General features: G+C 44.4%; 1 protein-coding gene and 1 long non-coding RNA gene across 2 annotated transcripts; both read right to left on the bottom strand.

Annotated features, from left to right (window-relative positions):
* Positions 1–24,081: 24,081 nt before the first annotated feature.
* On the bottom strand, positions 24,082–55,566 carry LOC121232965 (alpha/beta hydrolase domain-containing protein 17B-like). Its single transcript, XM_041121538.1, has 3 exons — positions 55,530–55,566; positions 25,276–25,455; positions 24,082–24,366 (listed from the first exon to the last, which is right to left on the bottom strand). Exons 1-3 carry the CDS (start codon positions 55,535–55,537, stop codon positions 24,147–24,149), a joined length of 408 nt encoding a protein of 135 aa, XP_040977472.1. The 5' UTR covers positions 55,538–55,566; the 3' UTR covers positions 24,082–24,146.
* LOC121232987 lies at positions 29,711–43,536 on the bottom strand. The gene is made up of 3 exons (XR_005931793.1): positions 43,526–43,536; positions 39,689–39,694; positions 29,711–30,037 (listed from the first exon to the last, which is right to left on the bottom strand). It is a non-coding gene; the product is annotated as an uncharacterized LOC121232987 (long non-coding RNA).
* Positions 55,567–72,089: the final 16,523 nt, after the last annotated feature.

The raw sequence follows: 72,089 nt of genomic DNA, 5'->3' as shown, positions 1-72,089 counted from the left end.
GTATTTAAGCATATTTAAACAACCACAAAAAGTACCTGCATAGAATGAGCTACAGGAAGTATTTGTTCAGGGAAAAAATGGGACCAGTGAAGGATGGGCTGAAGACACAGGTTATAAAAATGCCCTCCAATAACTTGGTTTAATCCATGTTTCAACTATAATAGCTATGTGCCTGTTAGAAAATTAAAAACTAAGAAAACAGGAATATAAGACCATTCCTAAACATGAGAGTATTAGTGAAGTGGGTTAGAACAGAAACATATGCCTGGAAGAAAAGCAAAGGGAACAGAGCTGGACAGCTGCTGCACCTGTCAGCATCTGTAAATGATTCTAGTTCATCTAAATCAAATCAGGCCACTGTGGCCAGAGCCATATCAACTGTCAGTCCAGGTAACTGAGCAGTACACACCAGTTCAACAGGATGGAATAAGAACATAGCTTACCTATTGAATAGCACATTTTATTAATTATTTAAAATCACTCATTTCAAGACAATCCCATAGATTTTTTAGTGAGTAATATGAAGTGAGAGGCCCCCAAGGAAGTCCTAGTTTCCAGTGTTCATCTAGATCCATCAGTTTAAAAGCACAGATGCCACTATTAAAATTGCATCAAAGGATGAGAACTTTATAGTTCTGTCATGGTTTAACCCCAGCCAGCAACTAAGCACCATGCAGCCACTCACTCACTCCCCCCCACCCAGTGGGATGGGGGAGAGAATCAGAAAAAAAAAGTAGGTTGAGATAAGAACTGTTTAATAGAACAGAAAAGAAGAAACTAATAATGATAATAATAACACTAATAAAATTACAACAGCAATAATAAAAGGATTGGAATATATACAAGTGATGCACAATGCAATTGCTCACCACCCGCTGACCGACGCCCAGTTAGTCACCAAGCGGTGATTCCCCCCAGCCCCGCTCCCCCCAGTTTATATACTAGACGTGACGTCACATGGTATGGAATACCCCGCTGGCCACTTTGGGTCAGCTGCCCTGGCTGTGTCCCCTCCCAACTTCCTGTGCCCCTCCAGCCTTCTTGCTGGCTGGGCATGAGAAGCTGAAAAATCCTTGACTTAGTCTAAACATTACTTAGCAAAAATTGAAAACATCAGTGTGTTATCAACATTCTTATACCTAGCTCAAAAACATAGCACTATACCAGCTACTAGGAAGACAATTAACTCTATCCCAGCCAAAACCAGGACATTGATATCGAGAGATACCCAATGAGAAAGTTCCTAACTGGCAAGCTCTTAAACTTCTCTGTTTGGTATTGTATAAAAATCTAAAGACCAAAATTTCTAAAAGCACTATTTACTTAGTATACTTCTATTTTATTATTGTGAATTACTGTGAATTATTCTCAGCAATCTCCCTTTCTAGTTCTTTTAACACAGGCTTCTCACTTTGTGTTATTTAATCAACCAATAGTAACAGATAATTGCACCTTAGGGCATTGCCTCTTGCACTGCAGGCACAGCTGAGAACTTGGAACAAATACAACCTGAGACACTAGAAGGTGTCATGGGGGGAATTTAAAAATGAGAGAGAGGGGTTTGGATCACTTAAAGAATCACCTCCAATTGTATTAGCAATAGAAAAATGATTTAATAGAAATTTGTATAAAAGTGCAACTTCACAGAATTTGATGGCAAGGTTCACTCTATTACTTAGTACATGGATGAAATGCACACAGGAAAATTAAATCAGAATCAAACTAAACTTATGTATATAGGGACCGAAAACGTAATAGGGTAAAAGGGAATGTGGGAAAGGATAAGGGAGACCCTCCCGTTGAGTCACGAGGTCCAGAGAAGACCCCCTTGCTTTCTAAACTCCTGTCGGAGTCTAGGTGTGGCTGGATCGACTTCTAGTCCCAGACTTGGTCAACGGTTTATACCTAAAGGGATTATGAGTATAATAGCAGCCTAAAATTCATTCACAGTTGAATAAAAATCATGACAGTAATTGTAGTATAAATTTGAAAGTATTAACTTATATCTTATAATACACTTGCTATAACTTAATAACTTATAATGTACTTGCTATAACTTACTTAATATCTTGTAATATACTTGCTATAACTTACTATAGACTATTCAGGTTAGTACATGCATGTGCATAAAGACACTAAGAGAAATACATAAAAGAGAGTAAAAGAGAGAGAAAAGAGGTATACCTGTTTGTCACGACCACGACTGGACAGACCAGGGAGTCGTGTTTAATTCGAAATTCCCTCAGGCTGAATTAAGGTGAAATGACACCAAACGATCAGTTAAAGATTTTATTCATGACAGAAGTAAACTGAACTGGGGAGGCGTGGTAGTAGGTGGCTGGGTTTCTCACAACGGGAATTGGCATAAGACTACTTCTGTAAAACGTGTAACCCAGGGTAACCATATACATCAATTCAGGAATAAGGAGATCCCTCCCGTCGAGTCATGAGGTTCAGAGCAGACCCCCTTGCCTTCTAGACTCCTCCTCAGAGAAGGGCCCAGGGGCAGCTGGATCCACTCTTAGTCCCAGGCTTGGTCAATGGTTTATATCTTGAAACTGATGAGGTGTAGGGATTGTGGAAAAGGAAAAGGAAAGAGAAAAGAAGACAGAGAGAGAAAAAGGAAGAGAGAAAGATTTCACCAGTCCTGGGTCCAGCGTTGGTTCAGTCAGCCGAGGGGTCCAGTTCCGGTGGGCTTGCGCAGCTGGGGCTTCAGTTTGTGTCCTTTTATCATCCTTGCCCCTCCTTTGGGAGGGCACCTAAACTTGTCAGGTTAATGAGCAGTTTGTGAGCCTTTGGGCTTAGGGGTCGTTTGTGGAGTAACTTCTACTTCCCTGCAGACATGGCCACTGTTTGACCTTTGTATCAGAGCAGCTTATCAGAACAGGGAGCTGCGCACCCTCCAGCACACCCTCCCCCTGTGGAGGACCTCGGCTGGACCGAGGGGCCTGGGGAGGATATTGACCTTGACAAGATTACAGTGTTCCCATGAGAGAACAAGAAAGGATGAGAAGCATGCCTGAGAAACTAAGTTTAAGGAATGTGTTGACCGTTTGCAGTTGTGATAAGGAACCTGAAAAAGTCACCCAATGAGGGGTGAGAAAAACAACTTCTGACAACTTTTTGACTAATAAGGGACAGACATATGTACAAGGTAACAAGTATAATGGGTATAAATTTGCTGGCTTGTAGTAATAAAGAAACCTTCTTTGCTTGTACTATAAGAATGCGTACTTGTTGTTTGTCCGTCTCGACCACGACATCCCCCTCCTGTTGCTGATGTCTGAGCTGATGGGGTTTTCACCTTGGTTCCTTGCTGTGCAGGGTTTGTCTTTAAGCAGAACTTACCCCACCACAATGTTTGAGACATTAACTCTTTCAGTCTCTCACATGTGTCCATCAATTTTATTTAGTCCATGACTTTGGGGCTCCATCTGTTGTAACAGGATGAGGAATGAGGAAATGAGGAAAGGCTGAGAGCTAGGACTGTTTAGCCTAGAGAAGAGAAGGCTCAGCGGGGAGCTCATTAATGTATATAAATACCTGAAGGGAGGGTGCAAAGAAGACAGAGCCAGGCTCTTTTCAGTGGTGCACAGTGACAGGACAAGAGACAATGGGCACAAACTGAAACACAGGAGGTTCTGCCTGAACATCAGGAAACCCTGTTTTACTGTGAGGGTGACCGAGCACTGGAAGAGGTTGCCCAGAGAGCTTGTGGAGTCTCCCTCCTTGGAGATATTCAAAAGCCATCTGGACATGGTCCTGGGCAACTGGCTCTAGGTGGCTGTGCTTGAGCAAGGGATTTGGACCAGATGACCTCCAGAGATCCCTTCCAACGCACATCAATCTGTGATTCTGTGAAGTCCCTCATGACGACCAGGGCTTGCAAAGTTGAGGCTTCTTCCAGTTGTCTGAACGAGGCCTCATCTACTTTCTGATCAGACAGTCTGTAGCAGACACCTGCGGAGGCACAGGACAACACACACAGACCAATGTGATCAGGTGAAGCCCACTTTACTAGAGCATCAGACATCATTTTATACATTGGTTACATCTGTACATGCGTTTAGCTATTTTACTATTGGTTACACACATTATTCATGCACTGTCCACGCGCCCAGTTACACTTAATGATTGGTTATATCAACACTGTACACGCGCATAAACATAAAACATAATTGGTTATACTGACTAAAACATGCGAGACTTGTCTCAGTCTAATTGGTCAAGATAAACTGCCGAAGTGAGGCTGTTTGTGCCAAGTTCCCTTTATCGTGGAATGCGCACCTGTGTTTTTCTAATTGGTATCTTTCTTATTTTTGTCTTCTTGTTTATTCTGTTCAAGGCCTTCTAAAGGCGTCTGGAATGCTCTTGTGACCGTTAGCTAAATATGTTCCCACAACAGACACCCACCAGAAAGTTGACTGCATCGGTCTGCTCTCTAATCCTCATCCATCAGCTCTCAGCTGGCTCATCATCTGTCCCCAGGCAGAGCTCCATGCTTCAGTCAATAGAAGAAATCTATTCCTATTTATGAAGGCTGATCTCGGCTGACTGTTTTAATGGGGAGGAGCTTAGTCTTTCCATGCCTTCAGAGTTTTGATGGGTTGACCTTGGCTGGCTGGCAGACCTTCACCCAGCTGCTCTCTCAGTCCCCCTACTGAACAGGACAGGGGGAGAAAATAAAATGGAAATGTCATGGGTCGAGGTAAGGACAGGGAGATCACTTACCAGTTGCTATGATGGGCAAAACGTACTTGACTTGGGGAACATTAATTTAATTTTTTGCCAATTAAAATAGATTTGGATGGTGAGAAACAAAGACAAAAACTAAAACAGCTTCCCCCTCCTGCCTTCTTCCCAGGCTCAACTTCACTCCTTCATTCCCCAACTCTTCTACCTCCTCCCACTGCCGAGCAGCACAGGGCGATGGGAAGTGTGGGGGGGGTGCAGTCAGTTCATAACAGCTCTTCACTACTGCTCCTTCCTCCTCACACTTTTCCTCTGCTCCAGCATGGCTCCTTCCCATGGACTGCAGTCCTTCAGGAAAAGACCGCTCCAGCGTGGGTTGCCCAGAGGATGCAGTTCCTGCCAAGAGGCTGTCTGGTGTGGGCTCTCCAAAGGCTGCACCTTCCTTCAGGGCCTATCCACCTGCTCCAGCGTGGGGTCCTCCATGGGCTGCAGTGGGGAGATCAGCTTTGGCGTGGTCCATAACATGGGCTGCAGAGGAATCTCTGCTCTGCACACTTTCTTCATTGACCTTGATGTCTGCAGGATTGCTTCTCTAATTTTTTTCACACTCCTCTCTCTCACACTGCTGTGCAGTGTTTTTGCCAGCCCCTGACCTCTTTTCACAGAGGCCGCTCCTGCAGCCCCCTGCTACCAAAAGCTAAACACAATACAAGAGTCTATGGATGAATATTCAGAGTGAGTCAAGCAAACAGTCCATTGGCCCACGACAGTGATATCCAAGTCCCCAAGTATTTTCCCTCTTACCATTGCAAGACCATTGTCATGGTTTAACCCTAGCCGACAACTAAGCACCACACAGCCACTTGCTCGCTCCCCCCACAATGGGATAGGGGAAAGAATCAGAAGAGTAAAAGTGAGAAAACTCGTGGGCTGAGATAAAGACAGTTTGATAGGTTGTCCTGGTTTCAGCTGGGATAGAGTTAACTGTCTTCCTAGTAGCTGGTACAGTGCTATGTTTTGAGTTCAGTATGCGAAGAATGTTGATAACACACTGATGTTTTCAGTTGTTGCTAAGTAGTGTTCAGACTAAGTCAAGGATTTTTCAGCTTCTCATGCCCAGCCAGCAAGAAGGCTGGAGGGGCACAGGAAGTTGGGAGGGGACACAGCCAGGGCAGCTGACCCAAACTGGCCAACGGGGTATTCCATACCATGTAACGTCATGCCCAGTATATAAACTGGGGGGAGTTGGCCTGGGGGGGGGATCGCTGCTTGGGAACTAACTGGGCATCGGTTGGCGAGTGGTGAGCAATTGCATTGTGCATCACTTGTTGTGTATATTCCAATCCTTTTATTATTGTTATTATTATTGTTGTTGTTGTCATTTTATTATTGTTATTATTATAATTATTAGTTTCTTCCTTTCTGTTCTATTAAACTGTTCTTAACCCACGAGTTTTACCTTTTTCCTTCCGATTCTCTTCCCCCATCCCACTGGGTGGGGGGGGAAGTGAGTGAGCGGCTGTGTGGTGCTTAGTTGCTGGCTGGGGTTAAACCATGACATAGGTAAAGCAAAAGCCATGCACACAAGCAAAGCAAAATAAGGCATTCATTCACTACTTCCCATCAGCAGGCATGTGTTCAGCCATTTCCAGGAAAGCAGGGCTCCATCACGTGTAACGGTTACTTGGGAAGACAAATGCCATAACTCCAAGCATGCTTCCTTCCTCCCTCCTTCTTTTCCCTGGCATTTATTGCTGAGCATGACATCACATGGTCTGGAATACCCCTTTGGTCAGTTGGGGTCAGCTGTCCCAGCTGCGTCTCCTCCCAACTTTTTGTGCACCCCCAGCCTACTCTCTGGCCGGGTAGTGTGAGAAGCAGAAAAGGCCTTGACTCTGTGTAAGCACTGCTCAGCAGTAACTAAAACATCTCATCCCTGTATTATCAACACTGTTTTGGTCACAAATCCAAAACATAGCCCCATACTAGCTACTATGAAGAAAATTAACTCTATCCCAGCCAAAACCAGCACAACCATGAAGTTCTAAGACAAGATATTATCAGGTATGTTCAAACCAGCAAAGCCCTGGCTGTTCCTATTTTACATTTCAACTGGTGGCAACATAATGGACTCATGATGTGTTTCACATCAGAACTTTTTTGTTTGTTTTAGAGCAGCTTTAGATATTTAAACAGTCTCTTCAGTAAAACAAGAATGTGTTGGGGAATTTTTATGGTACCCCTTGAGGCGAATTAAACACATGTTTGTGTTTAAATAGAAAAGAAATATTTAATGAACACTGCATTGGGCAGAGTCCTACCACCATAAGCAGTTCTAAATGGAGTCTGCAAAGATGCCTCACGAGCAGATTCTTTATATACACTTGCACCAGCGCTAATCCTGTAAGCAGTTGCATGGGTCACCTCAGCCCGGCAGTGGGTCCATCCCTGCCCAAAGATGGCCCCATAGCACTTGCATTTCAGGATGGCTGCAAGACAATGCTGAGCCTGTTTCTTATCTCATCACCCAGCTTCACTCCCTTGCAAGGAGTCATTCTGTCTGGCATTCCTGCTTCCAGACAGTTTAACACCTTCTTGTAGTTGGGCCTTCTTGCCCTCCATGCCAGATCATTCCTTGGTCACAAATTACCACTGCTGAGCAGTTAAAATTAGGATTTCTCCTTCAAATGGTAGAATTTTTAATCGACAGTGACATGTTATTGACCACAAAGTTTGGTTGATACAGTGTTTTTCATCCTGAAAGATTCCAAAATTTATCAATTTCAAATTGAAAAATAAAACTCCATTTAATCATCTCACATCCCCCTTCAGTGATATGCAGACATGTCTAAAAGATATGAACTACCAGTTAGCTTTGCACAACCACTGTACGCATAGATTAGGAAAGGATATGAATCTTGTAAATAAATAATTTTCCATAATGCATTGGGGGTGGGGATGGGGGAATGTGAACAGCATACAAATACTTATGTGTGGTGGGTTAGCCTTGGCTAACAGCCAAACTCCCACCCAGCCACTCACTCACTCTACCCCCCCCCCCAACTCAGTGAGATGGGGGGAACAAAATAGGAAGAGGAACAAGAAAGCTCATGGGTCAAGATACAGACAGGGAGATTGCTTACCAATTACCATTGTGGGCAAAACAGACTTGACTTGTGGAAAATTAATTTACTGTCAATTAAAATTAAAATGTAATTACTAGTTTGTGTAGTGAGAAACAAAAAGACAAATATTAAACCAACACCTTTCCTCCCCCCTTTTCCCATGCTCAGCTTCACTCCTTCACTCCAGACTCCCCTACCCCCTGTGAGCAGCACAGGGAGGTGGGGGAGGGGAGGGGCAGGGTGGTGTTACAGTTAGTACATACCGGTTTCTCTATGCCACTCCTTCCTTCCCACACTTTTCCTCTGCTCTGGTGTGGGTTCTTCCTGGGCTGCAGGGAATATCTTCTTCACCATGGAGCATCTGCTCCTCCTCCTCCTTCTCTGATCTTGGTGTACCCTCTGTTGTTTCTCATTCTTTTTGTTCTCTCCTCTCTTTCTGTGGTCTTTTCTGCCCTTTCTTAAATATGTTTTCACAGATGCGCCACAAACTTTGTTAATTGCCTCGGCTTTGGCCTGTAGTGTATTCACTGACAAGCCAGCTGGCACAGGGCATCCCCTTACTTCTTCCCACAGAGGCCACCTCTGCAGCCCACACCCCTGATACCAAAACCTTGCCACACTGTGGTGGGTTGACCCTGGCTGGACGCCAGGTGCCCACCAAAGCTATTCTATCACTCCCCCTCCTCAGCTGGACAGGGGAGAGAAAATATAACAAAGGGCTTGTGGGTCAAGATAAGGACAGGAGAGATCACTCACCAATTACCATCACGGGCAAAACAGACTCAGCTTGGGGAAAATTAACTCACTTCATTACAAATCAACCAGAGTAGGGTAATGAGAAAGAAAACCAAATCTCAGAACACCTTCCCTCCACCCCTCCCTTCTTCCCGGGCACAACTTCACTCCCGGATTTTCTCTACCTCCTCCCCCAGCGGCACAGGGGGACGGGGAATGGGGGTTACGGTCAGTTCATCACACGTTGTCTCTGCTGCTTCATCCTCCTCAGGGGGAGGACTCATCACACTCTTCCCCTGCTCCAGCGTGGGGTCCCTCCCATGGGAGACAGTCCTCCACGAACTTCTCCAACGTGGGCCCTTCCCACGGGCTGCAGTTCTTCACAAACTGCTCCAGCATGGGTCCTTTCCACGGCGTGCAGTCCTTCAGGAGCACACTGCTCCAGCGTGGGTCCCCCACGGGGTCACAAGTCCTGCCAGAAAACCTGCTCCGTGGGCTCCTCTCTCCACAGATCTGCAGGTCCTGCCAGGAGCCTGCTCCAGCGCGAGGTTCCCACGGGGTCACAGCCTCCTTCGGGAACCCACCTGCTCCGGCGTGGGGTCCTCCACGGGCTGCAGGTGGATATCTGCTCCACCGTGGACCTCCATGGACTGCAGGGGGACAGCCTGCCTCACCATGGTCTTCACCATGGGCTGCAGGGGAATCTCTGCTCTGGCGCCTGGAGCACCTCCTCCCCCTCCTTCACTGACCTTGGTGTCTATAGGGTTGTTTCTCTTACATGTTCTCACTCCTCTTTCCAGCTGCCATTTTCTGACTGTCCCAACTTTTTTTCCCTTCTTAAAAATGTTATTACCGAGGCGTTACCACTATCACTGATTGGCTCGGCCTTGGCCGGCGGCGGGTCCGTCTTAGAGCCGGCTGGTATTGGCTCTCTCGAACACAGGGGAAGCTTCCAGCAGCTTCTCACAGAAGCCACCCCTGTAACACCCCCCCGCTACCAAAACCTTGCCACACAAAGCCAGTACACACATATACCCAGTGTGTTATGCAAGACAAAAATGGTAGCCACACTCTTAAGTGACTGCTGTAAAATGTATAATCACACAGTAGAACTTCTGCTTATGCCTTACACGCCATCTCATAAACTGCTCTTCTGGCAGACCTGAATTGAAAAAGGATTAATGCAGCCTCACTAGGCTTTCAGAGGGTTCAATATCAGAGATTACTGTTGTTTATTAAAATGAAATCAGACAGTAAAGACCAGTAAGTGTAATATACACTTTGGGTTTTTTGAGGAAAGGAATTAAAATAAATAAGTCAAAGTGGGAGCCTGGACTTAAATTTACCATTACAGTTAAGTGCTCACTTATTAAAAAATTATATAGTGAAAAATGTTATTAATGATTTTATTTTCATGTCTGTGCCCTAATACTGATTATCATTGTAGAGCTTCTGTTTGCTATTCTCAAATAGGCACTGAGGGTTTTTTGTAAAGAAAAAAGTGGTGGTTTGCCTTAAAGGTGTTTTTTTATGTTTTCAAACAAGGAAAAGGCACAAAAATTGTCATCTCACTACTTAGGAAAACACTCATACTGAAATAGCTGCCTTAAGAACGAACTAGTATTGGAACAATTATCAAATATCTCCTCATTTGGCTCCACAACTCCTTGAGAGTTGTATACCTCTCTTATTACATGAGTTACACCTCATGTCAGCAAAACTCATTGCCATACACTATTCGCAAGCTGGGAATAATCTGCATTTGGCCATATTACAGGAGGGAAGCTATTGAGTTTTGTCAGTGACGCACAGGCATTTTTATTTTATCAACTCACATGATTAAAAAGAATCAGGAATGCAGCCTGCTTTCTTATTTATAATGAAAACCAAGAAATAATTTAAAGGCCTCTCATTCTACTGCCTCAGAAAACTCATGTCAGATTATGACTGTCAGTGGACACTTTGTCCAACTGACAACTTTGGGTATACCTACAAAAAAAAAAAGGTGTGCACGTTAGTACATCCAATACATCAACATGTTATATGGTACAGACAGCAAAAGGATTAAGGCTGTATTAGTATAGTCCATAGCTGGTACAGCTACCAGAGAGCATACTCTCAAGGGACTTTGCCTACTTAACCTAGCTATTTGTATTTGCAGTAGATGCCCACTCACAAGATGCCTTCACTTAGTGTAATCCTGCAAGCTAGATTCATACATTCATTTTACCTCTTAGACATGTTCTATGGGTAAGAACTTAATAGCAGGGAAATTCATGAGCAAGAGGAAAATGATTCTTGTATTAACCAGAATTGATCACCAGCAGCAGCACACTAGATCCTTATGTGCTAAATCAGTGATGATGACTGAGGTAGTTTTGCTGTACTGCTGTAAGGCTGGCAGAAATACAGTACCTACACAGCTGGAATAACATTAATGAAGATGTCATCTTTGAAATAGTGCTGAAGGGCAAGACATGGAAGTATATTTTGTGGAAAGGCTATTTATTATCTGTCCCTCTCCATGTTGATGGAACATATAAACCATTTTATTAACCCCCACAATAAAGCTCCAGCAGTGGGCCTGGTCTATGACCCCGTCATAATGAAATCAAAGTTTGAAATGGATTAAGTCTTACACTTTTTCTGCAACTGGGGATCTGGTACATATTTTGGGGGTTTCTCCTGGGTGTTGCTACTAAGAAATTTCCCTTTGTGGCAGACATCATTGGACTTTTTAACTTGCTCTACCTCTACACAGATCTTGTGGAACACCAGCTTGTTGGGGACTTTTCAGTCCAGTTACTGAGCAGTGTTCTGACCGCCAGTAATAACGACGAGATCATTATGGTGACATGATAAATCACACTGTGCCTGTAAACTGCCAATACATTGACATGATCAGCACTGAAATAAAGGCCGACCAGAACAAGCATGTCTCGTTATGCTTCGGGAAGGTGATTGTGAAGCTGCATCTTCTGTCATGGAAGTCTCTGTTATTTTAAGAAACCACACCAAAATGGTAGTAGTGTTACTGTTACTGAAATCCGGAATAAAACTCCTTAACACCAGTGTGATGTTAAGAAGCAGGCACTTTGTTTATTGCAGCGCTGGATGCATGGGGGGATAATTCCACCTAGCGTGCATGCCACAGCTTCAGCACAAACAGGTTATATGGAGTAACTAATTACATATTAATCAGATTAGTATACATATGCATAAAAGTTATTATAACTGATTATCATAGTACTGCCTACATCTGATCATGCACAATGAAGGTTCCATTTGAGTCAAAGGGCTGCTTTTATGACCACTGACCCATTTGAGATTCTGTTGGCTGTCCTTGAAGTCTTTGTTCTTGTCCTTGTTCTTTGATCTTGAAGCTTAACGCAATTTCAATCACATGTGGTCGGTTTCAACATTGTTCTCATCTAGCGTACAGGAACATCTAGTCATAAGAGCAAAGAACTGCAAAACTTGTGAGTAAATACTAGTTAATCACTTGACTACACTTTTGTAATTACCTCTATTAGCTAGTCCCCTGGCTACACTTTTGTCTGTTGTTTCAATCATAATGTTAGTTCTCAAACACAAAATTCGATAGAAAATATATGAGGTTTCTATGGTTATACCTATCATGATTCATTGTACCTAACACAATTCCCTATGGTTGAGACAAGGGGAGTCAAAAGAATCTCAGTAGACATAATAAAGGGGGATGAAAGATGATGTTTAGCGCTTACATTGTTGAAATTAGCTGACATAGAGACAGTCCTTGATAAGAAGAGCTGGTCCTAAGAACCAGCCAATAAGGTAGAGACAGTTCCTGATAAGAAGCAGGAGCAGGCCCCAAATGCCAGCTAAGACTGGTCTTGCGGCTTGGGTGAATACCAAGAAATCACTGAGCCTGCGCAAGAAGAAAGGTTACTAGCGGTGACGAAGAGGAGTCATCTATCTTCATCTCTGCAACCACCAGACGACCACCATAAAGAGGCACTGCGCAAGCGCAGTTGAGAGGAGACTATGGAAATGACCTCTCGGAGCTAATTTTAATATGAAGCGGGGACAGGTCATGCATATGTATAGGCGTATTGTGAATATGTAACACTTGACTGTATAAACTTGAAACTAACTGCCGAGTCGGGCGCGCACGACTTTGGTGGGACTACCCCCCCCGTGCTGCCCAGCGCTGAATAAACATACCTACTTTACAATCTCACTGATTGTGGAGTCCGTTTCCGCACGTCATGGTTACAATTTTAACTTGTAAGTACAAAACTGCTTTTTTTCTTATATTGTAACAGTAGTGAAGAATCATGGGGAGCCATCCTTGTACATTAATTATTACAGACCCCAGGCTGGCAATGGGCCTTCTAGTTTTCAAGGTATTCCTGTGATGTATGGGGTGGGCGTTGGAGGTATATTCCATAATCTCTTTAGAAAGGCTGTTCTGCTTTTGAAAAGGGGCTTGAAAATTATAAAAATCACATGTTAAAAGTGTTGCTCAAGGCATTGCAAGAAATATGTTTGGACATGTTTCCATGGCTGTCCTAGACAAGCTGGAAACACTGGCAAATCAGGGAAGGGGCAGGGCTTGCTGGTATTCAAAGAAAAAGTATTAAGAGAGCCATGTCACACCCCTGAGGGAAGGCCTGCCCCAGCCCTTTAAAAGAAAAAGGAAGGGAGGTGCCACATAACAGTCTGACCAGGACAAGAAGAACAACAACCCAGGACAAATGGTGCAAAAGAAACAGAAAACCCAGAGAAAGAGGGCCCATTCTGCCATTAGAAAAAGAGATATATTTTAAAAGGGATAGCTTTTGTTCATGGCTTCTCAGAAGAATGTACTGAATCCAAGCTGGTTTTCTTTGAAGTGTCTCCAATGCAGAACACCATTACGAAAAGCCTGTTTATCGAGGTGCCTCCACTTTCTACTATTGCAGTCTGCACCTCTGGACTTTTTCATAGCTGGGAATGGGGAAGATTACATAGGTTTGAACAACACCCTGCTGTATCTTTGCTGAAAGATTGTAAAAACTGACAGGTCCAACCTTGGTGCCAGGGAGCCTGTGGGCTTCATGAATTATCCACTGGCCTCTATTTTCAGCCAGCTGGATGTTATGCTGGGGGACTGACTGATAAACCAGAGCAACAACTGCTACCCTTACTGTGCCTTCATTGAGCTGCTTCTCAATTACAGCCATTACAGCCTGTCTACACATTTCTCCATGGGGCTGTTCTACAAAGACACAGCCAGGCAGCAGGAAGCAGTCATGCTGGATGGAATCAGTAATCAGGGGTTCGGACAATGCTCAGCTCTGATGGCCCAGAATAGGAAGAGTAAGCTATTGGCACCCCTCCACAGCAATCTGTTCTTTCAAGGCAAGCTTTTGCTGAACAGTGTGGATGTAAAAATTAACCTGATGCACAGTTTTTCTTGACAGCTTTTGTTTGACGAACTCCCTGGCAGCAGAGGCCTGCAAACTGGTTATTACCTATGCCTCAAAATGAGAAACAAGTGTAGGCAGCACCTGGGGTATGTTTTGGACATGCTGAAGCATTAATTAAGGCAAACACTAAATACCCAGTAGATTGGATAGGTATGAAAGTGTTCAGCATACCAGAGGGCAGCCATGTCAGCCATCAGAAAAATTTGTTCCTGGGACAACTGCCCAAGCTTGTTGTTATTGGGTTTGTAGATTATGACGCTTTTAGCAGCAATTATGCTAAGAACCCTTTCAACTTTAGTATAAATTTTGTGGCCTTCTATGTAGAGGATGAACAAACCCTGGCAAAAACCACTGCAGCTGCTCTGTGGAATAATACATGCAGCTCGTTTAGATGATTGGTAGTCATATGAAAGCCCATTCCCTGCTGATTAACAGGGAAGAGTTCACCCATGTGTATACTCTGTTCATCTTTGACCTGTCTCCAGGCCAAGAATGTGCTGATTGCTATTCCCTGATTAAAACAGGAAACCTGAGAGCAGAAGTATGCTTTGCAAGGGCCTTGACCACCACTGTTAATATGATTGTGTACAATGAGATTGAAGCAAACTGGAAGAGTCATGTGCTCTTCAATGACATCTGAGGATGGACTCCAAACAGCTCCTGGTTTTTTTCAGCTAACCCATTACACCAGAGAAACATTTCTAGGCATTTACCTGAGCAACTGGCTCCCTAGGGCCCATATTTCTCCAATACCAGCAAGTGTGATTGTGAATATGCATCCACATAACCAACCTGGAGAGCACTGGTTGTGCTGGTTTTGGCTGGGATAGAGTTAATTTTCTTCATAGTAGCTAGTATGGGGCTATGTTTTGGATTTGTGACCAAAACAGTGTTGATAATACAGGGATGAGATGTTTTAGTTACTGCTGAGCAGTGCTTACACAGAGTCAAGGCCTTTTCTGCTTCTCACACTACCCGGCCAGAGAGTAGGCTGGGGGTGCACAAAAAGTTGGGAGGAGACGCAGCTGGGACAGCTGACCCAACTGACCAAAGGGGTATTCCAGACCATGCAATGTCATGCTCAGCAATAAATGCCAGGGAAAAGAAGGAGGGAGGAAGGAAGCATGCTTGGAGTTATGGCATTTGTCTTCCCAAGTAACCGTTACACGTGATGAAGCCCTGCTTTCCTGGAAATGGCTGAACACCTGCCTGCTGATGGGAAGTAGTGAATGAATTCCTTATTTTGCTTTGCTTGCATGTGCAGCTTTTGCTTTATCTATATATTGGGTTTATGTGGCAGGGGTTTGGTAGCGGGGGGGGGGGCTGCAGGGGTGGCTCCTGTGAGAAGCTGCTAGAAGCTTCCCCGGCTCCAAGTCGGACCCGCCTCTGGCCAAGGCCAACCCAATCAGCGATGGTGGTAGTGCCTCTGGGATAACATATTTAAGAAGGGAAAACCTGCAGCAGAGAGAGTGGGATGTGAGAGAAACACCTATGCAGATCAGTGAAGAAGGAGGGGGAGGAGGTGCGCTGGAGGAGGTGATTACCCTGCAGGCCATGGAGAACTCCATGCCAGAGCAGATGGCTGTGTCCGAAGAAGGCTGTGATTCCATGGGAAAGCCCGCACTGGAACAGTATGTTCCTGAAGGACTGCACCCCACAGGAGAGACCCACGTTGGAGAAGTTTGTGAAGAACTGCAGCCCATGGGAAAGACTCAAGTTGGAGGACTGTCTCCCATGGGAGGGATCCCACACTGGAGCAGGGGAAGAGTGTGAGAAGTCCTCCCCCTGAGGAGGAAGGAGCGGCAGAGACAACATGTGATGAACTCACCGCAACCCCCATTCCCCATCCCTTTGCACCACTGGGAGGGAGGAGGTAGAGAAAATCGGGAATAAAGTTAAGCCCGGGAAGGAGGGAGGGGTGGGGGAAGGTGTTTTAAGATTTGCTTTTACTTCTCATTATCCTGCTCTGATTTGATTAGTAACAAATTAAATTGATTTTGTTTTTTTCCCCCAAGTCGAGTCTGTTTTGCCCATGACCCTGATGTGAGTGAGTGATCCCTCCCCATCTTTGTGTCAGCCCACGAGCTTTTTGTTATATTTTCTCCTCCCCATCCTACCGGAGGGGAGGAGTGAGCGAGTGGCCTCATGGTGCTTTGTTGCTGGCTGGGCTTAAACCACAACAACCTATTAAACTGTCTTTATCTCAACCCATGAGTTTTTGCACTTTTACCCTTCCGATTCTCTCCTCCATCTCACTGAGGGGGGGAATGAGCAAGCCGCTGTGTGGTGCTTAGCTTCTGCCTGGGGTTAAACCACAACAACCATTTAGCAATTTTCCTGGTGGTTCAGAGCCATGCAGAGCTTTTTGACTCATATGGCTATCCCCCAAACAACATTCTCTTTCCCAAAAGCATTGTGTTGTTTTTAAAGCACAATGCATTGGACATTGCTTTCCAGAGGAAGCAACTGCAGCATCCTCTCTCTACAGCCTCTAGATACCACTATGTCTTTTTCCTACGTAATCATAACAAGGGGAGTACCTTTTAAACAGCTTTTAAAACTGTATTTAATGAATTAGTTCAAAACGATCAGATTGTGATGCATTTTATAAAAAATGAATATGGAGCTTTCCCTGTGACCAGGGCTACTCAAAATATTTTTCAAAAGACCCAAATGTGCATTTCTTGTAATGATTTTCATAAATGTATTCTGTAAATAAGACTTACAACGTAACTGAAGGGCTGTGTGTTTGTGTTCTTTAACTACTCCCCCCATACAGAGAACAAAGTTGAAAGTTTTTATGAATATTTATTTTCTAAAGGAAACTTTATAGGGTAAGCCACTGGGCTTTAGGTATCTCTTCTTAGGTGGTGTGTGTGGTGCTTCTCGGTCTTTAATTTTAATTTAACACTTTTAATTTTTCCAGGAGACCCCAGTTTGCTGTAGTAACCATGACAGAAGATGAGACATTCACCTCAGCCATGGCTTTCATAAAAATATTCCAGCCTTTAGGTGTTCTCAGGCTAGAAGGGGCACAAGTCTGAAGGATGTCTCAGACTAAATCGCGCAGGCTGGACCTCTTGATAACATTGGCGAGTGGTGAGCAATTGCATTGTGCATCACTTGTTTTGTATATTCCAATTCTTTTATTATTATTATTATTATTATTATTATTATTATTATTATTGTCATCCATTGAAATGACTGGAGCCTAAATCCACTCACCGACTGATGCCCAGTTAGTTCCTGAGAAGCGATCCGCCCCCCCCCCCAGGCCAACTCCCCCCAGTTTATATACTACGCATGACGTCACATGGTATGGAATATTCCTTTGGCCAGTTTGGGTCAGCTGCCCTGGCTGTGTCCTGTGCCAACTTCTTGTGCCCCTCCAGCCTTCTTGCTGGCTGGGCATGAGAAGCTGAAAAATCCTTGACTTTAGCCTAAACACTACTTAGCAACAACTGAAAACATCAGTGTGTTATCAACATTCTTCTCATACTGAATCCAAAACATAACACTATACCAGCTACTAGAAAGAAAATTAACTCTATCCCAGCCAAAACCAGGACAGCATATTTTTTTCCCAGTTTTTCCTACATTATTTACCCACTTTTTCCCCATAACTTCACCCGTGCCTGTCAGTGTTTAAGAGGCATTTGGACAATGCCCTTAACAACATGCTTTAACTTTTGGTCAGCCCTGAAGTGGTCAGGCAGTTGGACTAGATGATCATTGTAGGTCCTGAAATAGTCTATTCTATTCTATTTGATTCTGTTCTATTCTATTCTGTTCTGTTCTATTCTAGCATAATAGAAAGGTAAATTGATGATCTAATCTTGGATAATTTCTCTTTGATGTCTTCTCTTCAGTGCTGGAGCTTAGAAAACTATTTGCCCTCTGCAAGCAAGAAAAATTTGGAAATGGGACACATTATAAAAATCACAATCCTTTGTATAATGCCTTTTATCAACCACAAAACCCTTTTGAGGTTTTCTAAGTATTTTGAAATAGATTATTAGGTTAAGATACTTTATTAATGCCTCTAGGGAAAAGTTGATGCTGAGATGCTTCTTTAAGACTCCTTCCTCTCTGGCAGAAAAATAAGTTTTTAAGAACTATCCTGTTTCTTAAAGGGTTTTCCTTGACACTTTTTCAGAAATATGCTAAAATGTTGCCTACTGTCACAGAATCAACAAGAGATCGTACCTGAGAAATGCAAGAAGAAAATAATTAAAGGAGGTATGGTGTAGAATTTTTTCACAGGAAAACACTGTTTCTTTCTATGGTTCTTTTACAATTAATTTTTGCTCAACACAAATTGGTTAGAAAGTTCTGTATCTGTGTGTTGGGTTAACCTTGGCCAGCAGCTGGACATCCACCTAGCTGCTCACTCAATCTGCCTCCTCAACAGGACAGGGGGAGAAAATAAGATGGGAAAGCTCATGGGTCGAGATAAAGACAGGGAGATTGGTTACCAATTACTGTTATGGGAAAAACAGACTCAACTTGGGGAATATTAATTTCTTGCCAGTTAAAATAGATTTGGGTAGTAAGAAACAAAGACAAAAATTAAAACACTTCCCCCCTCCCCCCTTTCCCAGGCTCAAATTCACTCCACTCCTGACTCCTCTACCCACCCAACCCTCCGAGTGGCACAGGGGGGATGGGGAATGGGGGCCGTTACAGTCAGTACATAACGGTTCCTCTCTGCCGCTCCTTCTGCCTCACATTTTTACCCTGCTCCAGTGTGGACCCTCTCCACAGGCTGCAGCCCTTCAGGAGAAATCTGCTCCAGCGTGGGCTCTTCCATGGCTGCAGTCCTGTTAGGAAAATCTGCTCCAGTGTGGGTTCTTCACAGGCTGTAATTACTTCAGGAAATATCCACCTGCTCCTGTGTGGGGTCCTCCATGGGATGTTGTGTGAATACCTGTTCCGGTGTTTTCTCTTCCACAGGCTTTGGGGGAAGATTTGCTCTGGCACTTGGAGCACCTCCTTCTCTGACCTTGATGCTTGCACTGCTGTTTCTCACTTTTTTTTTTCTCTCCTCCTCTATGTGTGGCAGTTTTGCCCTTTCTTGAGTATGTTTTACAGAGGCACCACCAACTTCACTGATTGGCTCAGGTTTGGCCTGCAGTGGGTCCGTTGTGGAGCCGGCTGGAACCAGCTGTGTCTGGCACAGGGCAACCCCTGGTCTCTTCTCACAGAGGCCACCCCTGTAGCCCCTCCTGCTACCAAAACCTTGCCATGTACACCCAATACAATCTGTGAAGAGTTCTAAAGCTATTTCATGATGAAATTTCAATCTAGGGCTACTTACACTCAATTTTCATGTTAACTTTTTCAAGAATAAAAAGAGTCAGACTTTGTTATCTGAACTATTTAAGTGAAAGAGAAGCAGCCTGTCACATGGTACATAATAGTTGTCCTAAGTGCAACATATCCATCTTTGAGATGGTTTAGGATATCTTTCAAGCATTTCTCTTTTTAGGATAGCATACCTATGCTCCATTTAGCTTTTCAATCTTCCTTTTGTAGTAGGATACCAATGTGAGCTCTGATGACACTGCCTGTGGTATAAATTTTGGTATTAGAGTCAGTCCCAGCAATAGCACATCAAGCACTGATGGTCTCAGGATTAAGATAGCCAGATGTGGGCTTTTTCTATAGTCTTTTTGTTGTCTTTCTGCTGCTGAAAGATGAAGCATCCATAGTAAGGAGTACTAAATAATGATAATTTTTGTAATTCAACAGTCTCCTCCACTTTTGAGCTGGTGTACAATGATGGTGCCCAAATATTCCTACAGCCAACCATTTAAAGAAGGATTTCCATATCATACTTATTCAGGATGCCTCTTCCTCTTCTGCTTCTCAAACAATTTTTTCCTCATTTTCGTATTTTTGGCTGATCGAGACAAATACTCACTAACAATGCCTATTGTACACTGAGGAAAATTTGTATCATCTGCAGCACCTGTAATATTCTACAACAGGAGGCAATGACTACATCACTGCACAATGGTATTTAATTAAAAAAGCTCAAAAGTAAAGGCATGCTTTTTTTTTTTCACTAAAAAAATTGAAAAGGGAAGCAGGTTTGAAATCAGTCAGTAACAGTAGCTAATTGACCATGCACTAAATCACTTGGCCACTGCAGGCAGACAGTAAACAGAAGGGAGATGATTGCTGTGACTTTTTTGTTTGTTTTTAAATCTGTAGCTGGGAGTATGAGACAGCACAGGATCAAAACATGACCCAAAAGACCACACCTTTAGAAATTCACCTCACATTTTACATAAATTAAGTTGTTTTTAAAGCTGATTTGCCAGCTTTCCAAAACTGAAAAGACAGTTTAGTGTCAAATATTTGGCTATTAAAGAAAAAAGAAATAAGTCTACATGGTTCACAAAATGCTCTTTTCTCTGAAATCAGATATTGTCTTATTAATGAATGCTCAATCAACTCTTATTTATCATGAGACAATTGTATTTATAACATAAAACAACAGCCCATTGTCGATTTCACCAAAATGATGGTTTAAGGACAAGTCAACCACCATGTGAAATGTTTTCCTTCTAGTTGAAATAGCTCGGAGTTGCTTTATGTCAATAAAAGATTTGTTGCCATAATATGATACAAAATACAAAGCTATGCATAAAAGCTATTTCAATTCCTTCAGTAAACAAGTTATCGAAAAAAATCTAGGTGTAGAATATGAATCAGAGCAAACTGGTAATAATTAACCATTCATAAGTGGTCCCTAAGAGAACAGAATCTTTACTCAGCAGTGTAATCTAGCACAGCTGCATCTACTGAAGGCAAAACACTATTAGGCCTTTTTTGTTCTGTCTCAACAAAACACAGAAACAAGAGCAGCAAAATGGCCATGCCACCTTTTTTGTCATTTCAATTACAGGGTGCCATAGCATTTCCCAGCATACAATTCAGAAATCAGATAATTCTAGTGGTGACGCTTGATTGTTTGCCTGCAATTTGCAATACTACCAGACAATCTATATCACTTTTCATTGCAATTCCACACTCTTTATTTGTGAATTTCTGAAGAGGGTTCTGGAAACAGATCTAATTCATTAAAAAGGCTCAGGATTTCCATATAAATCAGAGTGGCTGAAAGGTAGTAAGGAACCGAAATCAAATTGTATATAAAGTATGATGTAATAAAGCTGAGTTACATATCCACTGAAGTGTGTTTCCAATTGCAAAATCTTGGATTAAGATGAAAATTACGAGTCTAATATTATTGTGCCTCAATACTAGTCTGAAGTTCAGAACACATTGATCTGTACTTGATCAAAAAAGCAAACAAAAAAGCCAGTTGTTTGAGAACAATCTTAAATTCCTCTATATTCAAATAAAAAACCAGGAAGCACAAGACAAGAAGTCACTGATGATTTCAATGAAAGATAAACTTGAATTCATTACAGAAGAATGTTTATAATGCAACTCTGCAACAAAAAACCTATATGTTGAACAGCTGACTGCAGAAAGAAGTACGAATTGACACGGGGATAGGAGGGTAATCAGACCAAGAGATACCAATATAGAAATCTTCCAGTAACTAATAACAGTTTGTTACTGCATTAGCTCTTTGATTTCCTAGAGTAAATGAGGAGTTGCTTATTATTTTGATTTACAATTAACAGTTGCTATTTCTTTTCAGAAAAAAAGAAAGAACAGCAAGTGTGTGGAATTTTGTTTACTGTTAATCAACAGATCTGAACCAAAGTCTTCACAATACTTGATAATACATTTAATTATACAATACTCTCAATCATAAAAATAAGCAGAACAATTAAGCTGCATAAGGCCTTAAAATTACAAGCACAGTGTGCACTGTTGGAATATTACTTTGTTTACAAATTAGGCTACTGTATTGGCTTTGTGTGGCAAGGTTTTGGTAGCGGGGGGGTTACAGGGGTGGCTTCTGTAAGAAGCTGCTGGAAGCTTCCCCTGTGTTCGAGAGAGAGCCAATACCAGCCGGCTCTAAGACGGACCCGCCGCCGGCCAAGGCCGAGCCAATCAGTGATAGTGGTAACGCCTCTGTGATAACATTTTTAAGAAGGAAAAAGTTGGGACAGGCGGTATTCGGCAGCCGGAGAGAGGAGTGAGAACATGTAAGAGAAACAACCCTGCGGACACCAAGGTCAGTGAAGAAGGAGGGGAAGGAGGTGCTCCAGGCGCCGGAGCAGAGATTCCCCTGCAGCCCGTGGTGAAGACCATGGTGAGGCAGGCTGTCCCCCTGCAGCCCATGGAGGTCCACGGTGGAGCAGATATCCACCTGCAGCCCGTGGAGGACCCCACGCCAGAGCAGGTGGGTTCCCGAAGGAGGCTGTGACCCCGTGGGAACCCCGCGCTGGAGCAGGCTCCTGGCAGGACCTGCGGATCTGTGGAGAGAGGAGCCCACGGAGCAGGTTTTCTGGCAGGACTTGTGACCCCGTGGGGGACCCACGCTGGAGCAGTGTGCTCCTGAAGGACTGCACACCGTGGAAAGGACCCATGCTGGAGCAGTTCGTGAAGAACTGCAGCCCGTGGGAAGGACCCACGTTGGAGAAGTTCGTGGAGGACTGTCTCCCATGGGTGGGACCCCACGCTGGAGCAGGGAAGAGTGTGATGAGTCCTCCCCCTGAGGAGGATGAAGCGGCAGAAAACAACGCGTGATGAACTGACCGTAAACCCCATTCCCCGTCCCCCTGTGCCGCTGGGGGGGTTGGTAGAGAAGCCGGGAGTGAAGTTGTGCCTGGGAAGAAGGGAGGGGTGGAGGGAAGGTGTTCTGAGATTTGGTTTTATTTCTCATTACCCTACTCTGGTTGATTTGTAATAAAGTGAGTTAATTTTCCCCAAGCTGAGTCTGTTTTGCCCATGATGGTAATTGGTGAGTGATCTCTCCTGTCCTTATCTTGACCCACAAGCTCTTTGTTATATTTTCTCTCCCCTGTCCAGCTGAGGAGGGGGAGTGATAGAACGGCTTTGGTGGGCACCTGGCAACCAGCCAGGGTTAACCCATCACAGCTACTTATAATTAAGTTTATCTTTCATAGTTTTATTCAAGCAAAATGCATTCAAGGGAAAGGTGTCTTACAAAGTTTATTTTACTATGAGTTAATATAAAAATGTCAACATTATCTTCTCGTCCCCTCCCCGCACTGTCCTGGAGTGACTGGTGAAATTTCCACACAATACTCCAAAAACAAGCTCTTACACTAAAGCGCCAAAAGTAAGCCTGAACAGACATCTGCAAACTTGCAAATTGTTTATTGCAAAGTTGGATAAACTTCTAGGTTCTTTCTATTGAAATACTGCATCTCTACAATGCTTAAAAATATGTTGCCCACAAAGTTTTTCTAAGTTCTAAAAGGCTTACTGATTTCAAAGAAGTACTTAGTGGCCTTAGTAGCAATCATGTAAATGATATTTATGTTATAAAAATGATAACTTGTGACATTATTTTGGCAAGACCAGGATCACTGAGAAGATGATTGGGTAAATTTGACTCTCATCTTTCAGGTTAAAAAAAAACAACCAAAACCCCAAACAACTAATGCAAAACTAAGCACAGAAGACATGAAAAATATGGCAAAAGAAATCTATTTTGAGCCCCTCCCTCTATAACAGGGCATAGGTCATTTCCAGTGACTGTCTATTCTCATTATATATATGACTATTTGCTCAAATGTAATGGCTATTGCATTTTTACAGGACAACTGTTTAAAAGTCTGTTTTTTACTTTACACCTGTGCAAGAGAGTAAGTCACAGTACATTTTGAGATACTTAAAAAAAAATATATAAATTTGGTTTTGATATGCTAAAGCATTTGGCAACACTTTTACAGCATTTCATTTTATATAATTAATATTTCATACAGTATTGTGATTTTTTTGTATATCTAAAAAGAAAAAAAACCCTCAAAGTAATATGAACTTCCAAGCTTTACTGCATGATCATGTCATTCCAGTTTATAATACTGGCATTAAAGCCTTCATTAATTATGTCGACAAATCATTACCTGTACATTTAATGAAGGCAACCAAAATTATTTCAAAGCACAACCTGCAGATTTTGTTATGTATTTATCAAGGTGTGCAATTCTGCAGTGAAATGAAAAAGCATGTAAATATACGAAGAAGATTACAAGTTCACCAGTTCCTGTGACAAGAACTGTTTTAATCTTTCAAGGTACTGTCCATAGAGTTCCACATCATTATGGCCTGCTCCTTCTACCCACAGTGGTTCTACAGGTCTCTGGCAACGCTCAAATAGTGCTAGGCCATGTGAAAAGTCAATTACTTCATCTTCAGTCCCATGGATGATTAACACAGGAGATGTTATTTTAGAGATTTTGTCAATGCTGTAAGAAAAAGATTATATCCATGAACAGAGTCAGCTTTATTAAACCTCCCTGAAGGACCAGAGAGTCTTAATTTAATTTTTTGTAATGGCTAAAAGTACACTGCATAATTAAAAGTACAATGTGTAATTAAATTTTAAAATTGTTTAAATCACTAGAAATTTAGATATTAACAACATCCTGGAAGCCATTAGAGTAGCATATGCAAAACTACACAGAAAGGAAAATCACTAGTGGAAACTACTAGGATTGCATAACAGAGCAATCAGTGTTAAAATGGTATTCATTACCATGTTCACTTTAAAAATCAAAGTCATTGGACTGATAAAAATACTGCTTCAGAGTTTTTCCTCAATAGAAAAAGAGCCTGTCAAAACTGGAAGAATTTTGGCTCTTAACTTTTGATGCTCTATGGGAAACTCCTTAAAGATAGATATTTAAAATGCAAGCAATTCTTCTAGCAAAGTGTGCCAGTTTGTAATAGCCAACTAATGGCATAGTTCTGAAATACATGACAGGACTCTATTTACTTCAGTTAAGATCTATTTATTTTTTCCAGTCTTTGCTACTTATAGAAATACATGCAAAAGATTATTTATAGTCACCCAGAGTAACAATTCACTGCAAGAGAACTACTTGTTAGTATTTAGGGGTTATGTATAGGAAAACTAATCACTTTTACATAGGCACCCACTGAAATGATGCATGATATGAAAAATCTAAAAGATTTACAAGGTTTTGTAAACTCCCTCAAATGTTTCTAATTTTTTTCATTCACTCTGATTATTCTCCAATTATTGTTTTTAAACTGTTTAAAGAAAATTCAGAGTATTTGCCATATTACTTGTTTCCTTATTCTACAACTTCTGTAATAGAAAAAACACATGCACAAAAAATCCCACAACTCACTTTGGGAATGCATCAAAGCAGTAGGTCGTCTTCATATCAGGAAAAGCTACTCGCATTCCTGAGGTCAGTGGAGAATGAAGAATTACAGCAGCACTTTCATACCTAGCAGCAAGATCCACAGATGGTACTGTTCCTATACTTTGGCCATATATAATAACATTTTCAGGGCGAATTCCATACCTAGAAAATTAAAAATGTTAACAGAAACGTCATTTAAAATTAAACAGATTGGTTTCTACAAAACTAGACAAAAAAGCCCCTCTGTAGATAAAAATTTCCTAAAGAGGATAAACTATGAAACAGGAGCTGGTAGAACAAGTAAATATGTTTTATAACATTTCTGACTTAAAATAAAAGGAAAATTATTTACTTTGTATTTGCAGTACTTTTTTTGCCTTATGCCCTGAATGATACTGAAATATGGGTTTATTTTTTTTAAATATGGATTTGTGAATGCAGTTACAACTTCTATACTAGTTGTATACCTTTACTGATAACACTAGCGGACCTGCAACAAAAAAATGATTAGAGCCTTACTTACTACCTCGATGGTTATCAAGTGGAAAGTGGTCAAACATGCAAAAATTTGGTCAGCTTTACTATTCTGATATTTGGTAAAAGCTAAAAGCTGGTAACTCTGCTCAGCAATTTATGGGGATATCGTGGTTTAACCCCAGCCAGCAACTAAGCACCACACAGCCGCTCACTCACTCCACCCTCACCCAGTGGGATGGGGGAGAGAATCAGGAAAAAAAAAAAAGGTAAAACTCGTGGGTTAAGATAAGAACAGTTTAATAGAACAGAAAGGAAGAAACTAATAATGATAATAACAACAATAATAAAATGACAATAATATTAATAATAATAGGATTGGAATATACAAAACAAGTGATGCACAATGCAATTGCTCACCACCCGCTGACTGACGCCTAGTTAATTCCCCCCAGTTTAGATACTAGACGTGATGTCACATGGTATGGAATACCCCGTTGGCCATTTTGGGTCAGCTGCCCTGGCTCTGTCCCCTCCCAACTTCTTGTGCCCCTCCAGCTTTCTTGCTGGCTGGGCATGAGAAGCTGAAAAATCCTTGACTTAGTCTAAACACTACTTAGCAACAACTGAAAACATCAGTGTTATCAACATTCTTCTCATCCTAAATCCAAAACACAGCACTATACCAGCTACTAGGAAGAAAATTAACTCTATCCCAGTCAAAACCAGGACAGGGGATGTAAATGATCCCTATACAGACAGTATCTAGAATATTATGGATTCTGTGTAATAGCTGTGATGCTTATTTTTTATCACAGTTGATTTGACACATAGGTAGGAAGAGGAATATCAAACCTAACCCACAATTGAGACAGCCCAGTAAGCTCTAGAAAATTAAAGTCAAAGCCCCTTATACATAGATGAATCCACTCTCACTTTTTCCTGTAATGTATTGGGTCTGGCTGAGATGGAGTTAATTCTCCCCATAGCAGCACTCATAGTGCTGTGCTCTGCATCAGTAGCTAGAAAGGTGTTGATAACACACCAGTGTTTTGGCTACTGCTGAGCAGTGCTGGCACAGCATCAAGGCTGTCTCTCCAACATTTTTGCCCCCCCCTCAACAGCAGGCTGGGGCTGGGCAAGATCTTGGGAGGGGACATAGCCAGGACAGCTGACCCAAACTGACCAAAGGGATATTCCATACCATATGACATCAGGTCAGCTATAAAAGCTAAGTAAAGGGAGATGGAAGGGGGGCATTCGTTATTTTACGTTTGGCTTCCGGAGCAAGCATTATGAGTACTGAAGCCCTGCTTCCCAGGAAGTGGCCAGACATCGCCTGCTGATGGGAAGTAGAGAATAAAATCTTTTGTTTGCCTTTGCTTTCGCACACAACCTTTGCTTTTGCTTTACTAAACTGTCCTTATCTCGACCCACGAGCCTTTTGTTATATTTTCTCTCCCCTGTGCAGTTGAGGAGGGGGAGTGATAGAGCGGCTTTGGTGGGCACCTGGCACCCAGCCAGGGTCAACCTACCACATGTAATTAGCTGAGGTAGACAACTGAGTTGTGAAACATGAAATTGACACATATACAAGTCAGATCTAATATATTTTTTTGCACTAATGCGGACACAAAGAGGATCTGATTCCCAAGTAACACAGCAGTACTGAAAAAGCCTGTAAGCAGATAATTATGCTGGCAAATGCATTATTCACAGCAGAAATGAACTACTGATAAATCAATCTATATTATCAAAACACTCTTAGACACACTTCTACAGTCAGTACCTGTAGCACCTTTTTCTTATATATTTGGGATTGGAAATACCTTAAATATGAAGGAATACATAGCATCAGGATAAGTTTAATGACTGCCAAATGGCTATATTCCTAGGACAGACAACAAACTGTTTTAAGCTTACAGGAAGGCTGCAACCTCTCTTACAATAGATGCATGCATCCTTTCTGGAAATGCCAGGACAGCAGAATCAGACGAGAACACCCACATCCACAGAGGACTTTTCAAATTGGTCCCTTTTGCACAGCCCCAGTAAAGCCAGTGTATTGTGTTTGCATGGCAAGGTTTTGGTAGCAGGGGGACTACAGGGGTGGCTTCAGTGAGAAGCTGCTAGAAGCTTCCCCTATGTCCAACAGAGACAATGCCAACCGGCTCCAAGACGGACCTGCCGCTGGCCAAAGCTGAGCCAATCAGCCTCTGATAACATTTAAGAAGGGGGAAAAACTGCTGTGCAACAGCAACAGCAGCTGGAAGAGAGGAGTGAGAATATGTGAGAGAAACAACCCTGCAGACACCAAGGTCAGTGCAGAAGGAGGGGGAGGAGATGCTCTAGGCGCCGGAGCAGAGATTCCCCTGCAGCCCGTGGTGAAGACCATGGTGAGGCAGGCTGTCCCCCTGCAGCCTATGGAGGTCCACAGTGGAGCAGATATCCACCTGCAGCCCGTGGAGGACCCCACATTGGAACAGGTGGATGTGCCCCAAGGAGGCTGTGACCCTGTGGGAAGCACACCCTGGAGCAGGCTCCTGGCAGGACCTGTGGCCCCATGGAGAAAGGAGCCCATGCTGGAGCAGGTTTTCTGGCAGGACTTGTGACCCCACGGGGGACCCATGCTGGAGCAGTGTGCTCCTGAAGGACTGCACCCCGTGGAAGGGACCTGTGGTGGGTTGACCCTGGCTGGATGCCAGATGCCCACCAAAGCCACTCTATCACTCCCTCCCTCAGCTGGACAGGGGAGAGAAAATATAACAAAGGGCTTGTGGGTCGAGATAAGGACAGGGAGAGATCACTCAACCAATTAACATCATGGGCAAAACAGACTCGACTTGGGGAAAATTAATTTATTGCCAATCAACCAGAGTAGGGTAATGAGAAATAAAACCAAATCTCAAAACACCTTCCCCCCACCCCTCCCTTCTTCCTGGGCTCAACTCCACTTCCGAATTCTCTACCTTCTCCCCCCTTCAGCGGCGCAGGGAGACGGGGAATGGGCGTTGGGGTCAGTTCATCACACGTTGTCTCTGCTGCTCCTTCCCCCTCAGGGGCAGCATCCAGCCATGTGTGGTGGGTTGACCCTGCTTGGAGGTCATTTCATCATAGAAGGCTATCAAGTTGGTCAAGCATGATTTCTCCATGCTGACTACTTCTGATGACTTCCTTGTCCTCCATGTGCCTGGAAATGGTTTCCAGGATTAGCTGCTCACTTTCCCAGGGATCAAGGTGAGGCTGACCATCCTGTAATTCCCTTGGTCCTCCTTCTTGCCCTTATTGAAGATGGGGGTGACACTGCCTTTCCTCCAATCCTCAGGCACCTCTCCAAATCACCATGATAATTCAAACTTTATTGAGAGCGGCCTTGCAATGACATCTGCCAGTTCCCTCATCACTCATGCATGCATCCCATCAGGGCTCATGCACTTATATATGTACAATTTGCTTAAGTATTCCCTAATCAGGTCCTCTTCCACCAAGGGTACATCTTCCTTGCTCCAACCTTTCCCACTGGACTCCAGGGCCTGAGATTCCTGAAGGCCAGTCTGGCTTGTAAAGACTGAGGCTAAGAAGGCATTTGGTACTGTCCTGGCTTCGGCTGGGATAGAGTTACTTTTCTTCCTAGTATTTAGCTTTATAGCTCGGTAGGCCCATGACACCTCAGGCCATCAGGGAAGAGATGCAACATATAGATGGGCTTGTGATCGAGGAGTGGACTTGACCATGGATACTATTGCACAGGTTATCCATGAATGTGAAACATGTGCTGCAATTAAGCAAGCCAAGCGGTTAAAGCCCCTGTGGTATGGAGGGTGATGGCTGAAATATAAATATGGGGAGGCCTGGCAGACTGAGTATATCACACTCTTACAAACTTGCCAAGGCAAGCGCTATGTGCTTACAATGGTGGAAGCAACCACTGGAAACATATCCTTTGCCCCATGCCACCACCCGGAACACTATCCTGGGCCTTGAAAAGCAAGTTTTATGGCGACATGGCACCCTAGAAAGAAATGAGTCAGACAATGGGACTCATTTCTGAAACAACCTCTTAGACATCTGGGCCAAAGAGCATGGCATTGAGTAGGTATATATCGCATCCCCGAACATGCACCAGCCTCCGGGAAAACTGAACAATACAATGGACTGTTAAAGACTACACTGAGAGCAATGGGTGCTGGGACATTCAAACATTGGGATAGACATTTAGCAAAAGCCACCTTGTTAGTCAACACTAGGGGATCTGCCAATCGAGCTGGCCCTGTGTCCTGGTTTTGGCTGGGATAAAGTTAATTTTCTTTCTAGTAGCTGGTATAGTGTTATGTTTTGGGTTCAGTATGAGAAGAATGTTGATAACACACTGATGTTTTCAGTTGTTGCTAAGTAGTGTTTAGGCTAAAGTCAAGGATTTTTCAGCTTCTCATGCCCAGCCAGCAAGAAGGCTGGAGGGGCACAAGAAGTTGGCACAGGACACAGCCAGGGCAGCTGACCCAAACTGGCCAAAGGAATATTCCATTCCATGTGACGTCATGCCTAGTATATAAACTGGGGAGAGTTGGCCCAGGGGGGCAGATCACTGCTCGGGGACTAACTGGGCATTGGTCAGTGTTGCGTTAAAGGGTAAAGAAGTTTGGCAGAAAATAAACCCCCTTGCATTCTATCTTATCCTCAGATGTCAGAGGGGCCGGGGGCAGCTAGGTTTAGTTTCTGAGTAATGTCCAATTCAGCGCTATAAGTCGGGTTGTGTTCAATATGCTGAACTATCATGATGACGGATGCACTAATAGCATACTGCACTCTCAGCTTAGCTGCATTCAACACACTAGAATTACCAGACTTAGGGAGTTTGGTTGCGTTAACAAACTATCACGACTAGATTAATGAGCAGCACAGTTTATTAAAGCAACAGTACAGGTTCTTTTGGATTGCCGGTGATAAATACACTGTCTGCAAAGCACGTGCAAATGATAATACAGTTGACTACAAGCGCATTAAATTATGAAAGAAAAGAGCTCTAAAGAATTCTAAGTTTCCCGGGGAAGCACTTGGTACAGCTGAGGGTTCAAATCTTACCCAATAGGCGTCCCTATGGGGGGGGAAGAGAGGTTCAGCCCGTCGACTGATCCCAGAAGTCAGCGATGTCCTCCCAACTTGTATATGATGGTATCTTCCCTAATAGTCTTCCTCTTTTTGGGTCTTTTTATACTATTTTTCCTTTTAGGAGGGGCTTGAGTGACTCTAGTCATACATACCTTTACTTTGATTGGTATAAAGCTCTCTCGCTTTGCTTTTAAAGGTATATGCTAGAAAAAATTCAGAGTGCATGCTCACTGGGGGGGTGGTCACACCTTGGAGGTGGGTAACTTTTGGGATGGAGGTGTGTTCTGGTATTATAACGAGCTAAGTTCACCCAAAGGACATGGTGTTGCAAGTCAGTACCCCAGAACTGGACACGTGTGATATAAATCAGAAGTAGGGCAGTAGGTTGACAGAACCTTCCCTTGAAGGGGGGGGTGTGTCATATCGATAAGTCACCTCCAGCAATCATTCCACAGTCAGTGAGTGGTGAGCAATTTCATTGTGCATCACTTGTTTTGTATATTCCAATTCTTTTATTGTTATTATTATTGTCATATGTCCTGGTTTCAGCTGGGATAGAGTTAACTGTCTTCCTAGTAGCTGGTACGGTGCTATGTTTTCAGTTCAGTATGTGAAGAATGTTGATAACACTGATGTTTTCAGTTGTTGCTAAGTAGTGTTTAGACTAATGTCAAGGATTTTTCAGCTTCTCATGCCCAGCCAGCGAGAAAGCTGGAGGGGCACAAGAAGTTGGCACAGGACACAGCCAGGGCAGCTGACCCAAAGTGGCCAACAGGGTATTCCATGCCATGTGACGTCACATCTAGTTTATAAACTGGGGGGAGTGGGGGCAGGGGATCGCCACTCGGGGACTAGCTGGGTGTCGATCAGCGGGTGGTGAGCAATTGCACTGTGCATCATTTGTACATTCCAATCCTTTTATTATTGCTGTTGTCATTTTATTAGTGTTGTCATTATTAGTTTCTTCTTTTCTGTTCTATTAAACCGTTCTTATCTCAACCCACGAGTTTTACTTCTTTTCCCGATTTTCTCCCCCATCCCACTGGGTGGGGGGGAGTGAGTGAGTGGCTGCGTGGTGCTTAGTTGCTGGCTGGGGTTAAACCACACCACCTGCCCTGAAGGACTGTTATGACAGATGGAGCCCAAAGTCATGGACTAAATTAACTCAACAGACATTTTAGAGGGATGGCCCATAGACTAAGGGAATGATATCTGTGTGTATATATCAAAAGACAGGAAAGGTGGTAGTGATTAACTGGGATATATTGGAAAGTGTGGGACCTGGGCATGACATAGATGGTATAGAATAAGGGGTGGATATTGTCCTGGTTTCAACTGGGATAGAGTTAATTTTCTTCCTAGGAGCTGGTATAGTGCTATGTTTGGGATTTAGGATGAGAATAATGTTGATAACACACTGATGTTTTAGTTGTTGCTGAGCAGTTCTTACACTAAGTCAAGGACTTTTCAGCTTCTCATGCTGCCCTGCCAGTGAAGAGGCTGGAGGTGCACAAGAAACTGGGAGGGGACACCTGACCCAAACTAGCCAAAGGGATATTCCATACCATATTACGTCATGCTCAGCATATAAGTTAGAGGGAAAGCTGGCTGAGGGGCCACTGCTCCGGAACAGGCTGGGCATCAGTCGGATGGTGCTGAGCAATTGTTTTTCATTTGCATCACTTGTTTTTCTTGGGTTTTATTTCTCTCTCTTTTTGTTATTTCCCTTTTCATTACAATTTATTATTGTTATTTTATGTTATTTTATTTCAATTATTAAACTGTTCTTATCTCAACCCACGAGTTTTCTTCCTTTTACTCTTCCGATTCTCTCCCCCATCCCGCTGAGAGGGAGCAAGCGAGTGGCTGCATGGTGCTTAGTCGCCAGCTGGGGTTAAACCACAAGAGGTACCTCTGTTTTTTCCATGTCCTGTTGTCGTGGTTTCAGCCCAGCCGGTAACAAAGGACCACGCAGCCGCTCGCTCACTCCTCCCGCCCCCCTCCGGTGGGATAGGGGGGAGACGGAGAAGAGAAAAGAAAAAAAACTGGAACCTCGAGGGTTGAGATAAGGGCAGTTTACTGGGACAACGCAAAATAAGTTACAACAACAACGACGGTACTAATGAAAGAGTATACAAAAAAAGAGTGATGCACAGTGCAACTGCTCACCACCCGGGACCCGACGCTCCGCCACTTCCCCCCACCGAAAGTCGAAAGAGAGCAGGAGACCCCTCCCCCCGGCCCACTCCCCATGTATATACTGAGCATGATGTCACATGGTATGGAATAGCTCCTTGGCTAGTTCAGGTCAGCTGCCCCGGCTATGCCCCCCCACCTCCCAGGTTCCTGTAAAAATTAACTCTACCCCAGCTGAACCCAGGACATTATCCACCCCTTATTCTATACCATTTACATCATGCCCAGATCTTACATTTTCCAATAAACCACTACCACTTTCCTTGTCTTATATATAGATATATATGTATATGGACCCCCCCGACACACACACACACAAATAGTATTCCCTTAGTCAATGGGTTATCCCTCCAATGTGTCCATCAATTTTATTTAGTCCATGACTTTGGGGCTCCATCTGTTGTAACACTTCTTCAGGATAAGAGAGATGGTGTGAGGTGTTGGGTTGTTGTATACTGTCTCTGGAACTTCTGGCTGGTACATTTGATGCAACCCACACCCTTGGTCTGCAGGTCGAAGATGTTGATCTTGAGGAAATCGCTGGGCGCCAGTTCAAGTTCTATCACTGTTGTTCTTGGCTCAGTTTCAAAGTCCATTCTTCAGTCATTTGGGTAATTCTTACAGTAATACCCTTGATATGGCATATAGACACTATAGATACAATGACATACATTGGCAGGTTATTTAGCAGTTAAATATCATACAGCCTAGTTCACTGGCGGTTCTCTCCCAAAATCAAATCTCCCTGAGGTACACATCGAACTTCCCCATCCTTCTGTATCACCCACCAGGTGTACCCAGGTCCCTGAGCAAAAACAACTCCTTGGATGGGTTTGTGTCTGCGTGAGGGAGGACTAACCCAGACTGTCTTTCCTAACATACTCCTCATGCGCACTACAGGGACTTTATCCCCTTCTACAGTATGTGGAAGTCTTGGTTGGGTGGGGCCCGCCCGATTGGTGGATCCTCTAGTATTAACTAACCAGGTGGCTTTTGTTAAATGTGTATCCCAATGTTTGAAAGTTCCACCCCCCATTGCTCTCAATGTAGTTTTCAGCAGTCCATTGTATCGTTCGATTTTTCCGGAGGCTGGTGCGTGATAAGGGATGTGATATACCCACTCAATGCCATGTTCTTTGGCCCAGGTGTCTATGAGGTTGTTTCGGAAGTGAGTCCCGTTGTCTGACTCGATTCTTTCTGGGGTACCATGTTACCATAAGACTTTCTCTTCAAGGCCCAGGATAGTGTTCTGGGCAGTGGCGTGGGACACAGGATATGTTTCCAGCCATCCAGTGGTTGCTTCCACCATTGTAAGCACATGGCACTTGCCTTGGCGGGTTTGTGGGAGTGTGATATAGTCAATCTGCCAGGCCTCCCACTGTTTATATTTCAGCCATCACCCTCCATACGACAGGGGTTTTAGCCGCTTGGCTTGCTTAATTGCAGCACATGTTTCACATTCATGGATAACTTGTGCGATAGTGTCCATGGTTAAGTCCACCCCTCGATCACGAGCCCATCTATATGTTGCATCTCTTCCCTGATGGCCCGAGGTATCATGGGCCCACTGAGCCATAAATAGCTCACCCCTACGTTGCCAGTCCAGGTCCACCTGAGACGCTTCAATCTTGGCGGCCTGATCTGCCTGCTGGTTGTTTTGATGTTCTTCAGTGGCCCGACTCTTGGGTACATGAGCATCTACGTGGCGTACTTTTACCACTAGCTTCTCTATCCGAACAGCAATATCTTGCCACAGTGCGGCAGCCCAGATGGGTTTACCTCTTTGCTGCCAGTTGCTCTGCTTCCATTGCTGTAGCCACCCCCATAGGGCATTTGCCACCATCCATGAGTCAGTATAGAGATAGAGCACTGGCCACTTCTCTCTTTCAGCAATGTCTAACACTAGCTGGATGGCTTTCACCTCTGCAAACTGGCTCGATTCACCTTCTCCTTCAGCAGTTTCTGCAACTTGTCGTGTAGGACTCCATACAGCAGCCTTCCACCTCCGATGTTTTCCCACAATGCGACAGGACCCATCAGTGAACAGGGCATATTGCCTCTCATTTTCTGGCAGCTTATTATACAGCAGGGCCTCTTCAGCCCGTGTCACCTCCTCCTCTGGCAACATTCCAAAATTTTTGCCTTCTGGCCAGTCCATGATCACTTCCACAATTCCTGGGCGACTGGGGTTTCCTATGCGAGCCCGTTGTGTGATCAGTGCGGCCCACTTACTCCACGTGGCATCAGTTGCATGATGTGTAGAGGAGACCCTCCCTTTGAACATCCAGCCCAGCACTGGCAGTCGGGGTGCTAAGAGGAGCTGTGTTTCAGTACCAACCACTTCTGAGGCAGCTCAAACTCCTTCATATGCTGCCAATATCTCTTTTTCAGTTGGAGTATAGCAAGCCTCGGATCCTCTGTATCCCCAACTCCAAAACCCCAGGGGCCGGCCTCGGGTCTCCCCGGGTGCTTTCTGCCATAGGCTCCAGGTAGGGAAATTCTCCCCGGCTGCAGTGTAGAGCACATTTATAACATCTTGTCCTGCCCGGACTGGTCCAAGGGCTACTGCATGAAAAATCTCCCGCTTAATTTGTTCAAAAGCTTGTCGTTGCTCAGGGCCCCATTTAAAATCATTTCTCTTCCGGGTAACTTGGTAGAGAGGGCTTACAATCAGACTGTAATTTGGAATATGCATTCTCCAAAAGCCCACAACACCTAAGAAAGCTTGTGTTTCCTTTTTATTAGTCGGTGGGGACATAGCTGCTATTTTGTTGATCACATCCATTGGGATCTGACGATGCCCGTCTTGCCATTTTACTCCTAAGAACTGGATCTCCTGTGCAGGTCCCTTGACCTTACTTTCTTTTATGGCAAAACCAGCCTTCAAAAGGATTTGGATTATTTTCTTCCCTTTCTCAAAGACTTCTTCTGCCGTGTTGCCCCATACAATGATGTCATCAATGTATTGCAGGTGCTCTGGAGCTTCACCTTTTTCCAGTGCAGCCTGGATCAGTCCATGGCAAATAGTGGGGCTGTGTTTCCACCCCTGGGGCAGTCGATTCCAGGTGTACTGGACACCCCTCCAAGTAAAGGCAAACTGTGGCCTGCACTCCGCTGCCAAAGGAATGGAGAAAAATGCATTAGCAATGTCAATTGTGGCATACCACTTAGCTGCCTTTGATTCTAGTTCATATTGAAGCTCTAACATATCTGGCACAGCAGCGCTCAGCGGTGGCGTGACTTCATTCAGCCCACGATAATCTACTGTTAGTCTCCATTCCCCATTAGATTTCCGCACGGGCCATATGGGACTATTAAAGGGTGAGTGAGTCTTGCTGATCACTCCTTGACTCTCCAATTGGCAAATCAGCTTATGGATGGGGATCAGGGAATCTCGGTTGGTGTGATATTGCCGCTGGTGCACCGTCGTGGTAGCAATTGGCACCTGTTGTTCTTCAACCTTCAGCAACCCCACAACCGAAGGGTCTTGAGAGAGACCAGGCAGGGTAGACAGCTGTTCAATCTCCTCCGTCTCCAATGCAGCTATACCAAAGGCCCAACGGTACCCTTTTGGGTCCTTGAAATACCCCCTCCTGAGATAATCTATACCAAGGATGCACGGGGCCTCTGGCCAGTTGCAATGGGGTGTTTATGCCACTCATTCCCGGTTAGACTCATTTCAGCTTCCAATACGGTTAGCTCTTGGGATCCCCCTGTTACACCAGAGATACAGATGGGTTCTGCCCCTTTATAACTTGATGGCATTAGGGTGCATTGTGCACCAGTGTCTACTAGAGCCTTATATTCCTGTGGGTCTGATGTGCCAGGCCATCGAATCCACACTGTCCAGTAGACTCGGTTGTCCCTCTCCTCCACCTGGCTGGAGGCAGGGCCCCTCTAATCCTGGTTAGAATATTCGTTACTCACTTTTCGCACACGTGAATCAGAAGTCCCTTCAAGAGGATCAGAAATGAGATCATTCCATCTACTGCGTCTGGGGGACTGCTCATGGGAAACTTGAGCAGCAGTTTTCCAAGAAGAATCCTCTTTTCTGGTTGCTTTTTCTCGCAACTCCCGTACCCATGCATCCAGGACTGAGGTAGGTTTTCCATCCCACTTCCTCATGTCCTCTCCATGGTCACGCAGGTAAAACCACAGGTTAGCCCGTCGTGTGTACTTTCTCTCTCCTCTCTCTTGGGCAGAGGAATGCTTACTCCCAATAGCTGCGATGCGGGCCTGTACAGGTGGGGAGGAAGACATATCCACTTTGAATTGCTGGAACTCTCGGGACAATTCCTCTACAGCCGAGACACAGGCCCGTAGGGAGGAAGAGAGACTTCCTTCGTATTGCCGGAGTTGGACAGCCAATTCATCCACCGTTTGTCCATGGCCTTCTTTCCAGGACATTACTGCCAATGAGTTGGCATAGGTTGGTGGTGCACTTCGTAGAAACTTCCGCCACATGGGTTGTGTGCATTGGACTTCATCTGGGTCTATGGGTGACTGCGCATTTTCTGGATCATTATAAATCACCTCCAGCACGGCTAATTCCCTCAGGTACTGGATACCTCTCTCCATGGTGGTCCACTTGCCTTGGTGACATGTAACTTCATCCTTGAAGGGGTATCTTTCCTTCACACCTGACAGAAGTCGCCTCCAGAGGCTGAGGACTTGTGTTTTTCTCCCAATCGCCTTGTCAATGCCCCCTTCCCTAGACAGAGATCCCAACTGCTTGGCTTCCTTACCCTCTAATTCCACACTACTAGCCCCATTATCCCAGCATCGGAGCAGCCAGGTAACAATGTGCTCACCTGGGTGGCGGCTAAAATCTTTTCGCATGTCACGCAACTCACTCAGGGATAGAGATCGGGTGATTATTTCAGGTTCTGCCTCTTCCTCCTGTTCTCGTGATGACCCTGGTTCATCTTCATCTCTCACTGAGCGAACCGATTTCTTTGTGTGTTTCTTTTTCTGTACAGGGGCGACTGATACTGGCACAGGTTGGTTCTCTGGTTTAGCTGCAGTATCTGTCACCGGGGTTGGGGTAGCCGCGCTGCCTGTTGCCGGGGTAGGGGTAGCCACGGTGCCTGTTGTCAGGGTAGGGGTAGCCACGGTGCCTGTTGCCCTGTTTTCCATCTTTTCCCCCTTTTCTCCCTGAGGGTGCTGCCTAATATCAAGCAGTGTTTGGTAGATACTGGCCAGGGCCCAGCACAGTGCAGGAAGTTGTGCGTCTTTGGAATAGCCACAGCATTTTCCTTTCAAATATTCTACCACTTCATGAGGGTTCTGTAGTTGTTCGGGAGTGAACTTCCAAGCCACTGGGGGTGAGAAGTTCTCTAGATACCTGCCCATATCCTCCCACATGCCGTGCCACCCATGAATATCCAGCTTTGGGGCAGATCTCTGGGTGGTACTCTTAAAGAGCCTTTTTGTAGCCCTAAACAAGACCTGAAACATATTCAGGAGGCATAGCACTAACAGCACACTGGCTTGCGCATCCCAAGGATATTCAAAGTTCTCAAAAGCTGTTGTAATTAGTCGGAAGGAGAAAAGGGAGGGAAACGGACAGGGGGAAGTATCCCCCCCTAACTTCCCCATGGATTGGCTGTAATTACCAATAAAATCCGATAGAAGGTGCCCAAAGTATGGAAATGATATCACTGCCTCATACAGATACCAGCTTAACCTCATGACCAGTGATGTAATCATTTCACAAGTCGACATTGCCCAGTACAGCAAAATGATAATCCCAATCACTCTCCCAGAGGTGAGAAACGTAACTACAGGCAATACATAGAGCATATAAGGACTTACAAAACGCCACCATGTAAACAAATTAATCAACATTGTGACTAACATCTATTTATCTAATATAAGGAATGCGTATGACAAATTTGTTTCAACACGCTCTGGCCAGATCTGTCGTTATCTCAACCCTTCGTGCCCCACGTTGGGCGCCAAAAAGGACTGTCGTGGTTTCAGCCCAGCCGGTAACAAAGGACCACGCAGCCGCTCGCTCACTCCTCCCGCCCCCCTCCGGTGGGATAGGGGGGAGACGGAGGAGAGAAAAAGAAAAAAAACTGGAACCTCGAGGGTTGAGATAAGGGCAGTTTACTGGGACAACGCAAAAAAAGTTACAACAACAACGACGGTACTAATGAAAGAGTATACAGAAAAGAGTGATGCACAGTGCAACTGCTCACCACCCGGGACCCGACGCTCCGCCACTTCCCCCACCGAAAGTCGAAAGAGAGCAGGAGACCCCTCCCCCCAGCCCACTCCCCATGTATATACTGAGCATGATGTCACATGGTATGGAATAGCTCCTTGGCTAGTTCAGGTCAGCTGCCCCGGCTATGCCCCCCCACCTCCCAGGTTCCTGTAAAAATTAACTCTACCCCAGCTGAACCCAGGACACCTGTGTAACCAGGTCTCCTGCCTCATTCAGCAGCAGGCCCACATGTTCCCTAATCTTCCTTTTGTCACCAGTGTACTTATAGAAGCCCTTCTTGTTCCCTTTGACATCCCTAGACAGATTCAACTCCATGTGGGCTTTGGCTTTCCTAACTGCTTCTCTGCAGGCTCGGGCAGTGTCTCTGTATTCCTCCCACATTACCTGCCCCTGCTTCCACCCTTTGTATGCTTCCTTTTTGTGTTTGAGTTTTGCCAGGAGCTCCTTGCTCATCCATGCAGGCCTCTTGACATTTTTGCTTGACTTTCTGCTCATTGGGATGGACAGCTCTTGAGCTTGGAGGTGATCCTTGAATATTAACCAGCTTTCTTGGACCACTCTTCCCTCCAGGGCTTTATTCCATGGGACTCTTCCAAGCAAATCCCTGAAGAGGCCAAGGTCTGCTCACCTGAATCTTAGCGTTGTGAGCTTGCTTTTTGACCTGCTCCCTCCCCTCAGAATCCTGAACTCCACCATCTCATGGTCACTGCAGCCAAGGCTGCCTTCAACCTTCACATCCTCAACAAACCCCTCCTTGTTGGTGAGGAGGTGTATGAGGTCCAGCAAAGCACCTGTCCTTGTTGGCTCTTTGTGCTGGTTTTGGCTGGGATAGAGTTAATTTTCTTCACAGTAGCTTGTATGGTGCTATGTTTTGGATTTGCAATGAAAACATTGTTGATAATACAAGGATGCTTTAGTGCTTACACAGAGTCAAGGCCTTTTTTGCTTCTCACACTGCCCCACCAGCAAGTAGGCTGGGGGTGCCCAAGAAGTTGGGAGGGGACGCAGCTGGGACAGCTGACCCCAACTGACCAAAGGGATATTCCAGACCATATGACATCATGCTCAGCAATAAATGCCAGGGAAAAGAAGGAGGAAGGAAGGATGCTTGGAGATATGGCATCTGTCTTCCCAAGTAACCGTTACGTGTGATGAAGCCCTACTTTCCTGGAAATGGCTAATCATCTGCCTGCCAATGGGAAGCAGTGAATTAATTCCTTATTTTGTTTTGCTTAAGCACACAGCTTTTGCTTTAGCTATTAAACTGTCTTTATCTCAACCCATGACTTCACACTGTTACTATTCTGATTCTCTCCCCCATCCCACTGTGGGGGAAGTGAGCGAGCAGCTGTGTGGTACTTAGCTGCCTAGCAGGGTTAAACCACAACAGTCATTTTGGTGTCCAGCATGGGTCTCAAAGGATTTGAGATAACAACAGATTTTATTGGAGTGTGCTAGACTGAATTTATAGCTGTTATAATTGTTTAGGTATTAATTGGCAGGCTCATGTACTTGCCATGGGGCTTCCTTGCCTTACTGTATATTAGAGTCTAGTGCTTGTTAGTGGCTGTTTTTTGCTGCTGTACTACTTATCATCTTACTCTACTGTGCCTGGGAACATTTTGATAACAGCAATGGCAATGTGCCTGGGCTGGCAGATTGCCAGGGCATCGCTGCTTTTTCTGTGCTGCTGTACTGGACAGGCTGGAACCCCAGTATGAACTCAAGTCAAAGAGATTATGATCTCTGGATAAGTTCATGTGGGAGCAGATACACCTCAAGGCATCTGTGGCTGTGGATAAGTCTAGGCCGCAGCAGGTATAGCCCTGAAGAGACTGTGGCCCATGAATAAGTCCACACTGGAGCCGGTACACCCCTAAGGGGCTGTGGTACGTGGATAAGTCCACACTTATGGGGGAGTGAGCAAGCAGTTGTGTGGTGCTTAGCTGGATACCAGGGTTAATCCACAACACTCCTCTATCACTTGAGTCAGGAAGTTGTCATCAATGAACTCCAGGAACCTCCTGGATTGCTTATGCCCTGCTGTGTTGTCCCTCCAGCAGATATCAAGGTGGTTGAAGTCCCCCGTGAGGACCAGGGCCTGTGAAGGTGAGGCTGCTCCTAGCTGTCTGTAAAAGGATGGATCCACTTGTTCTTCCTGATCAGACAGCCTATAGCAGACACCAAATACAATGTCATCCATATGGGTCTGCTCTTTATTCCTTACCCATAAGCTCTCAAGTTGCTTATCATCCATCCCTAGACAGAGCTCCATACATTCCAGCTGTTCTCTCACATAAAGGGCAACTCCACCTCCGCATCTTCCCAGCCCATCTTTCCTAAAGAGCCTGTATCCTTCCATTGCAGCACTCCAGTCATGCAAGCCATCCTACCATGTCTTTGTGATCTCAGCAAGACTGTAGTCTTGGTAACTGCACACAGAGCTCCAATTCCTTGTGTTTATTCCCCATGCTGCATGCATTAACATAGCAGCACTTCAGAGAGGAACCACGCATGCCGATTTCCCAGAATGTGTCTGAGGGGGTGGGGGTGGTGTGTTTCCCATAATGGTGCCTTGCAGACACTTCCTTGCTTACATGCAAATACTGGAGGTGATCCCACTTAAGCCCTGTTTTGTTGATTATGTATTCCCTTTCATTTCATCAACTCCAGCTCTTTACTTGTCAATCCTGTCCATCACTCCCACACAGGGCTGCTGGTAACTCTCTGCCTCCCCTCCAGTTCCTAGTTTAAAGCCCTTCTTACCAAGTCAGCCAACTTGCTGGCAAAGAATTGTTGTGGAACATTTTTAGCTAATGATCACAAGAGCATTCCAGACGCCTTTAGAAGGCCTTGAACAGAATAAACAGAAGACAAAAATAAGAAAGATAGCAATTAGAAAAACACAGGTGCACATTCCACGATAAAGAGAACTTGGCACAAATAACCTCACTTCGGCAGTTTATCTTGACCAATTAGACTGAGACAACTCTTGTATGTTTTAGTTAGTATAACCAATTATGTTTTATGTTTATGCGCGTGTACAGTGTTGATATAACCAATCATTAAGTGTAACTGGGCGCGTGGACAGTGCATGAATAATGTGTGCAACCAATAGTAAAATAGCTAAACGCATGTACAGATGTAACTAATGTATAAAATGATGTCTGATGCTCTAGTAAAGTGGACTTCACCTGATCACATTGGTCTGTGTGTGCTGTCCTGTGCCTCCGCAAGAATGAAGAAGCATCAAATCAAAATATATTGGGTCTGGCTGGAATGGAATTAACTTTCCCCATAGAAGCCCTCATACCCCTGTGCTTTGTATTTGTAGCTAGAATGGTGTAAGTAACACACCAATGATTTGGCTACTGCTAAGCGGTGCTCACTGTGGTGGGTTGACCCTGGCTGGACTCCAGGTGCCCACCAAAGCCACTCTATCACGCCCCCTCCTCAGTTGGACAGGAAGAAAAAAATATAGCAAAAAGCTCATGGGTCAAAATAAGGACAGGGAGAGATCACTCACCAATTACCATCACGGGAAAAACAGACTTGACTTGGGGAAATTAATTTAATCTATTACCAGTCAAATCAGAGTAGGGTAATGAGAAATAAAACAAAATTTTAAAACACCCTCCCTCCACCCCTCCCTTCTTCCCAGGCTCAACTTCACTCCCAACTTCTCTACCTCCTCCTGCTGAGTGGCACAGGGGGATGGGGAAAGGGGGTTGTGGTCAGTACATCACACATTGTCTCTACCGCTCCTTCCTCCTCACACTCTTCCCCTGCTCCAGAGTTGGGTCCCTCCCACAAGAGAATCCTCCACAAACTTCTCCAGCATGGGTCCCTTCCATAGGGTGCAGTCCTTTGGGAATGGACTGCTCTAGCATGGGGGCCATATGGGGCCACAGGTCCTGCCAGAACACCTGCTCCTGTGTGGGCTCCTCTCTCCATGGGTCCACAGGTCCTGCCAGGAGCCTGCTCCAGAGCAGGCTTCCCACAGGGTCACAGCCTCCTTGGGGCACATCCACCTGCTCTGACATGGGGTCCTCCACGGGCTGCAGGTGGATATCTGCTCCACTGTGGACCTCCATACGCTGCAGGGGGACAGCCTGCCTCACCACCGATCGGCTCAGCTTTGGCCAGCGGTGGGTCTGTCTTGGAGCCAGCTGGCATAGGCTCTATTGAACATAGGGGCAGCTTCTCACAGAACCCACCCACTACCAAAACTTTGCCATGCGAACCCAATACAGTTTGCACAGCATCAAGGCTGTTCCTCCAACCCCCCCACCCCAAAGGCCAGTACGCTGGGGGCAGGCAAGAGTTTGGGAGGTGAGGCAGCCAGGACAGCTGACCCAAAGTGACTAAGGGGGTATTCCATACCATATAGTGTCATGCTCAGCAATAAAAGCTAAGAGAAAGGAGGAGGAGGGGGCATTCGTTATTAAGGCGTTTGTCTTCCGAAGCAACCAATACATGTACTGAGGCCCTTCTTTCCAGGAAGTGGCTGGACATCATCTGCTGATGGGAAGTAGAGAATAAATCTTTTTGTTTTCCTTTGCTTCCTCATGCAGCCTTTGCTTTTCTTCATTAAACTGCCTTTATCTCAACCCACGAGTTTTTCATCTTATTTTCTCCCCCCTGTCCTGCTGAGGAGGTGGAGTGAGAGCGCAGCTTGGTGGGCACCTGGCAGCCAGTCCTTCCTGGCACCCAACAAGGGGCATAAAGAATTCAATACAAGAAAAGTAATTGGGAGAGGTGGCAGACAAAACACGGACTGAACATTGCTAGAGAGCAAAATAATTGTGAGGAATTGTTGTCATCAGAATTGTGGTGAAGGGACAAGGGGTAGAGTGTGCATAAATTGTCCACCATTGTCAGTATTGTGATGATATTATTTGGATTTTAGCGTGGGGAATTCTTTTTGTTGATGCAAGTGAAGTTTGTGAAGATTGTGTGATGAATGTATATCATTGTTGAGGCAGTGGTAGCGCCTCTGGGATAACATATTTAAGAAAGGGGAAAAAATGCTGTGCAACAGCAGATGGGAGAGAGAAGAGTGAGAATACGTGAGAGAAGCAACTCTGCAGACACCAAGGTCAGTGAAGAAGGAGGGGGAGGAGGTGCTCCAGGTGCTGGAGCAGAGATTCCCCTGCAGCCCATGGTGAAGACCATGGTGAAGCAGGCTGTCCCCCTGCAGCCTATGGAGGTCCACAGTGGAGCAGATATCCACCTGCAGCCCCTGGAGGACCCCACGCCGGACCAGGTGGATGTGCCCTGAAGGAAGCTTCAGCCTGTGGAGAGCCCACACTGGAGCAGGTTTTCTTACAGAACCTGTGGCCCCATAGGGTACCCTCTCACTGGAACCGTCCATTCCTGAAGGACTGCACCCTGTGGAAAGGACCCATGCTGGAGCAGTTCGTAAAGAACTGCAGCCCATGGGAAGGACCCACGTTGGAGAAGTTCGTGGAGGACTGTCTCCCGTGGGTGGGACCCCACACTGGAGCAGGGGAAGAGCATGAGGAAGATGGAGCAGCAGACATGAAGCATTATGAACTGACCCCAACCCCGATTCCCCCATCCTCCTGCACCACTTGGGGGGAGGAGTTAGTTTTGGGAGTAAAGTTGAGCCCAGGAAGAAGGGAGAAGTGGGGGGAAGGTGTTTTTAGGTTTGTTCTTATTTCTCATTATCCCACTCTGTTTAATTAGCAATGAATTTAAATTTCCCCAAGTCGAATCTGTTTTGCCCATGATGGTAATTGGTGAGTGATCTCCCTATCCTTATCTCACCCACAAGCTTTTTGTTCTGTTTTTTCTACTCTGTCCTGTTGATGGAGGAGGAGTGATAGAACAGCTTAGTGAGCACCTGGCAACCAGCCAAGGTCAACCCACTACACAACAGAAAAAAGTGACATCAGTATTGGTCACTTAAACAGGGCCTTAGAATTACAAGGCAACCTGAAGAAAGAAAAAGTGACAGTTAAGGGGCTATACTCTAAGTTGAAGTTCAGATAACAAGAGCCCAAAAGATATGCTGCAAAACCTGTTAATATCTTTGAAAACTCATTACGTTGATCATAACAATGCAAATGCAAACACTACTATCCACTCAAGTAATGCTAGGTATCTTGTGACAGGATAGACAGACCTTCATTTTTGGGGGTGTTTTGTTGTTGGTTTTGTTTTGTTTGTTTTTAAAGCTGTGCTCACCTGAACAGACCTTAGAACAAAAAAATCTGAAAATAGTTGTGCACAGATGTACGTTCTCAAAGAAAGCAATGCCAGGGACAAGTTACCCTAGACTGAATCTGGCATAAAATTTAGGCAGATATTTTCTGCAGTGTAAAGGATACGCACAACATTTTTCCTTCTCACAGCAACTGAGATTTCAATTCCTTTCAACACCTAATTCATTCTTTATGTTTATGCACCTAGGACTACCTTCATCAAAAACACATTGAACTTTAAGAACAGTATTTATGTAGAACTAAATGTACCTCTATTGACACAAGTCTGCCAGCATCTACATAGAGCATCTGAGAGCTCACAAACTTCTGACCTATCAGCGCACTAAAGATGCAGGTTAATGTTCCTGTTAAGCCAATATATTGTCAAGGAGAACAAAACCACTTTCCTATTTGCATCTTCCACCACCTGTTCCCCTTCACTGGGGCTTGCCAACTACCTTAGTGAACTGAACTAATCTCTTTGGGAAATAGGGTAGCAACTAGTTTTCTGTTCCTTTGTCCTGGCCATCTTCAGGATCAGACAAGAAAGGACATGCCACTGGTAGGGTGAAGGAAGTAGCAAGCCAATATACCATTTTAACTGTACCATCAGACCACTCCCTAGTATCAGCACCCAAGCTAACACAGTGCCACTGATAAAGCTAGTATCCTCTTCTATGAGCCTATATACATTGATTAGATATAGATGGTTTCTTGTAATGGAGGCAACCCTGAATGTTCCTGCCTGATTTTTTCAGCTTCTGGCAGGGGAAGAAAAAAAAAAAAAAAAGAAAGCTCATAGTCCATGCATGTACTAATCAACAAACTGCATCTCAGCCTCTCACACTAGTTTGGCCTTTTCTAAACTTTACAAAGTTACTGGTACATTTGGTTTATTGGCAAGATTTCTCTTCATGATAAATTTAGACTGCTTTTCCCTGTAAGGGTATGTGGAAGGTGAGAGCCTCTGCTTCATTGAGGCTATCTAATCAAGGACCTTTTCAGTGCAAAAGGGTAAAATAAGTAAAGGGGGAAGGCATAAACAAGAACACAAAGACACAAAGCTGGTAGACAAGGGATAATGGAGACAATGCCAAAGACCAAAAGTCTCCAGTTACTAATTAATGGGTCATTAAACTCCAGGCACAGCTTTGGAGAAGGACACCTGGATTTTGTAACCGATAAGTGGGAAACAAGAGGATTTGGAATAATTGAGGGGGGGCAGTGGAACTATGCCAACTGATGAGAGAACGTGCAGGGGAAGGGAATCCGGGAGGAATGGACAGAAAAGGGTATAAAAGAGGCCAGTTGGGTGTAAAATGGGGCTAGTCAGTATGCTTGTCTGAGCCCTGCACCTGATCACTGCAGTCTGTCCTATCTTCTTAAAACTTTTCTTAACTGCAAGGACTAAGTGTCAGCTACTGGTGAGACCAGTGTGAGCAGATATGGGGTCAGGAACTTGTGTCAGATCAGGGGTGTAAGTATCCCTGGGCCTGCAGTGTCAGCAACTGGAGCAAGTAGAAGTCTCAGTGCCAGCCACTGGAATGAGTAAGAATCTTGGCCACCAGCCACTGGGGTGGGAATGGCATGTGTCCTGAGAACCAGCTGCTACTGGGAGGGAACAGGGTGAATGAAGCAAGTATAGGGCTCAGCATCAGCAATTGGAGCAGAGCTTTAGGTCACAAGCCCATGTACCTGGGCAGGGGGGAAGTGATTGCATCTTCCCTCAACCTGGTGCCCATCTGCAATTCACTAAAGAACTTCAAGCTGGACTAGCCTGCAAGTAGTAAGCCCCAGGTCCAGGTAGGGATATCAGACAGGCAGAGGGTCCATGCTGGTATTCAAGGCGATCTGCAAGTGCATGAATTCATGCATCTGTTAGTCCAGCTTGATGCTTGCTAGCCATCTGGCAAATAGGAGACCTGTGAAGCAAGTAAGAGGGCCCAGGATCCAGGCAGGGTCCACAGTAAGCAACAGTGACAAGGTTGTTTGGCTTCCTAAAGTTAGATCTAGGTCATAAGGCAACTCTGGCAAGCTTTCAGGTATCTGTTTGAGCACCCCTCACCCTGCATTTGCCTGGGGCTGATTAAACATCTTCTTCCTTGCTAGGATGTCAAAGGCCTTCACAGACTAGGGCAGCAGGTATGTCCCAGAATGACTACTGGCATTTCAGCATTTCATAGCTGTGACAGTAAAAAAGAATGTCTTCACTTGCAGCTTTTATATAGTCCCACATCCATGAATAGGGGAACACTGTGCACCTCTTCCAAACATGACGACAATGAATTATCTTGTCATCTTCCAGAGTCAGCATCCACATAGCTAAGTACTGCTTCCTATTAAAATACTTGAAGCAGATGAAAAATGGGGATAACTCAGAAGCTGCATCTGTTTTTTTGACTTTTCTGATCTGCTGCCTCACAAATTAAAGCAGCCTCCAGCACAAGGGCTACAATTTAACTTGCAAGAATCACATGGGGGGGGGGGGGGGGGGATATTTATACTCACGTGCCCTTTGCACTCAAGGCTGTGAAAAGAAGAGATATTAATGTTTTGCCTGTATATGTTCAGGAAGCATTTGGCCACCAAATTAGCTTTCTATATACATCTACATGAATGACAATATTCACATACTGCGGAGGCACAGGACAGCACACACAGACCAATGTGATCAGGTGAAGTCCACTTTACTAGAGCATCAGACATCATTTTATACATTAGTTACATCTGTACATGCGTTTAGCTATTTTACTATTGGTTGCACACATTATTCATGCACTGTCCACGCGCCCAGTTACACTTAATGATTGGTTATATCAACACTGTACACGCGCATAAACATAAAACATAATTGGTTATACTAACTAAAACATACAAGAGTTGTCTCAGTCTAATTGGTCAAGATAAACTGCCGAAGTGAGGTTGTTTGTGCCAAGTTCTCTTTATTGTGGAATGCGCACCTGTGTTTTTCTAATTGCTATCTTTCTTATTTTTGTCTTCTGTTTATTCTGTTCAAGGCCTTCTAAAGGCATCTGGAATGCTCTTGTGACCATTAGCTAAAAATGTTCCACAACATTTCCCCCTTTTTTCTTTAAAAAGAGCATTAACAGATCTAGACGCCACCATCCGCGAACTCAGCCCAGCAATCGGTAGGTGTCAGCTTTACGTGGGCGTCCCCACAGAGGCAACGATGGCCTTGCCATACACCAACCCGATGCTCTTCGGAAAGTCCCGGTATTTATACATTTGCAGAGGAACGGATTTCAGCACACGTGGCCAGCGGGTGCTAAAATTTGCCTCAGTTGAAACATGGGGAGCCTATGACGCATGCGCTCGTTGGCCAGGCGCGCTGCACGAGTCATAGCCATCCTATCTATTGGTTCACGGGCTTTGTGATGCGGTTGCAATGCACAGAGAATCTTGACCTGTTATGTTGGTTAAGGTGACCTACACGTTAGTTTTTGGCTGAGGTGGTATTACATTGTCGCACCATCTAGGGTGTTCCAGATGATGATGGTTGTACAAATCGAGCGGGAGTCCATCGTGGGCCTGTGAACTCAGCCCTTTGCAAAGATGTATGAATACAATTAATTAAAACACAGTAAAAGCAACATTATACCTAATAAAATACACAAGAATAAAAGAAACCCCTATTTTTAACAAAGATACAAACCAACTCCTAAGTCCCCATCCCGCAGCTAAATGTTCTAAGCCGAAATGGCAGCTTTCTTAATTGCGTTGAAACCCTTGCAGCTCCTTCTTGCCTCTGCAGTTCTGTTATCTTGTTTATTAATTGCTCCACTGTCCAAGTTCCTCATGTCCGTTGTTTTTCTGGTGGTTCAAAAGTCCGTTCATATTGTAGCTGTCACGTACCCCGGTCCACTCATGTTGACTGCGGCCTACTTATGCTAACTCTAAATAATCAGGTTCAAAGAAATGTCCCCTGCTTTCCATGAAATCTCCCACAGTTCCCTTCTTTTGTTTATGAGCAATCCAGACTTGACTAATAACTTGGGATGCCATTTTCCTCAACAAGCTAACCAAACAAGGTAAAATTATTACAATAGCTAAAATCACGATAACTACAACAATACCCATGCGACATAATTCTTTAAAACCAACCTGTTATCCCTAATGACCCAAACCATTCATCCAAGGGGTTCTTCTCTACTACCACTTTATTCATGTTATCTTTCAACTGCTGCAACTTTTCATGTATAGACTTCGAATGACCTGATATGTTCATACAGCACATTCCTTCAAAATCCTCACAGCCATGTCCTTGTGCTAACAATAAAAAATCTATAGCCGCCCTATTTTGTAAAATAGCATGCCTTATGTTTTCTGTGTCTTCTAAGAGATCATTTATAATACTAGATGTAAGATTTAATTGCTTCGACGTCCAACATGCTAAACGTTGCAACTCCCGTAACGCATTACCCGCTGCAGCCCCTGGTGTAAAAAGAGATAGCAGCACTCTTGTGGCCTTGCCTAACAGTCGTACGTTATCGTTACAATCAGGCCCAAGATTTTCTATAGATCGCTTGTGTCTTCGATTGTCTGTTAAATTCAGTAACTGAATAATAGAGGGTGCAAACAATGTAAGCTTACCCAAGTAACATGGTCCGCCAAAAGATCTCACTGGGATGCCGTGCCAAGCACGATCACCGCATATCAAAAAATATCCGCTTGGTAAAGCCTTGGCGGTATAATTAGTACCTATAAATATCTTACTCCCCTGGGTTTCTGCTCCCACGGCTCCTACACAATAATCCCTACTATCCATAAACTTATACCAAGAGCTTGGACTAGATACATTTGTCCACCCCGACATATTGTGTTGCTGATAATAATTAATTCCTGTGCTAAACCCTCCTGCCAAATATACACATGACTTATTACCATATGTTGATCCTACTAAATCAAGCTCTTGCGGATCCCAGGGCAATGTAACATTAAGAGAATTGATAATCTTTGCAGTTGCTACCCCTGTAAGATTTTGACAATGCTGCTGTGGGATGTGTGACGAATACAAGCTGTAACAGGTCTCATTGATCTTTGTTTCATTCAAAGCACTGCCATCAGAAACCCATGCTCGAAAATCTGGCAGGTACAAATATGGCACTCCCACCAAACATGTTCGAAATGGATCTGAGGGTGTACTCATTGAGAGGCAAAAAGACTGTTGTCCTGTCTGGGTGGCCCAGGTTATCCACATATTTTGCCTTGGGTTAATTCGGTGTAATGGTAATGCTGGCTGTACCACCGCACATATTGCGATGAGGCAGCAAAGTGTTTCCACCAACGGTGGCGCACCTAATACCTTCTTGTGTCGTTCCATGTCTTGTCAATAATCTGATAACTTCTGGGCATCCGGACGTTTACCCCACACTGTTTCCCCACCTTTTTTTTTTTTTTTTTTTTTTTTTGCAAGATTCCCTTTATTTCACAAAAGAATCCAACTTATATATGTTTCAACAAAGATCCAGAAAGTACTGACTCACAGCCAATACTACTAGCACAGGAGGGCATATCTGACCCAGCTGGGATGTTTGCCAGTCCTCAGAACAGTTAAAGATAAAAACATTCCATAGACATACTCGTGACTGTCTTCAGCCACATCTTCCCAGGCCTACACAAGGCCATCCTCCAACCTGACCTTGTAAAACTAGTTCTTCAAGGCTTGGCAAACATGCAGCACAACAAATTCTAACGGTCACTCTTGAAAACAAATGCCAGGTGTTCCGAGCTGCTCCCACATCGCCCCCTTTTTTGTTTAGGAACATCAGATTCACGAGGAAGGCAGCGAGGACTCTAGCTTCGAACTGACGCAATCCTCGTACTGCTCCTCAGGTGATTCTGATTGCTGCAAACACACAAATGATTAATAATTCTCCAATAGCAATATAAATTCAGATATACAAATTTAAACCTTCAAATCATGTTTTTGGATTTAAGCATTCAACAGTATTAGACAATTCTTTGAAAAACACCTTATTCTGCTAATTTCGTATATTTCCCATTTGATCTTGTAATATCTGTGCAAGGTCTTAGGTCTCTCCTGCAATATTAGTAGCAAATGCACCTTGCAAATGTGCCTTCACCTAATTCCAATCACATACACTTTCATTCCCTTGTAAAGGTGTTACACAGAGCCCTTGTTTTTGAAATTCCCAATTGCAATGTAATTTCATTCTATGTTATAATGCATTTTGTCTATGTGATGGGTTGATCCTGGCTGGACACCAGTCACCTACCATAGCTATTCTATCACTCTCTCCTCCACAGCTGGACAGGGGAATGGGAAATGAGGTTTTGCGGTTAGTTCATCACACATTATCTCTGTCACTTCATCCTCCTCAGTGGCAGCACTCATCACACTCTTCCCCTGTTCCAGCGTGGGATCTCTCCCACGGGAGACAGTCCTCCACGAAGATCTTCAGCATGGGTCCCCTCCACAGCGTGCAGTCCTTCAGGAGCACACTGCTCCAGTGTGGACCTCCATAGACCGCAGGGGAATGACCCGTCTCACCATGGTCTTCCCCACGGGCTGCAGGGGAATCTCTGCTCCGGCGCCTGGAGCATCTCCTCCCTCTCCTTCTGCACTGACCTTGGTGTCTGCAGGGTTATTTCTCTTAGATGTTCTCACTCTTCAGCTGCCATGTCTGTGTGTTCCGCAACCGCATCTCTCTTCCCCCTCTCCAGCCGTTTGTTTTCATTAATTTTTTTTTTCTGTCTCTTCCTCTCTCTCTCTCTTTTTTTTTTTTTAATAATTATTTTTATGCAAGCCAAGTTACATGAAATGCTTTTGCAATCATACGTTCAACTATTTTATGATACGTGGTACAATCATTACAACTGCTAATATTACAATTAAAATAACTGTTATGTATAAGCAAATCTTTCAACCATCCCGTAATTCTCAAACTTGTTAGCCATCCAGTTAACCCTGTGTCAGTTATCGTGAGCCTTTTACTGTGAATCATATTGATATCGGGTGTTAGTAACGCAAGTCGTCCGAGGCTACATGGCCTCCCGTTAAGTTTCAATGGAATTCCTCTCCCACGCTCTATTTCCACAAATTAAAAATATCCCCGCAGGTAAAGTAGCTGGAATAGAAAAAAGAGTGTGATATTCTGGAATAGATATAGTTACACCAAGCTGTAGCATTTCTATAAACAGGCAAAATAGCATTTACATTCTGACCCTTTCGAGTGGTGTTATAGATGTAATTAAACATCACACAGGGATTCATGATGACTGATCCTAACAACTCTCTCTTGAGGTTCTTGCATTTCTTGAGGCAGGTGTGCATACAGCAGGAAAAGTAAACATGGTATCTCCTTGCTGTAGAGCTTTTTCTCGACAGCGTTCCATCAAGCTATGTGTATTTTTTCCCAAATCATTAAGTGAATCGTCATGGATTAGACAGAGGCACAGAGTTAGAGGGGTTAGCAGGAGAAGGAGATACAGGTAGTGTAGTAAAGCCAGGTTCCGTTGTAAGTTCTGCAGACCCTGGAGAGGGAGTACCAGGCGATTGGGGTGGGGGGGGTGGGGGACGGCGGCGGCACGGCGGCGGCCGCAGCCGTGCAGAGGCCACGGGAGGAAGCGGCGGGGCGGCCACAGCAGGCAGCGGTGGAGATAATGAGGGATATAAATGCGGCTCTTTTTCAGAGTCCACCCTGCCTGATGCAAAAGAATTATTATTGGAATCAGAATCCTGCTCGTTAGTGGTCTGCTTACAAACTGTCTCCTCAAAAGCAGTATCAGGTTGTATTGATATGATTTTCTCTGCCGGCTGTAAATGCACCAGTGTAGTATAAATGAATTTCCATGTCGACCACAAGGTTTTAGCAAGCATTCGCGAGTCATGTGGAGTTAAAGTTGACCCAGAAAATGTATGGGACAAAACTGCCTGCGTAAAAGGAGATTTTAAACCATACTGAGCAATTGTAACTTTTGTTTCTTTTATGATTTTCCAATCAAATGGAACCCATTGATTAGGTCTACCCCCAGCCCCAGCAATAACCGGAAACGCTGTGGGAGCTGCTATGATTTCTCCCTCAATTAAGGCATCGCGAATAATTCCCCGCGCAGGTAAAAGGGGTGCATCAAAGGATACGGCTGGTGGTTTTTCTCGCTTCACAGCAGCCTCCAGCTGTGCCAGCTTTTCTATTACTGACCGCAACTGCTGCCAAGTGAGCTCCGGCCCCTCTTCGTGCTCTTGAGGTGACCCGGGCGTAGACGAAGGCAATGGAGGGTATATGCTAGGTATAATTTGTTCATGTTGAGCGGCGATATCTGGGGGCTGTTTTTTCCTAGGCAGATTTTTACTCGCTTCCTGATTCTGTAGGGTTTCCTTTAAGTGTACGGTTAGGAAGGCTTGGGAACTGTCAGATGGCTGATTAATATCAGCAGTCCCAGGGAGTGGAGCAGAATTCAAGGGCACAGGAGCAGGTGGACAAGCTCCGGGAAAGCCAAAAGTTTCTCTCGCTGCATTATGTTTTTCTCCCCGCGTTTCCCCTTCGCTTGCGGTTGGAGAGAGCGCAGCAAAAGCAGACGCAGACGCTTTACGATCTGCTTTCATTTCTTGTAGAGTTGTCTTAATTAATTTCCATAAAGTTGCAAGACCTTTAACTTCTTTAGACCTGTCACTAATTTCATCCCATAGGGAGGTTCCGATAGCTTCCACAATCTGTCTATCCACATTAATCACTTCCGAGTCTGCCTCGTCCGAATCAATCGGACGAGAAACGGCCCCCCCCTAATTCCTCCGTCTCTTGTGGAGTAACAGGCAGGGGGATACTTTCGGCGCCAGTGACCTGGTTGGGTATAGGCAAAGGCTGTGTCTGTACAGACGTCTCAGCACTAGCAGAAATGGATGCTCGGGGGGGTAGAGACAGCTGCGTAGAAAATCTTCCTCTAACTGCAGTGGGATAGGCTGACGCGGCTGACATGGAGGCATCAGAAGGGGTCACCGCCGCGCAGACAGCAGCGGCTGCCTGCTGTTCCGCCCTCATTGCCTGCAGCACATCCCGAACTACCTTCCAGTGCGTTGCGTATTTGATTGCTTCCTTTGTCTTATCTCCCCCGGCGCTAATAGTGTCCCACAGCGCCTTGCCTACATCGTCCCAAGTCGCTACTTCAAATGCAACATTTATACTCGGAATAAGTTCTCTCTCCCAAGCCCATAAAAGTAACTCCTTTATAATGGAGTTATCACATTTCAACCCTCTCTTAGAGAGAATATGTTGAAGGAGGTTTAGGACCGCTGCTTGCTCTTTGTCCAACCCCATCTCCTTCTCCGACCGCTCACCTGATTAGGGCGAGATCCACCAGGGTAAGATTCCCCTATTCCGCCGCGCGCGCGGTCTTTGTCAGCCCCAGCTCAGCTGGTCATCCTGCCGGGGCAGCAGGGATAATTTCGGCCAGCTTCTCCGCTCCCTCTCTCCGTCGGCTCTCGTCGAAGAATTCAACACCAATCCGAGGGTCGCTGTTCGGGCGCCAATTGCGGAGGCACAGGACAACACACACAGACCAATGTGATCAGGTGAAGCCCACTTTACTAGAGCATCAGACATCATTTTATACATTAGTTACATCTGTACATGCGTTTAGCTATTTTACTATTGGTTGCACACATTATTCATGCACTGTCCACGCGCCCAGTTACACTTAATGATTGGTTATATCAACACTGTACACGCGCATAAACATAAAACATAATTGGTTAGACTAACTAAAACATACAAGACTTGTCTCAGTCTAATTGGTCAAGATAAACTGCCGAAGTGAGGTTGTTTGTGCCAAGTTCTCTTTATCGTGGAATGTGCACCTGTGTTTTTCTAATTGCTATCTTTCTTATTTTTGTCTTCTGTTTATTCTGTTCAAGGCCTTCTAAAGGTGTCTGGAATGCTCTTGTGATCATTAGCTAAAAATGTTCCACAACACACATACTGTTACTATAGCCACTTTTAAGAAAACAGTGTTGTACTAACCTCACCATCCCCCTGAATATTAGTTCACAGACTATTTCATCTCAGGTCTTCAGTCCCCGCTGGAAAGTTGTGCCAATTTACAAAAGGCCATCAGGATTGTCCTTCTAAAATACCACATAAAACAGTAACACATCTCCACCACAAGCAGCTGTGTTGACTGTAAAATGAAATCCACATCAGTATTTCAATTGCCCAGAAACACCTTTTAATGCTTGGTCCTATGATCCCATTTCTCACAAAAGGGAATGTAGAGAGCTGTGGATGGCTGTGATCAACCTCCCACAGTAATAATTTCTCTGTCCCTTTCTTTGTCCCATCACATAACCTGGGAGACATGGTTTGAAAGCCTAGGAGCCCTCCTCTTCTCTCATCCCATTAACATGAATTTCAAAGGAGTTACAGCTATATTTATGTCCATCCAGCAAACAATCCACAGATTTGTTTTTGTAGAACACTGACATCATAAATGTTGATTATGTAATCATTGTAATACTGACAAAACAGGCTATGCTAGAAAAAGGAATCAATATTGCAGCAAATGCTCAAAGGCTGTATTTTGGTCCACATATTAATCAAGTATTTAAACACAGCTGAGCACTGTGTTTCAGGGCTCAAGAGAATACCATGGACTGGTAACCAAACTATAGGAGCCAGTATACCTAAAGTCATGTGCTAGATTTGTCCCCTCTCCATTCAATATTCAGATACAAAGACAAGACCAGGTCTACCAGTTGGAAAGTTGCTGAAAGTAGCACAGGGGAAACTAGTAGTACCAACCACTTTTTAATTAATGAAAAAAACCTTAAGTTTGTGTTTACAAAATCCACAAACTGGGCAGAACAATCCAAGTTTTATATACCCTATTACATATTTCTAAAGATGTTTTTGACAAAAACAAATGCAGGCAATAGATGTGCTTGAGGTGAAAACATTCCTGAATTGGAAAGGGAAAAGCAAATATACAGAGCACGTATTTAGAGTCCGTCTCCCCCAAAGGCTCTTCAGAAAAGGGTATATTCCAATGGAATGTATTAAGAGCATATTCAGATGGGATATTATTCTGATCAATAATCTTATTTGATTGGGGAAGATATAGTATGGGTTGTTGAAATAGAGAGGAGAGAATTCAACTTGCAATCACATTTCCTTTAATGTTTTCAATCAGACGTTATTTGCGGGGGGATATGATAATTACTAATTAGTTCATATAACAGAGCCTGTAAACTGATATAAACAAGCAGTTAAGCTTCATCATCTACTTTGCTTCTGTTTTGCTGATACATATAAACAATTGATTGGTTTCCACATTGACCAAAAACATAACGTTGTTTGCGGCTAATGTTACTGGGTCTTTCATCAGGTAGCTATCTTCCAGATAACCTGTCAACTACAGACCACAGTCACCAATGCACCTGTTGTAGCTCTTTGTTTACAGAACAGATGTCTAGTTATATCCCGACTTTCTACTATCATCAAGAGAAATGCCAAAACTAGCCTAACTACACAGAACAAGTGTTTTAGAATAATATCTGAGGTTGAATACCTGCCCCCTCTGGTTGTATGAGGTTTAATATATGATTAAAATATATGCTGCTTTAAAAAGGAAGCATCAAGCCCTTGTTATAATGTAATAAAAATTCAAGACAATGTGTGCACTTAAAACCCAGAAAAGGGATAGACCCCTCCAAAGTAACAGAGAAATGGTTAAAATTACATGGAACAAGTCCAAAATTCACTGTGACAACCAGGCCCCAAGATTTGCACAATCTCTACACATACCCCTACGTTAAGTCACATCCCTGATATTAATAAACAGCATACTCAAGTTGTGATGATCCAACCATAATAAGCTGTACAATATTAAAATTCAGTTTTTCCACAGCTTTTCTATTGCTAAATATGCAATATGATGGTAATTTTGTGAACATCTATTGTTATGGTCACATAGTATTTTCAAAAATAATCTTTTCATAGTTTGGGCATTTGTAGAACAATTTTGTTTTTAAATGGAATAAGCCATGGTGAAAAAAATGCTCTCAAATTTAAGAAGTCTGTGTTCAGCGCTGTATTTATTTGGTGCTGATAACACACCAATGTTTTGGCTATAGCTGAACAGTGCTTGTGCGATGTCAAGGCCTTCTCAGTTTCTCACTCTGCTGCTGCCCTCCCCCCCAGTGAATAGATTGGGGGGGTGAGCAAGAGGTTGAGAGGGGACAAACCCAGAACAGCTGACCCAAATTGACCAAAAGATCAGTCAATGGCATATGACATCACACTCAGCAATAAAACTGGAGGTTAGCCTTTCCGAGGTAGCTGTTGCTTGGAGACTGGCTGGGCATCAGTCTGCCTGTGGGAGGTGGTGATTGCCTTTGCATCACTTGCGTTCCCCCTCCCTTCACTTATTAAACTTTTATCTCAACCCATGAGTTTTTCTTCATTTTTGCTCTTCCAATTCTCTCCCCCATCCTGCTGGGGAATGGGAGCAAGCAAGCAGCTCACACTGGTGGGTGCTTAGCTGCTGGCCAGGGTCAACCTACCACAAAAATAAAAACAGCCACAGATGTCTTACCTTATTCTAAGAGCCACCCAAGCAGCATCAATGTCAGCATACAGATTCTTCTCTGTTGGCTTCCCAGAACTTGCACCATATCCAGAATAATCATATGAGAATATGTTGCAATTAATCCGTGAACCCAGTCCTATATAAAAGCTGCTCATCTGACCTAGGTCAACAGCATTTCCACGTGAGAAGAGCAAAGTATATTTGGCATTAAGCGAGCAACGCACAAACATACAGGCAATCCTGTTACCTTTGCTTGTTCTAGTCATGAAACACTCGATGGCATCTTTTTCTCTAGAAGAATACTGCCAGTCTGCTCACTCTGAGAGATGTAGAGTCCAGCAACTACCACTCTCATCACAAATCAGTGTGTACATAGGATCAGGAGGTAAGAATGCCAGTTTGGAAGCAATTTTCCCTGGGCATGGTGGACAACAGAACAGGCAACACAGTTCACTAAAGGAAAGATTATTCATCTTCTAGTCTGAAATAGGAAGAGAGAATGGTATCAGTTTCTAGTTAAAATCTGATATTAAAAAAGCCTCATGAAAAATACAAACTTCATCTCTCCAGTAAATAAGCAATTTCCATGAAAACATTTAACAAAATGTATTTAAACATATAAGCAAACTTCTATATAATAGTTTATTTGATATTAACTGCTTTAAAATGAGCATGCTATAAAAACAGTGATAACTACAGCCCTGCCAGATGTTAAAGCTAAAAACCCAAACCACACCACAAACCAAAACAAAAAAATTTTACCCAGAACAATAACAAGCATGAGTTTTGGAGTTTCTTTTGAGGAAATAAAGTCCCTCCCCTTAAGGCAATAACAGAAGCGTTCAACTCCTTGACAAATATACATGTCAAAGAACAATTAGAATATGTTATAGCATTTGCAGGGTAATAAGGCAATGAAGAGCTCTGCAGCAAAAAACAAAACAAACAAACAAAAAAAAACCCTGCTACAATGTTTCCCAACTATAGAGAAAGTATGGCAAGCATAAGTTATGGGCCCCTGCAAGCACTATGAGCAGTAGGAAAGGTGCATGAAGGTCAAGACTTTTAAGAAGCAAAATGAGATGATTTACTGGCCTACAGAGCACTATAGGCCTTCAGTGCACTGAAATCCAGACATAAACTCTTCCCACACTGGCTGACATGAGTGTTTTCAAGCCCTCCAGAAATTAACCAAGGTTTCCTGTCTTGCAAGTAGGAATTGGGATTATGTTGACATTATCCTTTTTAATGATAAAACTATTTTTATGCTATGCTTTAACAAAAACATCCCAAACCCAAATGCTCTAACGCAGATATTCTGCAAATCGATATAAGCCACGCTACCTATTCAAACCATTGGTTAATAGAGTGGGGAAGAAAAAACAAAACAATAACTGCACATACACCCAAAGCAAGCTAGGTAAAGATACAGCTGCCTTGACAAACAGGTACTTTGTCCTCTGAATTTACAACAGGGGTGGGGTGCAGGGCAATCTCCTTTGATCTCCTTTGTCAACAATATTCTCCCCCCCCCCCCCCCCCCCAGAGGAGGGGTGATGAAATCTGCCAAGAGCCATGCTGGCCACACCAGTGCAGCTAAAATAAGCATTTACACTACTTTCATGATGCTAAGGTGTGTCAACGTAAACATTTCCATCCCAACTCTATCCACAGGTCTCAAGTTAAGTTCTTATCAGATCATGGAAACAGAAACACTCTTATAGTTTCACGCACCACCTTCAATGCTAGATTCAAGTTTACAGTCAGGAACAAAACAAGCTAACTTCTGATGTCCACAGTCCCATGCTGTTTTAGAAATACCTATGTGATCCAACAACAACAAAAATCTTATTTCTAACTATATGTGGTGGGTTAACCTGGAGCACCTCCTCCCCCTCCTTCACCGATCTTGGTATCTGCAGAATTGTTTTTCTCACATTTTTTCCCCTTGCTCTTCTCTCTCACAACTGCTGCACAGTGGGTTTGGTTTTGGTTTTTTTTTTTTTTTTTTTTTTAACCCTTTCTTAAATGCATTATCACAGAGGCACCACCAGCTTCGCTGATCAGCTTTGGCCAGCAGTGGGTCTGTTTTGGAGCTGTCTGGAACTGGCTCTGTCCAACCTGGGGGCAGCCCCTTACCTCTTTTTACAGGGGCCACCCCTGCAGCCTCCCCATTATCAAAGCTTTGCCACATAAACCCAATACACTGTAACTGTAACACTTGACAATATTGAGAACTGATCTCAAAGTCAATCCTCTAACTTGTAGAGAAGCATAATTTTCATGCCTGCATGCATTTCTTTCTCTCTCTCTCTTTTTTTTTTTTTTTAAAAAGCTCCATTGGGCACTGCTGCAGGAACTGTTGAATACAGATCACAGAACAGTTAACCTTATTTTGGATGCATGAGTAGTCTCTTTCCTATGGTAGGGTATGGACATATACGGAATAAAATGTCACATTAATAAAGTATCTTGTAGAGCAGTAAACACAAGCAACACAAGACAGCCTGATAAACATGAGGATTTTTAGAATACTACTGCTCTTCATAGTTCACAGAGTATTTTTGCTGAGACTGCTACAGCCAAGTGCTTTCATCCAAGGTCTCTAGCTTTCTTCAAAACAGAGGGAAGCCACAGATTCTTAGATATGGGTAGCCAACACTACCAATTTAGAGGAGATGGCAGTAAAAGAGTGAATTATCTCTTGAATGATAGATCCTGAATAAAAATGACTATATTTCTGCTAGCTAAAGAAACAACAGCCTCCGCACAAGTAGTCACTCAAATTTGTAATGGCTCATCTTTTCCCTATCAGGTGAGATTATCTGACATTAAACTTGACCTTAATTTGCAGTGGAAGAGGTCTATTGAAAAGGACCAGGGATTTGCAAAAGGCTTAGACTGTCTTATGCACAAGAAAAGCTACACCTCAAAAAGCGAGGTACAAATAGCCCATTATGCCTAGGAACAACAGGCTGCCTTCCATGCCAGCAATAGGACAGTAGCTACAGAATTTCTTAGTTCTTTCTGACAAGTGCATTGAGAAGCAAATAACAGTTTTCACTATAACTATCAACAACCCAACACACTGCAAATATGATTTAAAAAAAATAAAATATTTGTCATAATAGTTTCAGAAGACTGGAATCTGGCCTATGGAATTCACACACAGGGTAGTACTACAGTGAACATTTCAAGCAACACTAGGCTGTTAACTAAAATCAGCTGCAGTGGGCACAGTACCCCAAGACAGCTTAAATCTGCTAAAAATGGGGGTTTGCCACATACGGCAAATAACTTCCTATGCTGATGAATATAGCTAAAGTACTATTTCTCTCCTATACTAGACTGTAATGCAGATTTAATGTAACATCCATTTAATCCAATAGAAACTATCTCTATTGAATCTAAAGATTCTGATCCCAGAGGTATTATCCATCTATTAAGATACAAAGAGGGGAAAAAAAAATGGGGGGGGGGAGGGGGGAGAGAGAGAGAAGAGGAAAAACTACACAGAAAAACCACAGTCACAAGTACACCTTCATTTAGCATTGCCCAGCCTTGGCAAAAGCAGTTCAAATATTCTCATTTTGAGATCAGTCTTAAAAGACCAATAATTTCATTAAGTCTAAAATATAGTTTATGGAACATGAACAAAGTATCATAAATGAACTTGTGTTAAAAATCACTCTAATAACAAACAGGCTCAATGAATGCTTTACCTGAACTGTTACTAAAACTGGGAGGAAAAGAACACCCACCACAAATTACCTCAAGTAGACAGTTCCACAGGTACAGATGAACAGTTTTAACTCATCTATTCAAAATGTATGTTAGAGAAAGACTCCCATTATCATCTAAAACCTTTTCAGCATTTACGATGCAAATCTCTGCCCTCATAACAGTAACATCTTCAGATATAGAGATCAACACATCCCAAAAACATACCTATTTCACTACTTCTGTTTGTTAATTCAGTACTAATCAAGAAGCCAGTTCTGTTCTGCAAATACAGTTCTGGAAGTTGGTAAAGTTACTAACAGCAAAAATAAAAAAGTATACTAAGAAATGTATATAACCTTTAAAAATGATACACAGCTTTGCGCACACACACATATATATATAAAATAAATAAGATTCTGTTCAAGAAACTTAAATGCATAAAACTTACTATTGTACCAAGACAGGCAAAGAAACAAAACAGACCCAAGTGGCATTACCCAGCCTTTGTGACTGTTGTGATTTAACCCCAGCCAGCAGCTAAGCACCACACAGCTACTCACTCATTTCCCCCACAGTGGGATGGGGGAGAGAATTGGAAGGGTAAAAGGGGGAAAACTCACGGGTTGAGATAAAGACAGCTTAATAGGGAAAGCAAAAGCCACGTGCATAAGCAAAGCAAAATAAGGAATTTATTCACTACTTCCCACCAGCAAGCAGGTGTTTAGACATCTTCAGGAAAGCAGGGCTTCATCAAGCATAACAGTTACTCAGGAAGACAAATGCCATAACTCCAAATGTCCTCCCTTCTTCCCTGTAGCATTTATTGCTGAGCATGATGTCATATAGTATGGAATATCCCTTTGGTCATTTGGGGTCAGCTGTCCCAGTTGTGTCCCCTCCCAACTTCTTGGGCACCCCCAGCCTACTTGCTGATCAGGCAGTCTGAGAAGCAAAAGAGGCCTCGACACTGTGCAAGCACTGTTCAGCAATAACCGATGCATCCCTGTGTTATCAACACTGTTTTCAGCACAAATCCAAAACATAGCACCATACAAGCTACTATGAAGAAAGTTAACTCTATCCCAGCCAAAACCAGTACAGCAGGATAAGTTTTTAAAAGGAAAGCAATCACTTTATCAAACTTATGTCTAACTCTCATATGAATAAAAAAAGTAACATACAGAATGACAAAATTAAAAGTGCCTACAGGCAGTAGTTTTAGTCCACTCTTTAGCAATTAACCTTTTCATTAAAGCTGATAGAAGAGGGAGGGAAAAAACAAACAAACAAACAAACAAAAACTGTCTAATCAGAAACACCTCAAATAGTTATCTTGGGATTCCTATGATAACATAAATGTTGTTCTTTCATATAAGAAATCATTCCTGTCCTCTTTCCTCTGCAAGCCATAACAAGAGTGGCTCCCATTATTTATGTCACCAAGTACTTCATATTGGCAGCTCAGCCTCAGAAGCCTAACCCTTGCAAACACTTATCTAGAACAAAGTTAAACTTGTAAACACAGCTGCCAATTTGTAAATCTTTGGTGTTGCTCTAACTGTGCAACAGGCAAGATATTCACATTGTTGAGGGTTTTTTTTGGATAATCATTTTTCATTATATACTACTGAAGTAAGAAACTGTAACAGTTTCCCCTGACCCTTTCATTGAGCACAATTCAATGAAGGCTCCAGTTCACTATTGAAACACTCGTAGTCATTTCAACATCTGCATTATATTATCATGGAACAGAAAGGTATAAACATTTTCCAACTAGTTTAACAGTTAAAGAACCAAAACATGCAGAACAAACAAAAAAATAAAAGTGTCCAACCAAATATTATATAAAAGGATTCAACTAAGAATTTAAAAAGAACACACAGTAGATATGGAAAAGAACACAGATGAAGTGTATTTAATAACAAAAAAACATACCCAGAAATACTGTGAAGTAACTCTAACCTTTCAAATATGTCTCAAAGAGCAAAACAACCCACAAAGACTGACTAGCCTGATATGACCAAAATTTCATTTTGGAATCATCAGATTTTAAAAGAAAAGCTATACATATATATATATATATTTACTAGTCTCACAAATTCTAACAATATTAGAAAACCTAACTTGGTTTTATGCTAATACAGAAACATTCTTAATTGTACCACAAACTCTTTTGCTGGTTACTTTGTATATTTCAAAACAGACCTAATGGCACACTTGAAAGTGGAAAGGGAACACAGAAAATAGATTGCAAAAATCTAGCCATTCCTTCTCACAAAAAAAAAAAAAAAAATCAACCCACCAACCCCCCCAAAAACCTACCCCCCAAACCCCCACTCCCCCAAAAAAACAAACTCCCCAAAACCAAAGAAAAACCTTCATAAAATCCCAGATTGACAAGTGTGGGATTATGTTCAATTACATAATGTTCTGTATGTTCCAGGAAAAACACTGCACTACAGAACTGCCCTGCTAAAACAATCTGCACATTGACAGACACTTAAGCCCCTTATTGTATTTCAGAGGCATCAGCCTGGTGCTTCACTGCACCAGTGTATCAATAATGAAAAGCTATGCTTTTAAAACTAGTCTGTGTTCAAGCAGTTCTATTTTAGCTTCTGCAGTCATGCTTCGATAATCACCTTTTGGCCAAATACTTTTAAACTATGCATTCCAATGCAATTTTAAGGCATACATCACCCCCACCATCAATAGCCAAAGTTGAAGAAATTAATTTAAGTCAGGCTGGACAAACTGAAAGCTCTTCAAGTGTCTGTATTTAATAAGGACCTCATGGAAGTCGATGACACTCACACAGAACCACTATTCAAATCTGGTAAAAGACAGAATTTAACAAGCATTTAAGTCAGCGTGCCAGTTTCCTAAACAAAGACATCCACAGCCAGACCACGGAAACGGAAGTCCCAGGACAGATCGCACACAGCGCCCCAGGCCCTCTAAAGCACCTCGGCAGACGACACCCCGACTCCCTGGGCGCAGAGAGCCCCTCATCCCTTTCCGTGGCGCAAGAAGCGGCGAGCTGCTCCCCCCACAGGGTACAGGGCACAAACCCCCAAGGGTCTGCAGCCAGGACATCGGCGAAGATCACCACAACCCACCTACCCTGCCCGAATGCTCCAGGATCAGAGCGCTGAACCGACGCCTCCCTCACCGAGGCTCAGCACCTACCCCGGCCTTTCCTCCTGGGCCTGCTCAACAGTTATCAGGGGTGGGCATCTCCCCTCACCTGCCCTATGATGGAGAAGGTGCAGGAAGGGGGCACATAAAAAAGTGGGAAAAATAAATGGTCAGAGCTGCCAAGAAACTAACTCGCCTCCATAACTTGAAAGCGGATCCACGAACCGCAACTGGCGGCGTTGCTGCTCCCACAACCTCCACCGCGCTAAGGCCCCGCTGAAAGAGCCTCGCAACCACCTCCAGCAGGTGGCGGGGGTGAAGAAAGGGAAAGGGGAACTCACCAGCGCGTGTACACCACGAGAGCGGTAGAAGAACCCGTACCTACACCTGATGCTCGTTCGATAGCGCGCGACCACCTCCGTCTCCCTCGCTGAGCAACAGGCAGAGCGCACACGGCTCCGCACTTTCCCCAGCAGCCACCGCTTGAACACCTAGACCGACGGAGGAATCGGTTGTGCTGAGTAATGGCACGACCCCAACCAACACCTGCAGTTCCCCAGCCACACTCTTTAGAAGAGAAAACAAAGCCCAAGGAGAGCTATTCTAGCCCCACCAAAAGAATGCATCTAATTGTGTAACTGTTTCAGCAGCTAAAAGAACAGTGAAGGAAGAAGAGACCTGCAGAAACTAGCAACCGACTACAGCACGCCAATAAGAACACAGCCCTTAGCTCAGCTCTGGCCACTGAAGCTCCGCCTGAGCGGGGATAGGTGGGGGCAGCCAGGAAGCAGCAAATCGGTGTGCGTGGAGGGATTATACAGACGCTGGCTCTAGCCAATGGGTAGGTTGGTTTGGGCTCTTCTTCTGGCAGCCAAGGGGAAGGTGGTGGAGTTAGAGTAAACTTGAAGGTGGAGCAGTGGTGCTGGTTACATTGAAGAGACCACATCAGAGCAGATATTTATACTGTAGCCTGTGGGGAACCCCCTACTGGAGTAGTTGGATGTTTCTTGAAGGAACTGCAGCCAGTAGAGAACTTAGGCTGGAGCAGATTGTCCCTGAAGGGCTACAGCTTGTGGAGAGGACCTATGCTGAAGCAGAGGAAAAGTGTCATGTGGTCTGGAATATCCATTTGGTCAGTTGGGGTCAGCTGTCCCAGCTGTGTCCCCTCCCAACTTCTTGAGCACTCCCAGCCTACTTGCTGATCAGGCAGTCTGAGAAGCAAAAGAGGCCTTGAAACTGTGCAAGCACTGTTCAGCAATAACTGACACATCCCTGTGTTATCAACACTGTTTAAAGCACAAATCCAAAGCATAGCACCATACAAGCTACTATGAAGAAAATTAACTCTGTCCCAGCCAAAACCAGTACAGCAAGCTGCACCTGCTAGGAGTCCTGTCTGTGCTCATGTCCCTGGTGTGGGAGCTATCTGTCCTGCCTGGCCACTGCCCTTTTGCTGGCCTTCCTCCACCCTGGCTGCAGAACTGCCATGCCCAGCTGCTTGAGGACCCACACAGGAAGGCTCCTCTCCATGGGGTGAGCTTCTGCCCAGCATGCTCCTGGCTGCTGGGTAGGCCTGCCACAGGAAGGCTGTGACCCCCACCCAAGGCCAACAGCAGCAGTTCAGAGGGGCACCCACTGGCAGCGTGGCACTGCCACGTTACTTGCTGCTGGGGAACAGCTCTATTTTTCTCCTAGAGTCTTCCTTCAGCCCACAAGAGGGAAACCCAGGAGAGGGAGAAGATGACACATGGAGGAGTCACCACTGCTCTTCACTCCTCCTCCTCCTCCTGCCACTGCATGCTCTCAAGCTGGGTACTGGTTCAGGATCTGCCAGCTGCTGTGGAGCCTCACACCAAAGTTACTACTCACCAGCCCAATGCCACCCCTCTGTGGTAGTGGAAGTGGGGGGAGTGAGGCAGGCTCAACCTTCATAGCCTTGCAAATCAGCTTTGCCAGTGGACAGATCAACCATTTTCTGCTGGGGCCTATGCTCCTGCCTCCCTGTCACCCCACCCCTCACAGCCATGGCCACTGCTTCAACACAGACCCACCTGACACAGGCCTGCCTCCCACCCTGGAGAGGCCTGGGCCACCACTCACACCTCCTTGTGAAGGTCCCCTCTGCTTGTCTGGGTGACTTGAAATGTGTCAACCTAATGCTGGTCCCTGCAGCAGCTGCTGCCATATAGCCACCCTGACACTGCACACCTGGAATTACCTGTATTGCAGCCGTGGCCCTGGCAAGACGCCACTGCAGCTTTGCAGGCCTACCTGTGGCTCTAAGGGTGCACCAGCCGGCCCCACATGGGTCTAGCATTGATGGAAATGCGCACAATGCCTCTCACCATAGTGTTCCACTCTGCAATTTTCCATAATTTTTTTATCCTACTTATTTCCTTCTCACCCCTGTGATGGGTTGACCCTGGCTGGTTGCCAGGTGCCCACCAAAGCCGTTCTATCACTCCCCCTCCTCAGCTGGACAGGGGAGAGAAAATATAACAAAGAGCTTGTGGGTCGAGATAAGCAGTGTGCTCCTGAAGGAGCCTTGTGCATCATTTGTATATTCCAGTCCTTTTATCATTACTGCTGTCATTTTATTGGTGTTATCGTTATCATTATTAGTTTCTGCTTTTTATATTCTATTAAACTGTCTTCATCTCAACCCACAAGTTTTACTTCTTTTCCCGATTTTCTCCCCCATCCCACTGGGTGGGGGGGAGTGAGTGAGCGGTTGCATGGTGCTTAGTTGCTGGCTGGGGTTAAACGACGACCACGACCCACGCTGGAGCAGTGTGCTCCTGAAGGACTGCACACCGTGGAAAGGACCCATGCTGGAGCAGTTCGTGAAGAACTGCAGCCCGTGGGAAGGGCCCACGTTGGAGAAGTTCGTGGAGGACTGTCTCCCATGGGTGGGACCCCACGCTGGAGCAGGGGAAGAGTGTGATGAGTCCTCCCCCTGAGGAGGATGAAGCGGCAGAAAACAACGTGTAATGAACTGACCGTAAACCCCATTCCCTGTCCCCCTGTGCCGCTGGGGGGGTTGGTAGAGAATCCGGGAGTGAAGTTGTGCCCGGGAAGAAGGGAGGGGTGGAGGGAAGGTGTTCTGAGATTTGGTTTTCTTTCTCATTACTCTGCTCTGGTTGATTTGTAATGAAGTGAGTTAATTTTCCCCAAGTTGAGTCTGTTTTGCCCGTGATGGTAATTGGTGAGTGATCTCTCCTGTCCTTATCTCGACCCACAAGCTCTTTGTTATATTTTCTCTCCCCTGTCCAGCTGAGGAGGGGGAGTGATAGAACGGCTTTGGTGGGCACCTGGCAACCAGCCAGGGTCAACCCATCACAAATTGTTAAACTTTGTTAAATTCCATTGAATTTATTGAACTCTGTCAAATTATTATTTTACCTCAATAAAACATATTGCCACTTCTCTCTTTTGAGTGAGGTGTATTCCACTCATCAGTGACAAATTGGCGTAGTCGGCAGGATACTAAATCAGAATTTGTGACAGGCTGCTGTTGCACAGCAGTTTTTCCCCCTTCTTAAATATGTTATCAGAGCCTGATTGGCTCAGCTTTGGCCAGCGGCAGGTCCATCTTGGAACCGGCTGGCACTGGCTCTGTCAGACACAAGGGAAGCTTCTGGCATCTTCTCACAGAAGCCACCCCTTTAGCCCCCCGCTACCAAAACCTTGCCACGCAAACCCAATACAAGATGCTGTGAAGATACCTTTAGTGTTGTGGGTTGACATAGAAAATAACTGTCTTGCTCTATACTGCACTGGTAAGGCTTCATCCAGACTACTCTGTTCAGTTTGTGATGCCACTGCCTTTTCCCTGGACAGAGTCCAAAGGATGAGTGACAAGAATGATCAGAGACTTAAAAGGGAACTGGTTTGTGTCATCTAGTGAGGATTAAGTTGGGGAGATACGTTAAAAGTTCTGAAATATGCTAGATGAAGGGAATAACTTCCCTATACATCTGCTAGGGAGAGAATGAGAAATCACAGGTTAAAATTGTAACAAGGTTAAGTTATATTAGATGTTAGGGAAAATGATGTAAGATAGTTATATCTAGGTATATGTTTTCTAGAATGCTGTGGAATTTGTCAGCATAATTCACATATATTTGAACTTGCCTAGGAGCAGTGAGTTGAATTTAGATGTTCTCTCTAGTTCTCTTCCAGCCTGTATTCTGTATTCTAGAGAAACACCTTGTTTACATGTTCCTATACTATATATAGAGAAAAAGGACAATAGATATGTAGTTATATGTATATACATATATAGATACATATTTGTCATGGTTTAACCCCAGCCGGCAATTAAGCATGACACAGCCGCTCGCTCACTTCCCTGAAGCAGGATGGGGGAGAGAATCAGAAAGGTAAAAGTGGGAAAATGTGTGGGTTGAGATAAAGACAGTTTAATTGGTAAAGCAAAAGCCATGCATACAAGCAAAGCAAAACAAGGAATTCATTCACTACTTCCCATCAGCAGGCAGGTGTTCAGCCATCTCCAGGAAAGCAGGGCTCCATGACGCGTAATGGTTACTTGGGAAGACAAACACCATCACTCCAAATGTCGCCCCCCTTCCTTCTTCTTCCCCCAGCTTTTATTGCTGAGCATGATGTCACATGATATGGAATATCCCTTTGGTCAGTTGGGGTCAGCTGTCCTTGCTGTGTCAACTCCCAACTTCTTGTGCACCCCCAGCCTACTCACTGGCGGGACAGCGTGAGAAACAGGCGGCCTTGATGCTGTGCAAACACTGTTCAGCAATAGCTAAAACATGGGTGTGTTATCAACACTGGTTTGGTCACAAATTCAAAACATAGCACTTTACAAGCTGCTATGAAGAAAATTAACTCCATCCTAGCCAAAACTAATACACTTCCAAAGAAATCTAAGGCATTCAGATATCCATCTTTCTCTGAAAGGGCTGTTCAATACAGATTAAAACTGAGTAATTAGACAGTCTTTAAAAGTTGTGAAGGAACACCAATCCCATTAGCTCAGTTGAGAGTGAGAGACTGCTGAGGATTAACTTCTTACACAGAAGTAATAATTAATGCTTTACAATTTATATAAAACTTATCTTCTTGTGAAATATAGGAAGGCTGTAAGCATATCAGGATTTAATATTTTACATTTGCATTTCCATAAACTTTATGTAGCTTACATTGTAAGAGCCACTGACGTTTGAAGTGTGGCCACTTCTGAAGTGACACATTGCATCTGAGATGACTGCATATCAACATAAATCCCCCCAAATTTCCCACATGTTGTCCACCCCCCAAGATCAGGAAAATAGAGAATTTTGGCCAAATCCTCAGCTGACATAGCTGAAAATTTGTTTCCATGTTCTTCAGGGTCACGATTCTCCCATTTCCTTTACTTGACTTATTTTGATGCTATAACAGTATGTATGTAAAGTAGTGTTGTGGTTTCAGCCCAGCCGGTAACAAAGGACCACCCAGCCGCTCGCTCACTCCTCCCCGCCCCCTCTGGTGGGATGGGGAGGAGAATCAGAAAGGAGAAAGGAAAAAAAAAAATGGAACCTCGTGGGTTGAGATAAGGACAGTTTACTGGGAGAACACAAGGAGAGAAGTTACAACAACAACAATAGTACTAATGAAAGAATATACAAAGCAAGTGATGCACAGTGCAACAGCTCACCACCCAGAACCCGACACTCTGCCACTTCCCACACCGAGAGAGAGACCCTCCCCCTAGCCCACTCCCCATTTATATACTGAGCATGACGTCACATGGTATGGAATATCCCCTTGGCTAGTTCAGGTCAGCTGTCCTGGCTGTGCCCCCTCCCAGCTTCCTGTGAAAATTAACTCGATCCCAACCGAACCCAGGACAAGGAGTTATCACTGTCTTGGGAGATGTGGTGAGTTGACCCTGGCTAGATGCCAAGTGCCCACCAAAGCCGCTCTATCACGCCCCCTCCTCAGCTGGACAGGGGAGAGAAAATATAATGAAAGGCTTGTGGGTCTGAGATGGGGAGCCAAAGGAACCTTAGTAGATATAGTAGATATATGGATGTAGATAGGAACTGTTTAATAATTATCTAGCTTATAGTGAAGTTAAAGAAATTTCAATAGAGGTAGACATGGCCCAGGGGATGAGAGGTGATGTTTAACGTTTGCATTGTTGAGGCTGGCTGGGGCAAGAGATAGTCCCTGATAAGAAGCACAAGTCGACCCCAAGAACCAGCCAAGACCGGCCTTGTGATTTGGATAAATGCCAAGGAGCGACTGAGTCTGCGCAGGGACAGAAGGTTAAGAGTTCACCGCGAAGAAGACATACAGCCTTCATCTTCACGACCCCCGACGACCACCACAAGGAGGCACTGCGCAGGTGCAGTTGGGAAGAACTTAGGGAAACGACTTCTTGGAACTAATTTTAATATGAAGCGGGGATAGGTCATGCCTATGTATAGGCGTATTGCAAAACTCTATGTATATGTAACACTTAACTGTATAAATTTGAAGCGAACTGCCGAGTCAGGTGGGCACAACTTTGGTGGGACTACCCCCCGTGCTGCCCAGCGCTGAATGAACGTACCTACTTTACAATCTCACTGACTGTGGAGTCTGTTTCCGCACATCAGGTCAAGATAAGGACAGGGGGAGATCACACAACCAATTACTGTCATGGGCAAAACAGACTCAACTTGGGGAAAATTAACTCAATTTATTACCAATCAACCAGAGTAGGGTAATGAGAAATAAAACCAAATCTCAAAACACCTTCCCTCCACCCCTCCCTTCTTCCCGGGCACAGCTTCACTCCCGGTTTTCTCTACCTCCTCCACCCGAGCGGCACAGGGGGATGGGGAATGGGGGTTGTGGTCAGTTCATCACATGTTGTCTCTGCCACTCCTTCCTCCTCAGGGGGAGGACTCATCACACTCTTCCCCTGCTCCAGCGTGGGGTCCCTCCCACGGGAGACAGCCCTCCACGAACTGCTCCAGCATGGGTCCCTTCCACGGCGTGCAGTCCTTCAGGCACAGACTGCTCCAGCGTGGGTCCCCTGTGGGGTCACAAGTCCTGCCAGAAAACCTGCTCCTGTGTGGGCTCCTCTCTCCACAGATCCGCAGGTCCTGCCAGGAGCCTGCTCCAGCGTG

Source organism: Aquila chrysaetos (assembly GCF_900496995.4).
Source record: "Aquila chrysaetos chrysaetos chromosome W unlocalized genomic scaffold, bAquChr1.4 W_unloc_2, whole genome shotgun sequence".
In the NCBI taxonomy this organism is placed as follows: Eukaryota; Metazoa; Chordata; class Aves; order Accipitriformes; family Accipitridae; genus Aquila; species Aquila chrysaetos.
Note: the sequence above shows the minus strand (reverse complement) of the source record. Positions and strands in the feature narration are given on the sequence as shown.

What these genes read in the sequence shown, in the direction of transcription:
- LOC121232965 (XM_041121538.1), bottom strand. An exon ending in TGCTTTGATGCATTCCCAAA is followed by an intron (nt 24,367 to 25,275) that starts GTGAGTTGTGGG and finishes TTTTTCTTACAG; the next exon opens with CATTGACAAAATCTCTAAAA.